Raw genomic sequence first — 72,089 nt, 5'->3', positions numbered from 1 at the left:
GCTACAAACAGTCTGCTTTTTCAGTCTTAAGGTCTCGGTTTTAATATTAATGATGATTATTGTGCCTGAATTCCAAAGGACGAGGGTATAATGAGGGCTGTTTGACCCCCACTTCCCATGATGAGCTTAACTAGTTTTTCAGGTTTCTTTGACATCCCCTTGGCCAAGAGGAGGGGTCCATTCAGTTGCTTGCAGAGGTTTAGAATTTTATTTTTGGTCTACACCTGGATATGTAATGAGGATGGATGTGATGAAAGGTCTTGTCCTTACCAGCTTAAAGCCAAGAAAAATGTCTTTAAAAGATAGAGAAGTCTGCCCTCCACTTGGTTTTAATTAGTCAGGCAATATGGAAGCCCTGAGACTCACACCAACCCTCCTTTGTAGTAAATAATCAGGCAGTGTCAGATTCTGGAAGGACACAAGAAATCTTATCTTTCATTAAGAAACAATGGGAGGGAAAGTGCTAATCCCCACTAATGCTTTCTATTAATCCTATGTGACCCAGGAGAAAAAGAGCAGGCTTTGGAGAGAACAGTTAACTATCATGATTTAAACAAGGTAGTTCCCATGATTTAAACAAGTGTCTGTTGTGCTAAGCATTGTACAAGCTGTACAAGAGGTACAGCAAGATAAATATGACTGTTTTTTGTGTGTGCTAGATTAGGCTAATGTTATCCTTTTGATCTCACTCAGAGAGAAGTCAAGTACAGTTTGCTTGTACATGAGAAGGAATGTAATATATCTTTAGGGTCCTTCCTCAAGGATCTCCAACTGCTCCAACTCACTGCTACAATTTGGTGAGATTAGATTTCAACATTATCATCATCAAAATGAAGTTAATTCATTATATTGATGATACTGTGATGATTTCCTGCTTTGAGGAAAAAACCCAAAGAGCGTCGAGGGCTACAGTGGCAAATAAGACTAGTGGGATAGTTCATCAATCCAGCTGAGATTCCGAGTTTAGCCCAATCTGTAAAATTTCTAAACATAACTTTGGGCCACCAGGGATATTCCACAAACAGTATTATGTTCTCTTTAGGACCCTGCCAATAAAAAGAAGACACAATATCTCGAGGGGCAGTTTGACAAGCTGTGAAAATTTGTAATGAGCGGTAACCCAAGTATGCTAGTGGGATCTTAGGATTCTAGCACATTCACACATGATTTTAGAAGTTTCTGACACTTGAATACAGTACATGCAAACTGCCTTGTGGCAACCACTGAGACTTTTTTTGACTCAAGAAGTTCCTGATAATGGGGCTAGAGAGCCCATTTGCCAGCATGCTACTGGACTCCACTGAAAACAGTCCCCATAACTTAAGACCATCAAATTATATTAAGACTTGAACTACCTATTATATCACAAGTGATATAAAAATTAGGTTGTAATAAAGAGGAATCTGCACAACACAATTTTCAAAAGAATTCATGTCATGAGAGGTGTCTCTGGGGAGTTATAATTCATACGTGAGCAGGTAGCATCCTTGCTTTAAAACTAATTAGGAGACCCCTTCTGTTGCTGAATGATCTAAACCTCATGACTCTCCACCAAATAGAACAAGTTTCTTGGTTTATCCATGAGAGTTCCTGTATAGCAGGAATGCCAATATAAAAGTCTGCTATTATTTGCCTATGCCCAGTAAAAACTCAGTCAAATAACACAAGGTAAGTTCATGCAGTGGGCTGAGTTGAGAGCAATGTTCATGACAGCGGAGGAAGAACCGCTTCATTTTTTACCTCAGAGCAATGTTTGGATATTTACAGAGTCATATAGTAACCGATAGTCTAGCTATGTGGTCAGGAATTTGTTTGTTTGTTTGTTTTTAAGAAATGTTGTCTTTCTCTGTCACCCAGAGTGGAGTACAGTGACACAATCATCACTCACTATAGCCCTGAACTCCTGGGCTCGAGCACTCCTCCCACCTCAGCTTCTCAAGTAGCCAGGATCATAGGCATGAGCCACCAGGCCCAGGAATCTGAGAATCTTGATAGGTTAACATTAAGAATACCCCAGTGCAGGGGATTTGACTGTGGAAGGCCCTGTGGGATTCCCAAGGAAGGATGATAGTGGATCAAACAGATGCCCACGATAAGAATCAAATTGATTCAAAAGATGAACAAAATGTGAAGATGATCACCTGCCATTCCCTAGAAGTAGTCTCCTTGGCAATTTAAGTAGGCACAGTGGTGCCAAAGCCATGCACGAATGTGTGAAATAGTTATATATTCCACCTGTTCCTTACCTAAGCCACTAATATGGCAAGAGACAAATGAATGCTAACCCAAAAATAGCCATTTAAAAATGCCATTTGGGAAAATCTCCTGGGCACAGAATGGGCCAGTGAACTATATAGGATTATTACTTGTAGCCCCCCCCCCCAACCAGAGGATTCAAATAAGTTTAATGCATATGTCATCTTGGGCTAAGGCTGCAGACACAAACACTATCAAGGACTTGGAACAGTGTATTATACAGCCATTTGGTTCCCTATCATACATCTCACTATACTAAAGAAGGTATTCTATGTAGCCACTGTGCAGAACTAGCCCCCCTCCCCAGAAAGTATCCCAGCATGATATGGACATGTCAATATCATATTCCACCAATGGAGTAACTGTCAAATTGATATGAGAACAGATAATGAAATATTTATTATTGAAAATACAGTATAAAACACAGGATATGAACGGCTGGCTGGCTCATTCAGGTGACTGTGTGCTCTGTACACATATGAGGGGAAGTAAGGGAGAAACAGATTTGAAAAGGCTTTTTAGTGCTACAGGAGGGAAGAGATGGAGGATGCTGCTCTACTAGAACTCTCTCTCTCTCTCTCTGTCTCTCTTGCATTTGGGTGATCCAGTCGAAGAAAAAATTGCTGCCCAAGACACAACTTCTATTGCTTTGAACATACATGTACATATTTTTCAGGGAACCCCTATGCTGGGTAGTGACTTCCTATCATGTGGCCAAACAAGGATCGGCTATTTCCACTCACCCCATGTAGTGGGAATATAGCTATGTTGTACTTGACTGTGGCAGCCCTGCCACTTCTTCCTGAGAACTGACAAAAGGCAAGGCCCTGGCACGTTTCCTACTGCTGTCTTCTTTTTGGATTGACAGTATGTCTGAACCAGAGGCCCCTGCCTGGCAGACTACATCTATGTTCTGACAGGTGACAAATGGAAAAAAAGGTGAAATATTAAGAGAAAGAAAACAGGAGAACAAATAAATGATGACGCTGGGGAAGGTAATATCACTCTGAACCCCCTAGAGTGTCTCAAGGTGAGAGAATAATGCACCTGTGGCTCAGGTGGAAAGCCACATCATGGTTGATGATGGAATAAACCTTCAGAACTGTTCTCCTCCCAAATCAAATTAAAGCTGATTTACATGTTTGGCCTGAAAATTCTGTATGGGTAAGCTAGAGAAAAACTGTGACCCAGGATCCCTGAACCCCTGCCTGAATGGTAGCAGATTGGCACTGTTTTTTCAGTTGTGATTTATGAGTTATGCTTATTTTTCTAGTTCTTTTCTAGGTACTCCATGTGGTTTCCTAGCCTTCACTGGGAGCAGGACTGTGCCTTGGGCTTCTCCCATTGCCTCCAGGGACAATTGAGGCTTCAGCCTACACAACGCTGTTTTGTTAATCTAAAAAAGATGCACTCCTTACTCTAAACAGACACAGTCCTGCACCACAGTTCATTTGGAACAAGTGCCGATCTTTAGCCTTCACCTTAGCCCTCCTTCAGCGCCCCTTTGGTAGGACACAACTCATATAACTATACTCAGTGATCCTGGGGCCTGAGGTCTTACTTCAGAATGCCAACGTTGCTGGAAATTGTGTGTGTTTGTTTCTTCCCGGTGCTGGCTGCACCTAGCTGAATCTCCAAATTATCTGTTCTTTCTAGATTCTCTATTACTGTCCTTTACTTGCCTGCTAGGTTCCCCATATTAGTCAGAAGTCTTTCAGTTACAACCTATAGAAACCTTACCTCAAGCTGATTTAATTGATGAAAGAAATGCATTGACTCATGCAACTAAGATAACCATAGATTAATATAGATCTAGGCATGACTGGATTGGGTAGGTAATCAAATGAAATCCTTCAGAGCTGCTTCCACCCTAGTCAGCATTACCCTCTGGCAAGTTCTTCCTTCCTGTAGGCAAGATGGCCCTAGAAACTCCCGGTCTAGATTGAAAGGTCTCATAATTGAGCCACTTTTGGCTGATTTGAATGAAGTGCCGAACTAATCTCTGTGTAAAGGGTCAGAGATTATGATGCTTGGTCAGAGCTGGGTTGTGTGTGAACCCTTTCTGCATAAAGTTGGCAGAGAGGGCATTAGTTCCTCTATCACTCACCTGTTATTGCAAAACAAACCATTCCATACATTGTGTCCTAAAATAACAATTTCTTATAAGTAGGTGGGTTTGCTGAGCTCAGGTAGACAGCTTTCCTGCTGGTTTCTCTGGAGGTCTCCCACACAACTGCATTCAGTTGGAGCTTGGCTGGTGCTGGAGTAGTCAGGTTGACCTCTCATCACGGTGCTCCACTCCAAGAAGATTCTAATCAGTCAATAGTTTGGCTTGGACTTCTTCATAGCATGGCAATTGGGCTCCAAGAAGGAAGATGCAAAAGTTTCCAGGCCTCTTAAAGCCTGGTTCAGGAGTCCCAGAACATCTCTTCTGATAATATCTATTCATCAAGGCAAATTATAAGGTCGGCACGGAGACTTCACCTCTTCATGGGAGGAGCAGCACACAGAGATGGGAAGAATTGTTAGCTAACTACCACAGTTCCCCTAAGAAAAACTGAAGTCATGTTACAGTGGGAAGGACAGTTAAAAGACCACATCAGGGCCAGGCACGGTGGCTCATGCCTGTAATCTCAGCACTTTGGGAGGCCAAGGCAGGTGGATCACGAGGTCAGGAGTTCGAGACCAACCTGACCAAAATGATGAAACCCCATCTCTAATAAAAATACAAAAATTAGCCTGGCGTGGTGGCGTGCACCTGTAATCCCAGCTACTCAGCATGCTGAGAGGCAGGAGAATCACTTGAACCTGGGAGGCGGAGGTTGCAGTGAGCCAGGATCATGCCACTGTACTCCAGCCTGGGTGACAGAATGAGACTCTGTCAAAAAAAAAAAAAGAAAAAGAAAACAAATCAGTTCCTGTCACTCTCTGTTGGACGCTCTGATGCTTATTACTGGTCTGTACCCTATTCCTGTTTCTGTTCATCCAGTTGTTGGATCACACGTTCTGCTGGCTGGAAGGGGCATCCTCCTTTTGTCTGCAGCTCAGCTTTTCGATTCAGGGGACAATCCTAGAACCTGATGCCTCTAAAATTACTGTGTCTTTTGTCAGCTAATCAGGCCAGTCTTGGTATGTCCAAGGAGAGCAGAGATAAATTTTTGTAAATATTGTTCACTTCCAGAATATGATGTCCAAGGGACATAATGAAATGTTTTTCTAGGTCTGATCTATGATTCTATGGAATGCTATTGTGCAGAGATTCTCAAAGTGTGCTCCGGGACCAGCTGTATTAATAGCATGTGAGACCTGTTAGAAATGCACATTTTGGGCCCGCAACCTTAACTTACTGAATCAGAAATTCTGAGAGTGGGCCCAGTCATCACCTTGTGTTTAACAAGGTGATTCTTATGCATGCTGAAGTTTGAGAAGAATGGCTGTCCAAAGTCATTGTCTTTCAGGTTGTTTTCACCTTCAGGATCCTGCATATAGATGACACTAGAAAGATGTCTCCACTAAGTTTACTTTTCTGTGCTAATAATAGTTATGAGATCACCATTTAGATTAAGTTTAACTAAAGAAGCCTTGATGGGTGTTTGTAACACTGGTAATATCCTCAGAGGATACTCTTTCCATTCCTATTATTTTAGCAAATATTTATCTTTAGCCTGACAGTTCTCAACTTCCCATGGACTGGATGTAACATTAATTCGGACAAACATCACAAAGGAGAATTCTGAAGGTCCTTGAGGATGCTGCTGCATTCTCTATCTGGATTTCCTGGAGTAATATTTACTGTTGGCTTAACTGGTCGTAGGTAGGTTGATTATAGGTGGAGGCTTGTGTTTCAGTCAATACCTTTGATCTGTAAAGCACCTTGAAATATGTAGTGTGGAATATGGTATGAAAATGTCAGCCAGGCACGGTGACTCACACTGGTAATCCCAGCACTTTGGGAGGCCGGGGCGGGCGGATCACTTGAGGTCACAAGTTTGAGAGCAGCCTGGCCAAAATGGTGAAACCCCATCTCTAATAAAAATACAAAAATTAGCCAGGTATAGTGGCACGTGCCTGTGGTCCCAGCTACTCAGGAGGCTGAGGCATGAGTATCGCTTGAACCCTGGAGGCAAAGATTGCAGTGAGCCAAGATTGCGCAACTGAACTCCAGCCTGGGTGACAGAGCAAGACTCCGTCTCAAAAAAAAAAAGAAAAAGAAAAAGAAAAAGAAAAGAAAGAAGGAAAATGTCATGATCTCTGTCTTCTAGGGGCTCGTAACATGGTAGAGGAAATAAAACATGGGCATAACAATTATATATAATGTAGATTGAGGGCTCTGAGAAAGGGTCCAAGTGCTATAGGAGTTCAAAAAACACTTCATGGAGGAAGTCCCATTTCAGCTCAGTCCTGACTAGTTTTGATAGGCAGGAATATGAATGTGTTTGAAGTGCAGTCCACATTTGAGCATAAAGAGGAAGCTGAAGTCAAGAACCAGCAGGTGAATATTTATATACCCAGCACCTCGTTCTATGATTGGCACAGAGTAGATGCTCAATAAATATCATGTGTCTTGGCTCATAGACAAACCATTGACCCATTGGTTGAGTAGCAGATTTTTTTGTTTTTTGTTTTTGGGGGAAAAAAAGAAGAAATATGTTAAATGTAAACATTGATTGGAAGACACATTCTGATTTCAAAAACCTTAAAATGTGAGAGGAAAGTGCTTTTCTGAATTTTGAAAACATGGTATTTAGTGAATTTGAGCAGAGTAGAATTTTTGAGTACTGCAACAGAGGAATATGCAGCTGGAAAGGCAGACGGAACCAGTTTATGGAAGACCCAGGATTCTAGGATAACACTTTTGATTTTTCAGAAGGAATCACGGAAGGATTTTTTAACAGGTAGTCTGCTGTAGGAGAAGTGATAAAGTAAATGAGAAAATTATAACTGCTTTGTGTGAATAGCAACAAAGGAAAAAAGAACAAAAACGTATTGAGCACTTATATTAGGACAAGAAGTATGTGTATGCTAAGTTCATTTTTTAAAAACTTAAACAATGTTAACATTTTGCCTTTTCCTCCCAACGTACTTGTGTATGTACATGTGTGTGTTTGTGTGTGTGTGCTGCATCATATGTATATATATTTGATACAGAATACTTGTACATATTTATGGAGTACTTGTGGTATCATGTTACATGTATAGAATGTGTAATGATCAAGCCAGGTTATTTAGGGTATTCATCACCACAAGTATGTATCATTTCTATATATTGGGAATATTTCATGTCTTCTATTTTGAAACATGTAATACATTATTGTTAACTATAGTCACCCTACTCTGCTATCAAATATTAGAACTTATTCCTTCTATGTAACTATATGTTTGTACCCATTAACCAACCTCACTTCATCTTCCTTACCATTCCCAGCCTCTGGTATCTATCATTCTCCTCTCTGCCTCCATAAAATCAACTTTTTTAGCTTCCACATTTGAGTGAAAACATGGATATTTGTCTTTCTGTGTGCCTGGCTTATTTCACTTAACACAATGACCTCTGGTTCCATCCGTGTTGTTGCAAATGATATGATTTCATTGTTTTTTATGGCCAAATAGTATTCCATTGCTAAATTATTATGAATGTTATTTAATCTCTGCCAACGTGAACAGATATTATCCATCCCCTCTTACTGAACCCAAATTTAGGGAGGATTAAAAACTCTTCCCAACACTATGTTGCTGGTGAATGGTGGCTCTGTTTACCTTCAAACATAGTGTAAAAAATAGTTACATATTTAATATGAACATTCTGTTTTCCTTTCTAATAGCACTGTACTCCTTAGTTATACTAATTTCTTGAATCCAGAAACTAGTAATTGACTTATTTGGGAAAGAGGGCGATGGATGTTTTGAGAAACATTATTGTTTGGTTTCAGTTAAGGTGATGTGTCAGAGATGGATGGCTGACCACTGAATGTTTGTAATCGGCTCCTGTGGTAGAGTGTGGAGGGGAAGCAGCTAGCCAACCAGGAACTAGAGTTTCCACTTCTTTTGCCTCTAGTTTTCTCACCAATAGAATTTGAGCAGAATTAAGTTGTGTCAATTCTGGTCAAACTTTCTTCTCCACATGCTTTCTCCTAATCCTCTATTGGAATGAAGAGGATTTCTAAATCCTGGAGGAGAGGGGAAGCAACAAAATGGAAGGGGCTGTGCCTCAGACTGATCACGTGGAAAGCTACAAACCAACCAGAAACTCTGGGATTAGATATTACTTGAGCTAGAAAAAAAAAAAAAACTCTATTAAGACATGGAGGTTTAGGAGTTTAGTTGTTCCTGGAGCAGGTATTAACTAATTAGTTGCTGATATGTTTGAATCAAAGTTAGGAAGCAAATAAATTACAAATATGAAGAAAATGTGTTTATTTGGATTTGTGATTTGTATTAAATAGTTATAAAGATTTGACTTATAATGGTATATAGTTCATATTAAAATGCTAAATGTACAAAAATTTTTAAAACCAGTAAGCTTTCCTTTCCACCCTTTGGATCTAAAAATATTGATCCAATTACAGTGTCTCTGCATTTAAAGAGTTTTGTCACATAAAGTCTCAGTGGTGTGATTAATTATTCTTCTGTGCTTAGCACCATGGTCTCTTCAGGTTTTCCAACAGAGATGGACTATGTGGATAAATTAAAGCACTAGCTTTAGATAATTCTCCTGGTTTTCTCCCTCTGATACCAGTGAAAATCTATTGACACCCAGAAGCAATTAGAAAATCTATTGACACTCAGAAGCTACTTAGAAAGATTTAATAACCAGAAGCTCTTGATTGTTAAATTAATTTTCCTCAACTTAGCAGTGGAAATGATCCCAGAACTTTCTTTTTTTAGGCATGTGTACTTGTCCTAGTAAACCTATTTACATTGCAGTTTTTCTTTAATACAACATTGGCCTTGTAAGCTATCGAAATGATTAAGCTTACAAAAATTTTGTTTGGTTCCCACTGTACTGACCCTACCAGCGTTATGTGTGCCACCTTGTTTCAATTATTTATTGTTTACTTGATGGCATTAGTTTTTTTTAGAAATTTCTTTATTTTTAATTGACAATAATTATATATATGTATGGGGTATAGTGTGAAGTTTTGCTGCATGTGTACATTGTGCAATGATCGAAATGATCAAATCAGGCTAATTAACATATTCATGATGTCACATACTTATTTCTTGTGGTGAGAACATTTCAAGTCCACTCTTTTAGGACTTTTGAAATGTACAATACATTATAATTGACTATAGTCACCATGCTGTGCAAGAGATCAGTGGAACTTATTCCTCCTGTCTAACTGAAACTTTGTTGGGAGGATTAATTCTTAAGCAGCTTTTCCTTCTGTTTCCCATGCTCCCTTGTAGAAATGGGACGTCAGCTTCTGCCCACAGCCAGGTCTTTTTAGAGCTTGTCTATCATGCATGACTACACAGCAAAGGAATATGGGAACCCTCTTTTCTCAGGCATCTACCGCAACTATCCTACCCTAGACCTCCATAGCCATTGATGCTAACACGTGTAATTACATTTCTTAGGACAACTACCAATAATTCAATCTGCTTTGAATATATTTCTCCCTCAACCATGGGTGTAACTTAGGATCATTTTGGAAGCTCCTATTCACAAGTACCTAGGGAGACATATCAAAATGAAAGGCAGAGACCTTACATCACCTTGTCCAACCCATGGCTGGAGGGCAGCATGGAGCTCAAGACGGCTTCGAATGCGGCCCAAACCAAATTCATAAACTTTCTCAAAAATATTATGAGGTGTGTGTGTGTGTGTGTGTGTGTGTGTGTGTGTGTTTTAGCTCATCAGCTATCATTAGTGTTAGTGTATTTTATTTGTGGCCCAAGACAATTCTTCCAATGTGGCCCAGGGAAGCCAAAAGATTGAACATCCCTGCCCTACATACTAAAGAAATTCAGAGAAGGGGAAGTCAGAGTGGTCTGCTGTAGCCAGGTTTTGATTCATGAAACAGATGAAACATGAGACCTGAAGATGTAGAAAATATTTCAATGGTCAGAGGGGACACTGGACATTGTGGGCAGGGGGCAGACATAAAGAGAAAAGGCACAGAAGGAAAGAAGTGAACATGACATGTTCAGAGTAGAATTGAAAAAAGAATCTGGCAGGTGCCAGAGGCATGTAAGGGCACGCTGGGAGATGAGAAAGCAGTGAGGGGCCTGACTGAGAGGGGCCTTTTTCATTCAGGAGAAGTGGAGCTATGTAAACAACAGTAACAGCTGACTGTGGTGAACTAGGAAGATTATCTGGTACTGAAGTGTGGACTGCAGAGGGTAGATCCTGCAGACAGTGAGACCAGTTTGAATATCACTGTGATCATCTGAATATTGGGGATAGTAAGTAGCAACAGAAACACAATCCTTTAGGTAAGTAAAGATTTTATAAATAATGAGATATAATGAACCAGAGTCAAAATGATTGTAAGAAGAACTATGATGCCACTGATAAAATCAAGGGACTCTGGGAAAACAGCTATTAATAGCTTGGTGAGGAAGTTTGGACATCTTGAAGCTGATGTGGCACATTCAAGCTGAAGGGCTGGGTAGGCAACTGAAAATGCAAAACTGGACCTCAGGTAAGAAGGCAGTGAAATGCTGAGTGTGGAGACATCTCTTTGTACTGAATAGCTTCCTTCTTCCACCCTAATCTTCCCTACGTTTTCTCCAACCTGCTCCACAGCCTAGAAGCCAGGTTTGGACCATCTAGTACATCAAGCTGAACTTCCTTGTCTTCCGGTTTTCAGTAGAGTTCAGTCAAAGGCAAGCACCGGCAACAGACTGGAGAGGTGAAGGAGAACATAGTTGAGGTGTCTCTTTCTCCTGGCTCCTTGTTTTGAGATCTGGCTGGGTCCCCGCCCCATGGAAAGTCACAGCTCCTAGCCATTAGCACATGAGAACACGTAGGCTGTAATGGCATCCTCAGGCTGGTGTATCTTCAAATCTTTCTTCCCTCTCAAGGGCACAGACGCGAGCCCTTCCAACCTGCAGTGCTGATTTGAAGTAGAACGTTTATAACCAGACTGCCAGTGAGTCCTCAATGAGAGGAGAGGTTAGAGAGGAGAGATCAAGGAGTCCACAGAGAGTCTCATCCTACTGATGTTCTAGTGTTTCTCAGCTTGGGTAAAAGTTTGATAAGCTACTCGAGGAAAGTCACCGAACAGTTACTGCGCACCCACCACGTGCCAGGCAATGGGGCGCTTTCCCTAGTTTATCGCTTTTAACGACCTGGCAGCGGTTTATAGCACGCGCTGAGCCCTAGAGCAGGAAGCAAAGGGTGCAGAAGTTCTGCGGGAAGGCGGCTTCCCAGGGCGGTGTGCTGGGGACCCACGCGGCACCGCATGAAGGGGGCTCTGCGCGCTCAACCCGGTCCCGGGCACTGCTCGCCGCCTCCACCCGCCGGCTTCCCGCAGCCAGGTCAGCGCCATGAGGACCAAGCAGGTGAACTTGCTGATCACCTTGGTCGCAGTCGCGCTTTTCAGCTTCTCTTGTTTCTGCATCTACAAGATAACTCAAACCAGTAAGCGGCGGGCCCTCCTCCCGCCTCCTTTCCCGCTTCGGGGGCTTCGGGGCCCCAGGAATGCAGGCGGGGCGGGGTAGGCGGGTGCGGGGGCGATGCGGGAAGCTGGCGGTGGCCGCCTGCGCTGGCACTGGGAGGCCCGCGTCGGTGCCCACGTTCCGGTCAGCGGCGGCTGGGCTGTAACCGGCCTGCGCGCGCGCTAACGGATCTGGCCCGGGGTCCCCACCGCTCCCTTTTCCTCAAAGGTTCAAGGGCCCCATCTGTGCCCTGCTTTTCCCCTCTCCTGTTCTTCCTTCTCGAAACTGTAACTGTCTGACCCCAAGAACTGCTCTTACACAGCCAGCGTCTTTCCGCATCTTTCCTCCTTTGTGGTCCGGGTTACATCACCAGGCCACGCTTCATGCCTCCCTCCTCCCTGGAGTGTTTTTTGCATAGCTGAAAAGAGGTGGTAGAAAGGAGAGGGATGTCACTGACCGCCTACAGCGCCGGCCCAGAGCCTGGACTTCTCCGATGGACCGCCGGCCTGCGTTCCGCTCCCACACACTCAAGATGTAATTTCTCCTGGCCTGTAGAAGTGCCAATTTAGGAAACAGAAGTACAGGTTGCCCAGTTTAATTTCAATTTCAGATAAACAATTATATATTGGTATAAAAAAAGCATGGGACATAAGTATTCTAAAATATTTATATCTTTTTTATTTTAGTTTCAAATTTAACCAGGCATCCTATACTTGATCTTTCAACCCTAGTTGTCCGCGGTGTAAAATTTTATTGTTCAAGTAGTTGAATTTCTCAGTTTAAGACTTAGGAACCCTGTAAATTATGATCCCAGCATTCCACGATTGCTCTTACGTTGTTTTCAGTTAAATTTTCATTTATTTACACATGTGTGACTTAAGTGCACACAAGGTAATCTTGGTAAGAGTGCTGAGGTTGAAGTTTGGGAGTGGCTTTATGTTTTAGCTCTCCAGTTAAGACTAGATTTTATCCTCATATACACAAAATATTCTATATCCTGCTTGTTTCAAAGATAAGGAATGTATATTAATTTATCTGCATTATAATATGTCCACTCATCTTTATAGTCATTTGACAGTTTCCCTCCTCTTCATTTTCTATAAAGAACATTATCCTAATGTCTTTTTATTTTAGCACAATGAACAATAAGCACATTTATAACAAAAAATAAATGATTTCTTGTATTAGAAAGCAAAATGTAAAGTTTTATAGTTACTTTTTTTTAGATGGAGTTTAGCTCTTGTTGCCCAGGCTGGAGTGTAGTGGCGGGATCTGGCCTCACTGCACTGTAACCTCAGCCTTCCAGGTTCAAGCGATTCTCATGCTTCAGTCTCCTGAGTAGCTGGGATTGCAGGCATGTGCCACCACGCCTGGAAAATTTTTGTATTTTTACTAGAGATGGGGTTTCACCAAGTTGGTCAGCCTGGTCACAAACTCCTAACCCCAGGTGATCCACCCACCTCTGCCTCCCAAAGTGCTGGGATTACAGGCGTGAGTCACCGCACCCAGTCTAGTAATTTTGGAAGGTAATTTAGAATGTTAACCTCAGAAGTTTTAATACCATTAATGATTTTATAATGAAACTGTAGACTTTGAGATCCTCACAATTATTTTGGTGTATTTTCTAGTTAAGGAAAAAGAAGTTTGATTCCTTGAAGCATTTATATCTTCATCATTCATATGTTCAAGTTCAGAAACAAGATATTGTTCTTGAGAATGAAATACTCAACACACAAATCAGATTTTTTCATTTTTTAGGTATGTGTTTCTGTGGAACTTAGCTCTAAAATAATTAAGATACCAATCCTATAATGAGCTGTTCTTACATCAACAAAAGAAAACACAGACTTCACTTAGTTTCTGAAGTAATGATTTTTATAAAGCACCAGTGATAGTCCCAATGTCTTAAAATTTTAATCTATAGTTGTTATTTCTATGAATGAAAATTTGGGAACGTTTATTAGAAAGATGGCCACCACCTAGTGCTTTATTCTTTCTCCCTCTTTAAAATTAACTAAATTTTGCCAGGCGCAGTAGGGTGGCTCACACCTGTAATCCCAACACTTTGGGAGGCCAAGGCGGGTGGATCACAAGGTCAGGAGTTTGAGACCAGCCTGGCCAACATGGTGAAACCTCGTCTCTGCTAAAAATACAAAAATTAGCCAGGTGTGGTGGTGCACCTGTAATCCCAGCTACTCAGGAGGCTGAGGCAGGAGAATTGCTTGAACCCAGGAGGTGGAGGTTGCAGTGAGCCGAGAGAGCACTACTGCCCTCCGGCCTGGGTGACAGAGCAAGACTGCATCTTGGAAAAAATAAAAACAAACAAAAAAATTAAATTAACAAAATTTTATGGGTAGATAACCTTTTTGTTCACTTCTATAAGCTCGTAGTATTAGCAGTTCATAATTTGATCAACAAATATGCAAGCTCTGTGAGGACAGAATGTATTTCCTGTTTTTACCTGTTATGTTCACTACTGTGTCCCAGCATGTGGAAAACTACATGGCATGTAATGAGCATGCTAAATATTCAATGAATCAATGGTTGAAATAATGAAATAATCAATGAGTTTAATAATTACCAATTCATGTTGTAGGCACCAAGTGAACAGCATCAAAGGACACCCCCTCCCTTTCGTGAAGCTTACATTTTGCATAGGGGAAATAAACAACAAACAAATGATCTAATTACTATGTGATGTCAGATGTTGGCAGGGTTAGGGAAAGCAAAGTGCTGTTTTAAAGGAAAGGGCTGTCAGAGAAGGATTATCTGAGCAAGTTATATTTGAGCAGATTCTCAAATGAACCGAGGAAGCATCATGTGTGGATATTTGGGGGAAGAGTATTTCAGGCAAAGGGAAATGCAAGTACAAAGGCCCTGTGGTGGAATCTCCTTGATTGTTTGAGAAACAGCCAGGAGGCCAATGCGAACAAGGAGGAGAGTAATAGAAGTATTATCTCATGGGGACCATAGTAAGGACTCTGCTTTTTATTCTGAATAAGATTGGAGGCCATCAGAGTTTTGTGCAGAGGAGTAACATGATTTCACACATACATTTAAATGATTATTGGATGTGTGCTATGAAAGAAAGAAAAGAATCACGAGATGCTCCAAGAATTTTTAACTTAAACTAGGGTTTCTCAACCTTAGCGCTGTTGACATTTTGGGTTGGGTAATTCTTTGCAGAGAGGGGGTTGTCCTATACATTGCAGAATGTTTAGCAGTATCCGTGGGTTCTATCCAGGAGATGCCAGCAGCAACAATCCCTCTGCCATTGTGACAGTGTCTCCAGGCATTGGCAAATGTCTCCTGAGGGAGAAATCATCCCTGGTTGAGAATGAGTGACTTAAATAATGAGAGAAATGGAGCTGCCATTTACCAAAATGGCAAAGGCTGGGGTAGGAGCAGGTTTGGGGGTAAAGTCATTATTTCTCTTACGTATGAAGTGCCTATTAGATATCCCAGAGTGTTGAATAGGCAGTTGGATATATCAGCCTGCATCAGGATTAGCAGTATAAACTTGAGAACTATTAGCATTTAAAGCCATGAAATGGGATGAGATCACCTAGGGAGTGAATGAAAGGAATAAGTCTTGGGGAATTTCAGTATTTCAAAGTAAAGGAAAAGCTAGAAAACTGAAAGAACTAAACCAAGAAGATAATTCAAGAAGGAGAGTGCAATAGTGTCAAATATACTGAAAGAACATTCTCTTGTAATGAAAAGCCATCTCACCCACAATCTTTGAAGTTATCATTCCCACATTCTTGGTGAATGCAGCAGGCCCTTGATCTCCAGGGTCTCAATTTGAGTAGGTACTTCATTCCAGTTAACCAGAGATGATAATTAAGGTAACTATTTTGCCAGTGCATGTCATGGAATTCTAGTGTCATATTTTCCATGGGCAGTGTGGTAGGTTGTCACTGCATTTAAGCCCAAGTACATCAGGTAACCAATTCCAGATTTTCTTCTTTGAGAGTGTTTCCTGGGTAATGCACCACTCCAGGAGCCCCTAATCATCCGCTAGCTACCTCTCTTGGAAAAGCCAACACTTGCCTGCTACTACCATTGACAATCCTGGCCGTGTGACTGACCTGCTGCTACTCTTGCCTCTGGCCACTGCCTCAATGTCTGACACCCCAGCAAAGGCTGGCAGTTTGGTGGAGGAATCACCAAAAGGAGAAATACTACCTCCTTTCAAGCACCTTCATAATATAGCACAACTGCCTCCCATTGGCAAAATAGAATAGCACTTGCAAGGAAATCTGGGACAAGTAACAGGTTTCTAGTTTTGATCATACAAAGGAAATTTAGAGGGGCCTATAAAGACAGAGTGTCAACAGACACAATTTTTAGAAAGTCCTGGAACAAAGAAAACTAAACAGCATCGTATATAGGGACATCCATAAGTGTGATAAAATTACACTTTAAAAAGTAAAGGAACAATAAGCAGATACAGTTTGGGAGAGTACTGTAGTATCATCATGAGATGGGGTGGGAGAGGAATCAGTAGTGGAAGCAGAGGCATCAGGTAACTTTCAGTTATTAGCTTGAGTGATAAGCTATTAATTTTATGTTATGTTATGTTGCAGAACTTACCTATGTATTACGTGCCTTCTTTTGTATACATAATTTTTTAATCGATTAAAAAAATTTTTATAGAAGGAAGCAAGAAATGATAGACCTATAGTACCCAATTCACTTAAAGATGTAAAAACCATAAGAATGTTATTTTTGAAAAAGTTCAACTTGGGATGTAAATGCAAATGACTTTTTATTTTTCCAATAACTCCTCTTATGTGTTCTATTGAGTCCTCTTTTCTGCTTAGAGGTTTAGAGAGACAATGAACTCTTATTCTGTGTCTTTTTGGTCACTTTTTGGTCACTTTTTTTCAGTCTCATTCCTGTTTTTAAAGCCATGTTCTATTATTTTTAGAACTTTAATCTCCTAGTCAACTTGAAACTTTCTTTTCCTTTCCCTGCTGGACAGGCAAGACTTGTGTTTCAAGGAAAATGGAATGGCAGATGAGAAAATATCAAGACTTCCACAAACACTAGTGGCTTATAACAATCACTTTGTTTTTGTTTTTATTTTTTTTTAGACAGAGTCTCACTCTGTCATCCAGGTTGGAGTGCAGTGTCGCGATCTCGGCTCACTGCGACCTCCGCCTCCAGGTTCAAGCAATTCTCCTGCCTCAGCCTCCTAAGTAGCTGGGACTACAGGTGCATGCCTCCACGCCCAACTAATTTTTGTATTTTTAGTAGAGACGAGGTTTCACCATATTGGCCAGGATGATCTCGAACTGACCTCAAACAACCTCTTTTTAAAAACTCTTGATTTAATAATCAGGAGTTCACGAAGAGCTCCACTGGGCAGTTTGTCTATAATCCGAGGTGGTGTCAACTGGGACATTTGGAGCTGAAGACTACTACTAAGAAGTCTTTTTCCCTCACAGCTCTGGCATCTCTCTCTCCTCTCCCCACGCAGTGGTGCATCCTCCAAAGCCTCTCCTCATGGCTTGGGTTTGTTTCTCACAACATTGTGGTCTTAGCAAAATGATACTTTTTTCCCCCCACAAGGCAACTACCTTTCAAAAGGCAGGAAGTGGAAACTGCCAAGCTAGTTAAAGGTTATACCCCAAACTAGTACTCCATTGCTTTTGCTCTATATTACTGTAGTGAAAGCGGTCACAGGGTGAACCCGGATTCAAGAAGGTAGAGAAATTGACTTCTTCATGAGTGACTGGGAAGGTCAAAGTGCACAATACCATTTGACCTGGAGGTCATCTTTGGAGAAACAGTCTGCTGCACCCCCTTCCTCCTTTCTTGTGCTTCCCTTGTGGTACTAGGGTGGGAAAGAGCTGGGGGGGCAAAGGTTTTCTTCCGTGACAGCAGCCTGGTGGTTTCAATTTCTCTGGAAGACACTTGGATGTGGCAGACATCTAATGCTCTTGTAGGGGTAGTTTGTGGCTGCTTCTGAGCACCTGCTGTGGTGTCTCTGCTATCTATTCCCTGAAGGGATATCCATCCCCTGCTTGAATTCTTCCTCCCTACCTCTGCCTTTGCCACAGCCCCTTGGTGCTGGAATCTTCTGCCTGGCAGAAGATCTTCTTGCAGATGACCTGCAATATTCACTTGAGCCACAGCCAACTCATATGTCTTTGCCGCTTCAAGCTGCATGCCTGCAGGCTACTTCATATGCTCCTGCTCTCGGCTTAGTAGCGTCTCTTTCTTTCTCCTGCCTCTTTTCATCTGGTGGCATGAGAATTTTGGTAGGTCTAGCAGTTCCACAATTTTCAGGGTAAAAATGTTCTTCAGCCCCTGAATTAGTGACAAGAGGGGTTCATCCTAGAGCACCCAACTTTATTTCCTGGAGATCTTTCTCTCTTCCCTTGATGGAGGGAAAACACCCTCATCCCCATCCAGTTGGGGAAAGGTTTCACCAATGTGTATGACCTTGTGGGAATACGCCAACAAAATAGATTTTTATTACTGTCCATGGGACAGAGGAGGAGCTCCCAGACGCAGCTGTAAGTCAGCAGAATCCAAGGTCCAAATGTGGGTTATTTCAGAGAATAATTGAAATGTCTTATGGAATTTAAAATATATGTACAACAATAATGCATGTCAGCAATTACAAGAAAAGTTAAGAGAGAGGAAATGGAGTTAAATTGTACTAGACTTGTAGAACTACTGAGAAGTGAGAATGTAAGAATTGGTATTCGACTATTAAGTGGAGGATTCATGTTGAAATATCTAGATGAACCACTAAAATAAAGTAAAATAACATAACTATATCACTAATTGCATTAAGTGTGCCAAAAAAGAAATTTAAATATTTCCTGATTGGATATACGACAAAATTCAACTTGATGATTACTAAAAGAGATATATTTGAATTTTAAAGACAGAAATTTTGGAAGAAAAGGGATGGAAAAATATCCACAAACCCAAACCAAAATAAAGTTGATGTAGCTGTATTATGTTATCAAGCAAATGGGCCCATGGTCCAATGCATACAGAACCCAGTAACTTTAACAATGGCTTTTCAGAAAAGATGTTTTTCTTTCTTTTTTTTTTTTTTTTTTTTTTTTGCAAAACCAGCCAGCAAGAAGATAAGACTCAGACTCAAATCTGTGTCTCTTATTGGGTCTGGGCCAAGTTTTAAGGGATCATAGGACAAGAAAAAAGATTTAGGAACGTTGGCTTGGTAGGGTCTAATTGGAGGGCTTCTAATCTGGCCATTGATGGTAAGGTATGTTGAGGCAAATTTTAGCTCCAGATCTTCTGGGCCAACAGACCCCTCGCATCTGAAAGAGTTCCAGCATTCAGGTTCTGGTCATGTCCCAGGCTTCTTGATTCAGAGGGAGGATTCACTGGTTCTGGGTATGGTTGGAGGTCAAAGTTTTTGCTATTGCACTTGCCCAGGCTGTATGAATTGCAATTTTTGGCTCTGTTACACCTACAAGCTAACTGGACATTTTTCAACAAAGTAGGTCCAGTTTGGGCTGGTCTTGTGGTTATATTAATACCAGCAAAGTAGACTCTAAAACAAAGTGCAACATAAATGTTGAATATACATGGAAAAACCACTAGCAATCGAGAAAATGCAAGTTTAAAACATGAGTTACCAGTTCATGCTACTCTGTTCCTTCAATTGGGAAATCAGACACTTAGTGAGAATATGGAGCTTTGGGAATTCAAACTTCCCTTGGAGGAGTATACATTCAGTCATGTCTGTTATGAAAAATATGCCTTTCCTATGTCTTAGGAATTCCACTACTGGTAGGGTTGAAATTAGTATACAGCCTTATCAATGGTTTATGGCCAATATCTGTTCTTACTGATCAGCACCTATACCATACATGTGGCTAAATATTTTAAATAATGGCTCTACCACCAGATACATCCTAGGGAAGCTCTTGAACATGTTTACTAGTAGATATGTACCAGAATGTTCTTGATAGCATATCTTATAATCGTTACCAACAATAGAAGAGACAAACATGTTGTGGTATATTCAGTACACTGGAACATTTTACATCCGTAAAAATTAATAAACTACAGCTTGAGTCATCAATATAAATAAATCTCAAAAGCATAAATTGAGCTAAAAAAGCAAGTACAGAGTTTTATTTATTAATAAATAAATATACATTTATTAATGTATAAAGCCAAGTGTAAGTCAGCTTCCAAAAATAGTAAAACTATAAAGGAAAGCAATAAATGATTAAAACGAAATTCAGGATTCTGCTTATCTGGGGCCAGGGAGGAAGGAGAATTGGATCTGGAAAGGAAACAGGTAGAATATCTAAGGCTAAGGTAGTTCGTGATGGGTTCATGGATGTTCATTTTTATTATTATCCTTTAAACTGTCTTATATACTCTTTGTAATGTCTAATATATTTCACAATAAAACCTAATGCATACAGGAGCCACTCACAGGGAATTTAAAGGGCTTAGTACATAGTTTGATTTTATTATTGCAAAGTATACATGGGGGGAGTAATCTGAAATGTCCTTTATGTTTTTAGTTTCATCTTCTAGTAATTGCCTTAGATATTCTTTATTTGGAACCACATTGGGTACAAGTAAACTAATAACAAATTTAAAGTGACCAGCCAATGCTTTAACATTATAACTTTTGCACTTCTATTTACCCCCTGAGTGACTTACATACGTTCCCCAAGATAAACTGTAGTAGGCCATTCTTGCATTGCTATAAAGAAATATCTGAGACTGGGTAATTTATAAAGAAAAGAGGTTTAATTGGCTCCGGGTTCTGCAGGCCCTACAGACATGGTGCCGACATATGCTCGACTTCTAGGAAGGCCTCCAGGAGCTTTTACTCAAAGCAGAAGGCTAGGCTGCAGGCAGGCATGTCCCATGGCAAAAGCAGGAGTGAGAGAGAGTGGCAGGGAGGTGCCACACACTTAACCAGATCCCAAGAGAACTCACTATCATGAGGATAGCACCAAGCCATGAGGGATCATCTTTCCCCATGACTCAAATACCTCCTGCATTGGGGATTACAATTCAACATGAGATTTGGTGGGGACATATATTCAAACTATATCACGTACCATACCATTTCACACTCTATGCACTTACGGTGTTTTTTTCTGAGGTTGGAATGCCCTTCCCTTCTTTCTGCTGTAGGCAAGCTTCTGTACATCCAAGTTCTCAAGTCTCCCTTCTTCTCTGAAACCTTCTCCACCTCCCCTACTGCTCAGTTTTCCTTAAGAATTAATCATTCCTGCCTTCCTGTGCCTGTGGCACTTTGAGAATAATTCCATTTTAACAATATATTGTAATTAGTAAAGTTTTAAAATATGCACCATTCCCACATTCCTTGAAGCCTGATTGTCAGGAGTCAGATTTTATTCGTATCAATTTAATTTAGAGCAGGAGCCAGATTTTATTCATGTTTATTTACCTACCACATAGCACATGGCAAGTATGTAATGGAAGAATAGAAATCTCAGCATGCTTCTTGTTACTGGAGGTGTTTAGTGAATGAAGTGAGGTCAAGTCACGTTCATGGCTATGTTGTATAGGACCTGGTAGACCAAAGCAAGTAAGCACTCAGGGAACTATTTATAGTCTTTGAGCAGTGTTTCCAGAAGATTAATCAGGGATTGGAGGTGAGAGACCAATTAAGAGGCAATTATAATAGTACAGCTAAAGGCAATAAAGCTTGAACTATGGTAGTATCAATGATGACAAAGAGAAAACCATGAAAGTGGTCTGTCACAGTCCTTCTCAAATTTTAATGTGCGTAGCAGTCAACTGGGAATCTTATTAAAATGCACAATCTGGCTCAGTAGGTCTGGAGTGAGGCCTGAGATACTGCATTTCTAACAAGCTCATAGCTGATGCCGGGGACCTATGCCATCCAGCGTGATAGTCAGGTGGCTTTGAGGCACCTGAAATGCAGCTAGTGAGTGCAACTGAGAAACTGCATTTTTATTTTGTTTTAACTAGTTTGAGTCTACATTTAATAACTGAAATTGTGCAAAATATTTCTCCATTAAGCAAAACTGTACTGTTTTGGTAGGATTACATTTCACTATAATTATTAAAAGTTAGCATCTGAATTGAGATGTGCTGTGAGTGTAAAATACATGCAGGATTTAGAATATTTAGTACAAAAATGTAGAATAGCCCATTGTTTACTTTTATGTTGAGACATTTTGGATATATTGTATTAAATAAAATACATTGTTTAAAATTACTTTCACTTGTTTCATTTGTTTCTTTTCACTTTTTAAAATGTGACTACTAGAAAATTTTAAATTACAGATGTGGCTTGCATTTTATTTCTACTGGAACACAACGCCTTGGAGCCTTGCTGTGAGAAGCACAAATCAGTGGCACTTAGGATCTAGCCTGGAACCTATTTTTAACGTGCAGAAGTCACATTCACCCACTGCACACTTGAACTCGTGTTTGTTTTCACAGTTTCACTACAGAGATGCCCATTTGACTCAAAGCATCTCATTATTGCTTATTTCAGACCTTTGCAAAATAGTGTTATGACATTTCATCCTCGCTAAATACCTGAGTAAATATGCAAGTAATTTCAATATTTTAAATAGAATATTGATGAATGAATTACCAGGGAAAAATGTACAAGAAGCAGATCTAAGATTAGAGATTATGTCCTTTAACATTTGTTTATGGTTGTTGCTGTAAATACTGCTTCCTCTAGAGAAAACTTTCTTTTCGTGTTTACTAAATTGATCGCTAGGGACTGACCTACAATGTAGAATCCCACATAGGTTGCATCACCCATGATATATCAACTCAGAATACACAATCCATTTTACAAAGAGAACATTACCTGGGAAACCCTAATATCATGGGCTTAAACTACATCCCCCTCTAAGGTTTGCCAGCATCTTCAAATAGTATCTACAATATGAATGTTTAACGCTTGTCTGGATAGGTGCAGTTCCTTTGATTAAAGCATGATTCAGTTTAAGAATCACTAAAATTAGTTCTTATACTGACAAGTCCATTCATTTCGTTAATTTATTTATTCATTAAGCATATATTCGTATAAGAGCTATATGCAAGTCACTGCTTCAGATAGTTGGAATTTAGTAGTAAAAAGTTCTTGCCGTCCTCAAGCTTACATTCTAGAAATCTCTGGAGTGAAACATCAAAGCAGTCAATACATAATATGAAGTCAGGTGGTGATAAGTGATTTGAACAATGAGAACACATGGACACAGGGAGGGGAACATCACACACTCGGGCCTGTCGGGGGGTGGGTGGCTAGGGGGGGATAGCATTAGGAGAAATACCTAATGTAGATGACGGATTGATGGTTGCAGCACGTGTATACCTATGTAACATTCTGCACATGTACCCCAGAACTTAAGTATTTAAAAAAAAGAATAAGGGAAGGAGAGGGGTGTGCTATCTTACAAAGGATGGCAGGGTGGGCTTCCCTGAGGTGGTAAAAATGTCTTAGCAGAAAACTGAAGGAAATTAGGGACCTCCTGCCACAACAGGATATGTAATAAAACAACGAAAGGATATGGGAGAAGAGCATTCAGTGCTGAGAACACTGCAAAAGCCAAAGCCCTAAGGTGGGAGAGTGTTTGGTTCATGCGAGGAAGAGCAAGGAGGCCAGTGTGGGTGATGCTGGGCTCCCTGACAGTGAGGCAGGAAGGGTAGGAAATTAGACCAGGGAGGAACTCAAGGACTGATCACACAGGGCTTTGTGGGTCATGGTAAGGACTTTGGTTATTTTTTTAAAGTGTGATGAGAAATATTTTGGAGGGTTTGGAGCAGGGGAGAGGAATTATCCAATTTTTGCCACAGGCTATCCATTTGTGCACTCTGGTTCAGACAAAACAGATGAGTGAAAAAATGTTAAATGTTTCAACCCAAATGTATCACCATTGCTTTTTTTTTTTTTTTTTTTTTTTTTTTTTTTTTTTTTTTTTTTTGAGACAGAGTCTTGCCCTGTTGCTCAGGCTGGAGTGCAGTGATACAATCATGGCTCCACTGCGGCCTTGAACTCCTGAGCTCAAGCAGTCCTCTCACTTTGATCTCCCAAAGTGCTGAGTTTACAGATGTGAGCCATAACATCCACCCAACATACAGACTTTATTTCCTTTGAATACATACTCAACAGTGGGATTGCTGCATTATGCAGTTCTATTGTTAATTTTTTAAGGAGCCTCCATACTGTGTTCCATAATGGCTACACTAATTTATGTTCCTGCCAACAGTGTGCAAGAGTTTCTTTCTCTCCATATTCTCACCTTTTGTCTCTGATGATAGCCATTCTAACAGGTGTGAGGTGGTAACTCATTGTTTTAATTTGCATTTCGCTGATGATTTCTGGTATCAAGCACTTTTTTATATACATGGCCATTTGTTTGTCTTGTTTTGACAAATATCCATTCAAATCTTTTGCCAATGTTTTACTTTTTTTTTTGGTTTGTTATTGAGTGTTTGAGTTTCTTATATATTTTAGATATTAACCTCTTATCAGATGTATGGTTTGCAAACATTTTCTCCCACTGGACAAATTTGAACCCATAGATTGTCTCTTGGGTTGAAATATTTTCAATTCGTGTTATCTCTTCACTCTGTTAATTGTTTACTTTGCTGTGCATAAGCTTTTTTAACTTGATGTAATCCCTTTCATTTATTTTGTTTTTTGTTGTCTGTGATTTTGGAGTCATATCTGAAAAATCATTGCTCAGACCAAGGTCATGAAGCTTTTTCCTAATGTTTTCTTCTATTAATCTTACAGTTTCAGGCCTTACACTTAAGCCTTTCATCCATTTTTAGTTGATTTTGTATGTGGGTTAAAATAAAGATCTAACTTCATTCTTCTGCATGTGGATATCTAGTTTTCTCAACACACTTTTATTGAAGACACTGTTCTTTCCCTGTTGTGTGTTCTTGGCAACTTTGTCAAAGATCAAGTTACTGTAAATGCGTGAATTTATTTCTGGTTTCCCTATTTTGTTTTATTGGTCTATGTGTCTCTTATTATGCCAGTACCATGCTGTTTTGATTATCATAGCTTTGCAATGTATTTTAAAGTCAAGCAGTGTGATGTCTCCAGCTTTATCCTTTTCATTCAGGATTGTTTTGGCTTTTGGGGGTCTTTTGTGGTTTCATATGAATTGCAGGGTTTTTTTTTCTGTTTCTGTGAAAAATGTAATTGGAATTTTTAAAGGGATTGCATTGAATCTGTTGATTGTTTTGGTAGTATAGACATTTTAACAATATTCTTCTAATCCATGAATATGTGATATCTTTCCATTTATCTGTGTATTCAATTTTTTTCACCCAGATTATATAGTTTTCAGTGCACTGCTCTTTTGCCTCCTTGGTTAAATTTATTCCTAAGTATTTTATTGTTGCCATTGTAAATGGGGTGGTTTAATAGATTTCTTTCCTGGATAGCTTGTTGTTAGGGGATAGAAACTCTACTGTTGATTTTGTATCCTGAAACTTTAGTTTACATGCATCATCATTACATCTCTTCACAACAGCTCTCAGGCAAGGATTTTTATGTATGCATTTACACCAAAAGGAGCAGAGGCAAACAAAAATTAAGTAATTTTCCCCAGATAACACAAATATTAAGCATATTATACATGATTTGACATCAGAGCCATCAGAACTCTTAAAAGAATATTCTGTAATTTATTTAGCAAATTTCCTACTGTTGGGCACTTTGATCATTTCCAATTTTTAAAAATAATGCTAAATACTATGGCCTATGTTAAATATCCTTAGTCCAAATCTGTGTACATATTCCTCATAATTTTCTTCAGATAATCTCTTAGATGTATTTTTGGGGGGTTAATGGGATTACACTCTAATACAAATCTGATACATGCACACCACAGAAAATTTGGAAAAAAAAAAAGAAGCGCACAGAGTAATAAAGCAAAAAATCATTGATAACCCCACCTTCCACATATCACTATATTTAACATTTTGTTCTTTCTTTCCAGTCTTTTATATTTGTACCTATGCACGTATTTACACAGGCAGTACATACTATATGTATATCGTATTGTGTATATATATACATCTAATACATATATAGCACTATATATAACTATATTGAAATTTATATTTTACATTCTTATCTATTATAGAAAATTATGTGACACCATTGCTACATTTATAAATATATACATATATTTTCATTGCAGATAATCGATTAATTAATTGTAGAAACCATATTTTGGAGTTTAAAGAAAATATGCTACACTTAAGAAACAAAACTGAAAAAAATAGCCAAGAGATGATGAAAGTTTTGAATCGAATAAAGTATGAAATTACAAAGAGAGAAAATTTGTCAGGAAACTTAGGTTTGTGTTGATTTTGTTTTTGTATATTGTGATTTGTTTGTTTTGTTTTGTTTTTGGAAATGTAGATTCAATGTCTTATGATTTTAGGGCATCTTCTCTCTATAAACTTAACTAAATCAGTACTGGTTCTTTTATTGTGAGACATGCAAAAATCAGGTAAGAGATATCACTGACCTACTTTCTCTCATCTCGACTAGGAAGTAGTCTTCCTGTGCTTTCTGGCTCTGTGAATTGCACCACCATCCACGATCCATTCAATAGATGCAACCAGAAACCTGATGATCATCTCTGACCCCTCCCTCTGCCTCTTGCATACTTCCATGTCAGTAGTAAGCAATCCTGGTTGGGTCACCATTCTATATATCTCAAAAATTTGTCCACATTTTCTATCATCATTTCTGTTGCATTAGTCAGGCAACCTTCCTGCTTTATCTGAGTGACTAGTAACATACAGCTAATTTTTCTCATATAAACCTTCAGTGGCTTTCCATTTCTCCAGGACAAAAATTTCTGCCTTGTGCATCCCCTTTGTACTCCAGTCCTCCCCCTACTCTTAATCCCTGGCAACCACTGATTAGATCTCTGTTCTTATTGCTTTGCCTTTTCCAGAAGCCATACAAATGCAATCAAACAATGTGTAACCCTTTGAAACTTGCTTCTATCACTTAGCATAGAATTTACCCAAATTGTCGTGTGACCAATTGTTCTGTTTTTAGTGCTGAGTAGCATTTCATTGTATCTATGTTCAATGGACATATTGTTTATCCTCTCACCAATTGAAAGGCATTTGGGTTGTTTTCAGGTTTGGGCAATTACAAATAGATGTTCCTATAAGCATTCATGACATGTGTTTGGTATGAAGATAAGTTTTAATTTTTTTAGAATTAATATGTAGAAGTAGGATTGATAGGGCATAGGTAAGTATACGTTTAACTTTATAAGAAACTGCCATACTGTTTTCCAGAGTGGCTGTACCATTTTTCACTCCCTCCAGCAATGTATGAGAGTTTTAGTCACTCCAGTTTATTATAGCCATTTTTTAAAATAGGCTCTTGCTCTGTTGCCCAAGCTGGAGGGCAATGGTGCAATCATGGCTCACTGCAGCCTCCACCTCCTGGGCCCAAGCAATCCTCCTATCTCAGTCTCCCAAGTAGACTACAGTCATGTGCTGCCACACCTGGCTAATTTTATTTTTTGTAGAGATGGGGTCTCTCTATGTTGCCCAGGCTGATCTTGGACTCCTGGCCTCAAGCAAGCCTCCCACCTCAGCCTTCCAAAGTGCTGAATTACGGGACCATGCCTGTCATATTATAGCCATTCTAATGTCATGATATCTCATGGCTTTATGTTGCATTTCCCAGAAACTAATGATGTTGAACAGTTTTACTATTTGCCATCCAGATGTCTTCTTTGGTGAAATGTCCGTTCAAACGGGGAATGCAATGGCACAATCATGGCTTACTGCAGCCTTCACCTCTGAGCTCAAGAGATCCTCCCACCTCAGCTTCCTGAGCAGCTGGGACTCCAGGCGCATGCCACTATGCCCCACTGTGTGTGCGCGTGTGTGTGTGTGTGTGTGTGTATGTGTTTAGAGATGGGGGTTTTGCTGTGTTGCTCATGCCGTTCTCAAACTCCTGTTTTTCCAGTTTCTTTAATTGGGTGATTTTGTTTTCTCACTGAGTTGTAAGAGAGTGCTACACATTATCCTGGATACATTTCAGATGGATATGTGACTTGGAAATACTTTCTTCCAGTTGGTGACACTCTTTCATTCTCTTTATGATGCTTTCAGGAGCAAGCATTTTTAATTTTTTGATGAAGTCTAATTTGTGAATTTTTCTTTTATGTGTTTTGTTTTTTTGTATTGTTATATTGTATCTAAGATCTCTTTACCTATCTCAGGGTCATGAAGGTTTGCTTTTTTGTTTTTCTTTTTTAAAAATTTGTAGGTTTATATTTTACATTTATGTCTATGAACATTTTTAAGTTAATTTTTATAAACAGCATGAAAAACAAGTCAATATTCAGTCTTTTCCACATAGATGTCCAAGTGTTCAAATACCTTTATCAACTGTCTTTTCTGCATTCAGTTACCTTTGCAACTTTGTCTTAAGTCAGTCAACCATATTTTTGCGAACTTACCTCTGTATTCTATGGTCTGTTCCATTGTTTATATATCTATTTTTTATATGACACTGTTTTTACTACATTGTTATTTATTATGAATTAAAATTGGGCAATGTGCGTCCTCTAACATTTTCTTTTTCAAAATTGTAGAGGCAAATTCTAATGAAGGTTACAAATACAGTCATTAAATTTTAGGGACTACAAAGTAAAGCTATAAAGATACAAATTTAATAAAGTGATATTAATCAAAGTAGAAGAGTAAACTAATTACAGCGTGTTTCAGTTATACTTTTTTCATTTGGAACTGACAGTTCTATTGTCCTCCGTGTATCTTATAATTCTAGGCTTAAATTAAATATTACTTTATAAATAAATATGAATCAATAATAGTTGAACTATATTTTTGGCATTATTATTTTGATAATTTACATTTTAGAGTATTTCTTTTATATATTGAACGCTAAATGAATCTGTGAGTTTGTTAACACCCCTTTAAAAAAATTATTCCAGAGGGAGAAAAATCCCTGTAACTCAGAAGCATTATTTTTTTTCTTTCAGTTGCACAGAAAGCAGACATATTAAATAAAAATGAAACAGTTTCTAATACATTTGAAGACTTAAAGTTCTTTTTTCCTCATGTAAGGAAAGAAGGCAGAATTTATCCTGATGTAATCATTGGCAAAGGGAAAACTGGTGGTAAGAAAACTTAGAATTGGAAAATTAAATACAGGTATTTTGATCTTTGGGGACATACTTTTAAGTTTTAAAATGTAATCCATTAATATCTTAGATTGATATGCAGACTATCAGCCTATCTGGCATTAATTTGGATTACTGGAAGTCAGTATATTGTCTGGCAGAATATAATAGTTTCATAAACATTTGGTGACCTGAATTCAAATTTAGCGTAATGCAAATGCTTTGAAAATAAGAAATATAAGTCAAATATAATTAAGCATATGCCAAATGTTTGGCAAATCTTTTCTCCTTGGTTTTGGTAAATCTATGCTTACCTGTTTATTTTCCTATTTCCCAGTCTTTCTGGAGACCAAGGTCAGTAATAGCTTTATAGAACAGGTGATGCTTGAGGTAAGCCTTGACACATAAGTTCAGGTTCACCAGGTATACAAGACAAGAAGCTTTGGAGTTTGAAGCAGGAATATTAAGCTAAGTCTCAGGATACCTGCCATTCCTACAAACCTCACTCCTTCCAGTGAGTGAGTCGCTCTAGGCCAGGCCCATTGGCTCCGTGTTTTAACACACAGTTTCGTTGGAACATAGTTACGCTTATCCATTTACTTGTCTATGTCTGCTTTTGTGCTCCAATGGCAGAGTTGAGTAGTTGCAACAGAGATGGTATAACCCAACAGCCAAAAATGCTTACTATCTGCCCCTTTATTTAAAAAAAAAAAAAAAAAAAAAAAAAAAAAAAGTTTGCTCATCTCTGCTCTAGACAGTTCCGTAGGAATAAGTAATGTTGTTTTGTATCATATGCCTCTGATGACATTGTTTATCTACTGCATTCTGTGTTCCACTTACTGAGTTCTATGTTTTCTTACATTATCTCATTCAATCTTCACAATCCAATGCAATAGGGCCTATTATTGTCATCTCTTTTTTACACCTGAAAAAGCTGAGGCTTAGAGAAATTAAGAAACTTCTTGAGTTCATACTTGTAAAACTTTTTACCTGTATATACAAATACATGCATACGTGTGTGTGAATGTATGAGAAAGTACAAAGGCTACAGTTTGTAGGATGACGAAAAGTTGAAAGACACAAGCAAGAAGAACAATGCATAGAAATGATAAGATATTAGATACCAAGAATAAGCATAGCCTTGCACAAGCATCATCAAATGTAAGTGGAAGCCCATGGCACAGAGTGAAAGGAAGGAGGGAACGACATGGTGGTGTTTGGGAGAAGCAATAGACCTTCTTGTATAGGGAGATGGAGGGTTGAGGTGACCCAGTTATCAGAGCTGTGTTAAATCCAGAAAAATTTTCTAATTCCCCAACTATTTCCTGATCTTCCATCATGATGTATATATTTATCCTTGTTTTGAGGAACTTTTGGTGGCTTTTCTCAATTACCAGAAGCAATTTAAGGAAGATTCTGTTACAGGTAACTAAAAAATCCTAACACATGAAACATATGTAAGAGGATTGAAGCCTGTGGCAAGGCCTACTAGGGAATCCATCATCAGTCTTGTTTATTCTGTATTCTGAATAGATCTCAGATAATTTCTGCTTTCTGAAGCCCCTCTATAACTATTTTTCATTGAGCCCGTCCGTCATTTTTTGCCTGGTTTATGGAAACATATTTGTAATTTCTCTCATGATTTTAGTATCACCAAAGTCAATCCATTGTTCATACTTTCCTCGAAGGTATGTTAGTAAAATTCACCACCGATCATACTTGACTCTTGCTTAAAATCCTTCAGTACCTCAGTGCACATGAGGTGAAGTTAGCCCCTTGGCAGGGTATATGGACAAAAGACTATATCTTTCAAGTCTCAGTCTCTGCCATGCCTCTCCTTTCTAGAAACCACAAACCACTTGCAGTTCTCACAGATAGGCCAAGCTCTTTGAGAACAGATAGGGCAAGCTTCATATATTCTGCATGTGCTAACCACTGCCTATAATGAACATACCTCCTCTGGCAAACCGTAACTGATTTGTAACGTGACTCCCTTATCCAACATGACTTTTAGCTTAAATGACAACTTATCCGTGAATTCTTCCGTCTCTCCTCATTTAATAAGCTTCTACTCTGTTCTGGGCACTTCTTAGGCCCTGGGATATGGGGTAAATAAGACATAGATCCCACTTTCATAGAGACAAATGATACGGTAATTACAATATAAAGCGACTAGTGCTATGATAAGGGAAATACTAGGGTGGAGCCAAAATCCTATGCTATGCTTTCTGGAAGAAGTGTCATATAAGCGACATGAAGGGTAAAGGAATTGGAATAGAATAAGTAAGAAAGTGGTGGGCGGTGGACAGCGGAAAGTAGAGGGTGGTCATCCAGACAGAGGAAAAGAAATGTGCAAAAGTCAGATGGCAAGAAGGCCTAGAAAGGATGTGTGTCTTGCATGCACAATTGGGGCTGGAGGGTATTAGTAGCAAGACCATGGACACAGGTCAGATAATAAAGGGGCTTGCCCACTTATTGTTTGTTAATTTTCAACTTATTATCATTACCACGTGGCAGTCTTTATGCTAGTGCTGGATTTATAATGTAAGCACACATGAAGGTGTCTCTGCTGTCACCAAGTTGACATTCTAGATGGGAATGAGTAACAACCAAAGGGGTGATCAGTACTATGAAAGATAAGGTAAGAAGCATAACTGGTGAAAGGATTAAGTGACAATTGTGACCAAATGACTAATATTTAGTTGAATCCTGAGAAATAAGTAGAATTATCAAAGGAAACTAGACGAAGAAGAGTATTCTAGGCAAAAAGAAAGGCGTGTGCAAAAGCTTCGAAGTGAGAGTGGAATTTGGTCAATTTGAAAAGTGTGGGTAGTTGAAAAAAAGGGATAGATCAGGACCAGGTCACTAAGAGCCTTTTAAACTCTTGTAAATGCATTGTAAGGCATAGGAAGCCATTCCAGGAATTGCCTTTATACTGTAGCTTACAGCTTGAAACTTGATTCCTGCTTCAACCTATCCATAAAAATCAATTCCAGGTGGATTGCAGCTCTAAATATGAAAGGCAAACAATAAATGATTAGAAAATCACTCAGGAGAATGTCTTTATGACCTGAAGATGAGCAAAGATTTCTCAATAAGACCCAGAAAACCCAAACAATAAAGAAAATGGATGACAAATTACACTACATAAAAATTAAGAATTTCTCTTCATCAAGGGGCAAAACAAAGAAAAGGGAACCAAGAGTAGGAGATAATATTTAATAATAACACATATAACTGACAAAGGGCTCATATTCAGAATCTATAAAGAGCATCAATACAATCAACAAGAAAAATGCAGACAACTCATTAGAGAAATGGGCAAGAGCTTAAACAAGGATTTTACAAAAGAGAATATCCAAAAGCCAATAAGTGGCCCTGCACGGTGGCACATGCCAGTAATCCCAGCACTTTGGGAGGCCAAGGTGGGCAGATGACTTGAGGTCAGGAGTTTGAGACCAGCCTGGTCAACATGGTGAAACTCTGTCTCTACTAAAACTACAAAAGTTAGTCGGGCATGGTGGTGCACGCCTGTAATCCTAGCTACTCAAGAGACTGAGGCAGGAGAACAGCTTGAACCCGGGAGGTGGAGGTTACAGTGAGCTGAGATTGCGCCACTGCACCCCAGCCTGGGAGACAGAGTGAGACTCCATCTCAAAGAAAAAAAAAAGCCAATAAACATGTGAAAATATGTTCAAACTCAGTGGCAATCAGGGAAACACTGATTCCTGCTGTTCCTTCCAAAGTGCCATGGTTTTTCTTAAATAAATACTTCTCAGTTTATCAGGGCACTGAAATGACAGTTTTGACTTTTTTTTTTTTTTCAGTTTTATTACCGCTTTCTAGAAAGAGGATTTTCTGAGCTTCTCACTTAGCCATTCTGGAAGTCCTTATCCCTATCTTAAAGGTGGGGACATGAGGCTGGAGGGGTTGTATATCTTGCCTAAGCCCCTACGGCCAGGTACTGGTATAGTTAGGATTGGTAACCTCAATCTTAGCTTCACCCGTACATCCAAGATGTGTACATCTTGGAGCTCTAGTGCTCCAGCTATTCTTGGGCAACAAAAGTTACTTAGAGGTGTGGATTCATTCCATCAAATCATTTAGAAATTACTTCATACATTTTTTTCACGGATGAAAATATTTCATAGTAATTTTTTCCTGTTTTGGGTCCCAGTGCCTTGTTAGGAAAAGAAGAGAGAATCTGCTAATATGTGACATTTTATACCCAGTTAGATGAAGCTATAGTAAGTGGAAAGTGGTTAGTTTTATTTTCGCTACACCAAAATCTTTTAATATGAGAACGTCTTGGAGTCTATTTAGTGCTTTTACTAACAATCTACTGCAAATTTCCTCAAAAAGAAAATGAAATATGGCATAAAAATTAACACAGTTTGGATTATTTTTGTAATACAGTTTCAAACACTCATTTTATTACCATAAGACTAACCCAAACATACGAATAAGCATAGAATGAATGCTAAACTGTGTTTTTCTCTGTGGTATGGAATGATGATTTCATACTCCTATGTCCACAGTTTCTTTTGCGCTGGGCATTTCCACTGTTAATAGAGGAAATTATAGTTACCTGAAACAGACACTGACCTCTGTTGTCTCCAGGATGACGCTCTCCGAAGAGAAGGATTCTGTAGTGATTGTCTCAGTCGCAGATGTATGTATACAAAATAAGGAGCTCTCCTTACTCTCACCCCATAGTCTCCAAATTCCCTTCCTCAATGGTAATAATCATTGTACCATGTTGAAAACTGTTTTCTTAATTTTAAAAAGCAACCCATAGGTGCCTTTTTTGGATCCCAGACAATATACTTAATACTTCTTCAATACTGCTGAGAAGGAATTAAACATGTAAATCTAAAAGGAAAACATAATGGCTTCATGTGGGAAATATAAGATTGCTAAATTTGAATTGCATTTAATATAGAATCCCTGCCTACTATGTGACTCAGAAGTTATATTTACAAACAAAATTAAAATTATTAAAATTGATGCTAGTAATAAAATGTGCCCAGTCCAATAAGAGGTGCATATATGAATCAAGAGATAATTTGTATTAAGTAACAACAGCTATGATTAGAGACTTTCTAATGCTTGAGAGATTGTAGATGATTTTTATAGACATTTATAACCTGTGTTACATCCCTGTGAAGTAAGTATTACTGTCCTGATTTTAGGGGTAATGGACCTGGAGCTTAAAGAAGGTAAGTAACTTGCCCAGTAATTAATAGAGTAGATTCAAGCCTAGGTCTCTTTAATGGCTCCAGAGATTTCCACTTTGTTCCTAACACCATTTAAAACTATAAAGTACTGTGTGAATATTAGCACCATAAGACTTTTTGGAGAGAAATTTGACAATCTGTGTTAAATTTAAATGTATATATACTTTATCTCAGAAATTCAAATTCTGGGAACTTATCCTAAGGAAATAATCAGGCAAGTGTATCAAAACAGGAAAATGGTTGGGATTCATGCCTGTAATCCCAGCACTTTGGGGTGCTGAGGCAGGAAGATCACTTGAGCTCAGGAGTCTGAAATCAGCCTGGGCAACATAGTGAGATCCACATCTCTACTGAAAAAAATATTAATAACTAGATGTGGTGGTGTGCAACTGTAGTCCCAGCTACTTGGGAGGTTGCAGCAGGAGAATCATTTGAGCCCAGGAGATAGAGCCTGTAGTCAGCCGTGATTGCACCACTGCACTCCAGCCTGGGCTACAGAGCGAGACATTGTCTCAAAAAACAAACAAAAACCCAGTAAAAATATGGCAGTATAGTATGGAAGTTGAGAGCAGACTCTGGATTTAGATGACCAAGGTTAAAATGCCAGCTTCTCTACTACCCAACCAGTGAACTCGAGCAACTTACTTCTCTATGCCTCACTTTCCTTTATCCCTAAAATTGTGATAATCATATTGCTTATGTCATAGGGTTGTTGGGGGAAGAAATTAGCTAATATATTGAAAGTACTTAGAATGATGTGTGGCACAGAATAAGTGCTCAATATATAATTATTTCAAGGATTTTCAGTGCACCATTGTGTTATGAAAGCATAATATTAGAAACAACCAAAATATCTACCCATAAGAGGCTGATAAAATACCTTGTTATATATCTCTACAATGTAATACTCTGTAGGCATTGAAAGAAGAATGAATATCTATACTCACTGATATAAAGTGATGTTCATGTCCTATTGTTAAGTGAAGAAAAGCTGTAAAGCATCATGTTTAACGTAATGCTATCTATATAAAATAGGAATGAAGGAAGGAAGGAAAAGATGGAGGGTGGGGAAAAATATACAGAAACAAACATACGAAGAAAACAGAAAATGAGCAAACTTTGGAATAATGTAAATGTATCATTAATATAAATAATGGTTATCTCTAAATGCTGGGATTAAGAGGAATCTTTGTTGTCTTCTCTTTATTCTTTTTGCTATTGCTTGAATTTTCTATAATAAAGATGTCTTTGAATGCAGAAAAACTCTAAACAAAACAAGCAATAGAAGAACTATTAGAAAAATAGAAATGAAAGATTCAAGTCATTGCATCCAGGTTTAATTTATTAATATTAAAAGAAAGCATGCACATAATCTCCAAAATGTTTCATCCTATTTCCTTATTTTATATATTAGAATCTTTATTTCTTTGCTGTTAGCACAACACATGTCTGTCTAAAATGTTTAGATTTGTAATAAAACATTGGAGGAAGATTTTTAAATGGAATATAAAATGCTTACAAAATATGACTTTGATGCTGTGTTTAAAATATAATATGTTTCAGTGTGTGACAAATAGCCAGTGATTCAATTTATGGTTAAGAGCCTCCAGTACTATAATAGATTTATCTACATCGTGTCTGATATTTTTAAACAAGAAACTTGAGTACATACATCCAGAGTTGCCTTTCAGAGTACTCGGATTCAACAATAGAACTGTCATTGTTGAAAATATTTTCAAAATTTTGTATTGGAAATGCTTATGGGCCCTGAGGCTACATCTTGTAAATGCCATGTTACTTTTTAAAAAATTATCCCAAGAGGGTAAACCATCAAAAGCTTTTTGCAGGAGTCTGTCATCTAATCTAGCACACTGTTCAATGAAGAGCAGGCCCACAAAGTTTATTGTCATGAAGGTAAATGGGAATCAAGCTGAGTAATACTGTCTGGAGAAATATGATGTAATTTTGAAGTAAGCTTATTGTCATTTAATACTGAGGAAATGAAGAGTAGTTTTCAAAAAGAGTAGTTCTTTGAAATAAGCGATTCATAGACGACCATTTTTAGACCAAAACATCTTTAGATATATAATATTTTATGTAATCTTATATATCTAAAGGGTATATAATTTTAAGGGTAAGTTTTTAAGGGTAAATTTTGGATTGTAATATTTCACATTGTGGCAAAGGGAAAAGAATGAAATATTTCCTGTGTTCAAGTCAAATTTTTTGAGAAGATGGATATTTTTAAATCTTTTAATAGAAAGTAAAAACACTAAAATTATTAGTATGTAATAACATTTCACACACAAATTAGATTTATATGTAGCAAAAAAAGTTATATTAATAGAACTATGAGACATGCTTAGTATCAGTAAAATATTGTTTCTCATTTTTAGAGTAACGAAGATTATTTACATTCTGTTGTTAAAATGATTACAAGAAAGTAAGTACTGTCTGATATATTTTTAAATTAGCCACTTTCATTTTTCTGTCTTTTTTTCTGTCCAATTGTATAATTATTTTCTTAGTGATCATATTCCTTTTAATGAGTATAGCTGTGCAGAAAGAACCTGTAGTCCTTTCTAAGCTGTAATGAAGTATGGCTTAATGGTTTTCCCCAATTTTGTTGGATATCTACCAATTAGAATTTATATTTTTCATGTTATACTGTTTATCCTGTATGATAACCATTGGTATGAGAGAAGCCTATTGAGTTATTTTTAAAACACTCCTGTATCCTTTACTGTATGAAGTTACTTCACCACTTCTGCTTATAATCTTCAGCTGTAAGCAGCCGAAACACATATGGATTAACCAATATGAAACTCTTTATCAAGCAAGATGCTGTGGAATGGACCCTGCCTCCCAAATCCTATGTTCAAATGGGTGATACAACCTGAAAAAGAAGTGAAAAGAAAGGAGAGAGAGAGAGGGAAGGAAGGAAGGAAGGAAAGAAGGAAGGAAGGAAGGAAAGAAGGAAGGAAGGAAGGAAGGAAGGAAGGAAGGAAGGAAGGAAGGAAGGAAGGAAGGAAGGAAGGAAGGAAGGAAGGGGAGAGAAAGGAAAGGAAAAGGAGGGCCAGGCATGGTGATTCACACCTGTAAGGCCAGCACTTTGAGAGGCCGAGGTGGGTGGATTGCTTGAGCCCAGGAGTTTGAGATCAGCCTGGGACACATGGCCAAACCCCGTCTCTACTAAAACAAATAGCCCCCAAAATTAGCCGAGCCCTGTGGTGTGCACCTGTAGTCCCAGCTACTAGAGAGGCTGAGGTGGAAGGATTGCCAGTGCCTGGGAGATGGAGGCTTCGGTGGGCCAAGATCATGCCACTACACTCCTGCCTGAGTGACAGAGTGAGACCCTGTCTCAAAAAAAAAATTATAAAATAAAGAAAAGAAGGAAGAGGCTAGCATTGTCCCAGTGGTAATGGGGAATAAATATGACAACATGTAGAGGAAGAAGTATTTAACTCTACCTGCAAATATCAAGAAGGACTTTTCTGAGAAGGTAATAACTGAGCAGAGCCTGAAGGAATAAGTAGACATTCTTCAGGCAGACAAGGGAAAAAGGTCATGCCCGATAAATAGAATTGCTGGGGAAGACAGAGAGACCAAAGAAGGAGCATGCTAGACTTTTGAACATGAAAGTCTACTTTGGAAGTGGGTATTTGGAGTTAAGGCGGAAGGACTGGTGGGAGATAAGGCAGGGGCTGATGACGTCACGAAGGGCCTATGCACCATGGTAAGGAATATGCATTCTGTGCTATAGACCAGGGCTGCAAATGTGGCCTTCAGGCTGAATCTGGCTGACAGGCACGGGTTTCGTTTAGCCAGTAAAGTGTTTTGCTTGTTTTATTTTTCCTTCCAAATAGCTCTAGTGGCCGAGGCAGTTGGTTGTTCTAGTCAAAACGATTCCAGCTAATAAGTGTAGAATGAATGGAATTGGAGAATCACCGTTTTGAAGCGCGGCATTAAGTCAGAGGGTGGGGGGAACTTTACGAGGAAGTTATGCCTCTCAGTGTCCGCACAGGAAAGCTCCTGGTCGTTCAACTAGAGGAAACAGGGAATTTTACACAAACAATTGGTCAAAACAAGTTTCAGAGGACTGAGAGCGCAGAAGGGAGGAGAAAGAGCACAGCACAGAGCAGCGTGAAGGAGAGGGCGTTAAACCCCGGGATCGGAGCCTCTGGAGGTCGGCCTCCTTAGCAGCTGGAACCTCCGCCGCTGCGGGAGCTGAAAGAGGAGGAGCGTCCTCGGCTTCTACTGCCTTCCAGTCTCTTGTCACTTACTGCTTCCCGCAGGCAGAGGCCAACCGGTACCCCACTAGCAAGGGCGCCCCGCAGGTCAGGACGCACTGCAGAGCAGAGGGGTGCGATGTGCAGTGTGACCTGAGAATAGCCAGGGTTCAGGGACCTCACCCTCACCTCCAGCAGCTCCGGGTCGCTGAAAGTCTGGCGACGAAAATGATGCCAAGAAAGAACTATTGAAAGTTATTCTCCCGACTTAAGCAAAACAACAAAACAAAACAAAAAACCCTGAATGCAATCAAGCCTTAGGAGCTGAATTCCAGTTTATGGGATATACAGCATTAAAGGAAGCCATCTGGGGCAAAACAATCAAGATGTGGGACCTTCTGTAGAAAACTGATCCAGATTTTTTAAAAAGTGGAATGGGGATGGGGGAAGAAAGAAAAATGAAGGTTACCGGTCTAGATAATAAATTTTAAAAAGAAATAGGGATAATCAATTACAATGAGCGACCTTGTTTGGGTACTTGTTTGAGCGCCTACTCCCCCAAAATAGGCACTGTTTAGACAACTGGGGACATTCGAAAATTGACTGAGTATTATGTGATGTTAAATAATCATTTATAGTTTTGCAAAGTGTGAATAATGGCATGGTGGTTATCTAAATAAATGTCCTTTTTAATATTCACACTGAAGAATGTAAGGGCGAAATGATATTCAGCACTTGTTTTAAAATAAGCAAAAAAGGGGCAGCTGCATAGATGAAACAAACGTGGCAGAAAATTAATGCTTATTGAAGGAAACTGATATGGGGTTCATTATATTTCTATTTTTGTGGATGTTTGGTAGTTTTTATAATACATATTTAAAGAATTGAATGTAGACTATTCTCAGTAAGTTCAACTGATAGGAAGAAACGTCAAAGCACACTGTCTTGAGGGAGACAAATACTGTTTGTAAGGTTTTGAGGTGGAAGCACCTGGAGTTTTTACTTGTGCTGTAGTAGAGAGAGGAGGGGCTGATGAAGTAAGGCAGGAGGGAACTGGAGACTCAGGCGGAGGGAGCTTTAGACAGGACTGAGACCAAAGAGGAGATGAGAGCAGGTGAAAGAGTAGAAAAATTAATTTATTGGGGAAAAGACAGTGTAATCACCTTAAAATTCATTTTTTAAAGATTTCTCTTTTCTCTGTGAAGGAGGTAAGTCCCTGTGTTGAGAAGGAGGGATTTGTTGACAGTGAAGGAACTTACGGTAGTGAAGGCTTGAAATAGGTGATTTATGTGAAGGGAGAGGGATTAAATAAAGACTAAATAAAACACCATACACATCTAGTATTTCCCCTGAAAGGCTCCCCAGGAAAAAAGTTACCTTGTACTTGAACCCTTAAAAATCTTCTCCTAGTCAAGGATGCCTTCTCGGTTATTTCGCTTTATTCTGAATAATAAACTACTATTTAGAGAGGACACATTACCCTGAAGTGGCCTCAATCTATGCTAGTTTGGTATTCTTATAGGAGACTCCTGACATAATCAATTAAAAAGAAGGCAAAGGTGTAAAACGATTCCTGGGTATATGACTACATCATTGTAAGCCTTTTGAAGATCACTCAAAAAAATTAGAGGATGGGGTTACTTGTAAAGATCTCCAATGAAAACATTACCTAATGTATGAGAATACTTCTGATTTGCTACAAAATTTTCAGAGACAATGTCACTGGTTTTAGAAATTGCTGTATTGTAGTTAGAATTGAAAATCAAGGATACTGGAAAACTATGTCAGGTGATTCAAAAAGTGATTCTAGTGGTGATAATTATATTGATAATACCAATGCAGAATAAACAGTTGGAATAAAATTATTTTTGTGAAAGTAGAATAAAGCAATAATTTAAAATTAACACGTTAGTGAATATTCAATTTAAAACATTATCTAAGATAATATAGACATATAACTTTTAAATTTACGTGTCTCAACTTTTGCCTATTTAATTTAGCTAAAAACCCTTTTCCTAGATCTTCTCATTAGGGTAATGAGAGATTGTTCTATGTTTGGATTAGTCCTAAATTGAAAATATAATTTTTAAAGGACCCATCTATGTTTGTATATAACCTTATATGAAACTGTATATAACTATATACTTTACATAAACCTATAGAGTTGTAAGATTTCTTCCCTTGTATGACTATGAGATAAAATCATTCATTTTCAATGGCAACAACCTAGTGTTATATTATTTTCTCCAGTCATTGGAAACTAGCAATTCCCGTATAATTAAGTCAAGGGATTTTGATGCTGTATATAAATAACCTAACAAGCTATAAAAGTTTTAGTGTCCTAGAAAGGTGTCAACACACAAAATTTCGAGTATCTTGCTTAAAACAGATTGAATAAAACCAAGACTGGAATCTTTCTCTCCATCATGACTGGGAAATTATATCATCAAAGTAGAAATTGTTGTATCTCTTGGTGCTTTTTGGACTTTGGATGGAATTTTCTAGAGATCAAAATTTGTGTATCTCTGTAATCTAAACTTTTTGATGATTGTGTATGCTGCAACTGGATGTTATTTCCCTTTACCTCTACTAAATTGCTGCACGAGATCTTGTAGTTTAAAGTTACACAAATTCATTTGAAAATTTAGATATCATGTTACTAACTTTTACCACAAAACAAACAACCAAACTCTCCATTCTTTTTTCCATACCAGTATTTTCTATTCCCCAAGGAACATATTAGAATTCATTTTTTAAAAATATTTTCATTTGATATATCATAAAATCAGAGGGCAACAGGTAAGACTTTCATCCCTTTCAGTCCTCCACTTACACTCTCACCAAAATAAATGACCAGAAACTTTTCCACTAATGTATAGATCCTGGAAAGAATTCCAGCATGTATTTTGAACAGTTCTTTCCCCCCAGAGTTTTTAAGTTGCTATTCCAGTTTTACAGATGAGGAAATTAAAGATCAGAAAAAATAAATCACTGGCTCGAAGTTAAGAAGTAAAAGAAGCAAAATTGGTACAGAGACTTTTCTAGGTCTAATACCCATATATTATCTCTAGCACAGTATGCTACTCCAACCCCATTTTCATGATACATACCCATTATAAAACATGAGCTTTATTCCATTTGTGTTTGTGTGTCTTTATACATGCTCAGGCGATCCTTGATTTGCAAGATAGCGTGAGGCCATAAAAATGATTGTGCAAGTTTAAACCATGCAAGCCAATATTAACAATGGGGAAAAAATCACAATTGTTTCATGACATTTAAACGTAGGTTAAAACATTACTCTCTGTCAACTATAAATACATAGAAAACTTAAAAATATTGTTAAGCTAATTTATTACACTGTAATTTAAAACATTAAAATTATTTAGTATTAAAGTATTTGATTTCTTTTAAAAATTTTATCAGGAGTCGTTTAAATGGTCCTTGCCTTTTTCTTATCATAGAACTTAAAACACTGAGCAAATGTCTTTTCTATGCTTCAGCAAATTGTTATACTCCTTTCTAAGTTTGGATCAGTTACAGCATTTTATCATTTGCGTTTTCAGTGTCATGAAATATCTCTGAGAGTTCCTTTAATGTGAAGTTTTTCAGCAGCATCATTTCCTATGTGACATAATTTCACCACAACCATTTTTCTTATTTGTCATTTAAGTTCACCTTCACTAAGTTCCCTTTGTTGCATCTCTAGAGTCTCTCAGACAGAGGAGGTGTCAACGTTCCCGTGATCAGCTCTTTTATAGCGCATCCAAATTCACTTCCAGCATTCACTTTCTGCATTTTTATCTGTCAGCCACTTCCCTCTTTGGATTACCTACTTTTGTTAAATATCATGTAGGCCTATCACTGGGAGGCAAAGCAAGACAACCACATGTTTTGCTGTCAACAAGTGAACTAAATAAATAGCAGACGTACAGAGACCAGTCACCAAAAGACTTTGAAAGAAGTGATCCAATTAGTCACTAATGATGATGTGCATCTGCTATTTATATAGTGATTTGCGCACTAAAGAGCTAGCAGTGAAGTTTGTACTTTACACAATTATTCACAATATATCATGACTACAGTGTTGTTGTGGGAGACTGGTGTTAGTTAACTAAAACACAGTAACTGAAATTTATACATTCAGAATTGTGCAAAGCAAGGACTGTCTATTTTGCACATAATGGAGATTATGCATATAAAACTGTAACCTTTTAAATTTTTTATGTAGTACAAAATAAACATTTCCTTGAACTTTTAACATGTTAATGAATAATGTAATGCCTAAATTTCAATCTCATTTAAAATCACATTATCTCTAAAGGAAGACCATTTAAAATTTTCTACTTGGTTTCCCATCCTTTACCTTGATGGTACAAGATTTGTATTGGAATTTTTGTGAATCATATTTTATGTAGTTTAGTGATGTCCTTGTTGGTCTCTCAACATTAACGTTTAAAAACAAAGATGCTAAAGAGTATACATAGTCCTCCAATGAGTTGTGGACGAGAGTCTGACTGAATCCTTGCTTGCTGTGATAATCTAGTCTCAGAAGCCACATTGCTATTCAGTGGGACTCTTATTCAATTCAAAATTATGCATTTAAAAATGATCTAATGTTCTTGCTGTCTCACAGTGACTGTGTTATCACAACCCATGAGCTTCATTGTTTCAAATGTCACAGTACATATCTGACTGTAAACTTTAAAAAGTCAAAGTACCTGTAATTTTTATAAGAAGAAACTGATTTTACGTTGTGTATTTTAATATGTCTGTTATTAATTTATGGAAAACATCCTTTGGCTAGTTTTATGATACTGGTATCATGTATCAACATGTGAAATAATTCAAATCAAATACTATGTGAACATGCATAAGAAAATTATTTTTAAGTATGTTATTCTGGAAAATTAAACATTCAATTGTAAGTCTGCATTTACTTCTATTTATAGATTCAAAAGGCAAGTCAGGTCTGGATCCTTAGAGGTCATTTCAATACCTGCTTTTTTATACTCAAGCATGTTAAATGCCAAGCACTTAGCTGAGGCCTCACAAAAATTAGCCAGGTATGTCATATTAGAAAATAGTAGCCTTAAATAACTAATTTCATCTGATAAAATCTTGGAATCAGCTCATACTACAAACTATTTAAGACACAGTGGTGTTCCGGAGCTGGCTCCTACTGGCTTGCAAGACCCAATTACATGCATCACTTCCCAACTCTGTGTTCAATAACATTGAGTAAATGGGCAAAAGCTACAAAGCAAGATGTCCATCCCTCCACCCCCAAGTCAGTTGTTAAATATTTACCAGCACACCACTGACGGTCTATGTTCACGTTTATAGACAATAATTAGTAAGGCATAATGAGAAGGAGGGGGAGCCTGTGATTATAAATCATTACAGCTGGATTCTAGTCCCAGCTGTTCTGTTTGCTGGTCATTATAGGCAGGTAGTTTCGCCTTTTCTTCCCTTAGCTTTCCTAACTTTCTAGTGTGTATAATGACACCTACATTGCATAATTGAAAGAGTCATTATGAGAATAAAATATATTTATGAAAGAATCTTAAAAAATTGAAAGCTCTATACACATACAAAGGATTATAATTTGGGGTATTAGTGTGGTAGGTATTATGGGAAATGTAATAATTTGGTCCCTCAAAACTTAATAAAGAAAAAGACATGCCAGAAATTAGAAAAAGGCCTTATCCCAGGAAACTGATTAGTCTTCTTTTGTTTTAAAATTATAAATAGTGTGTCAGAATCTAGTAATCTTTTAAGTGTTTTGTTTTGCTTTTAATTAGTGGTTCACATTATGCCCAGTTTTTAAAGTCACAAAGCTGGGAGTCATCCTGGATCCTTGTTTTTCCTTCAGCCTTTTATATCTGTCATTGTTTCTTTTTTAAAATCTCTCTACACATTATCCCTCTCATCCTCGTTCCACTGGCTTGGATTTAGTTCAGGCCTTCACCATTACAGAGTCTAGCCTAGCCTAGGCTATCTTACAATCCATTCTTCACACTGCACCCAGAAGAATATTTTCTCACATGAGATCAAGTCCAAAGTTTCCCACATATCATAAAATGTCATTCATGATCTGGTCTCTGCCAACCTTGCAATCATCAACTTTTTTCTGTCAGCTCTCTGTGCCCTAAAATTAAGTGGCATGCTCTTCTACCCTTTCCACACCTTTGAAAACTTACTGTAAGATAGCCAACATTGTTGATATCTTCATATAGCACTTATCTACTTGTTGTAATTGTATTATTAGTAGTAGTATTATTTTCATAGGAGGTTATGAGACTCAGATGGGCAAGAATGACTTTGGGTACTGCTCTTTGTATATTCAGGACCTGGCCTGGTATCTAGCTTTGTATGAGAATAAAGTTTCTTTGGGTGAATTTATATCCAGGCAGCCCTATGAGCAGGGATGAGCTCTTGCCCCATGCTACAAGCCTCCCCACTAAGAAAGCAAGCAGGGCTCTCATGCCTCACCCCTCCCTGCCTGCCCACACCTTCGGCAGCAGCTTCTGTGCTCATACCTGCACTTCCCATTCACCCTGCCTCCAGATTATGCTCAAGAAAATTTGTGCTCAGTCAAAATTATTACAAAGTTCAGCTAGGAATTTCCTTCACCCTGTGGCCCATCCCCAATTCCACTGGCTGCCTTCCCTTCCCCAAGGAAATCTGTGAGGTAAGGCCAGGAATGACGTCCCTTGTCTGGAGCTGGGGACCAGGAGTGCCTACAGGGCTCTTCCCACTGCTTCTTCTACTTTTATATTTCTTTTGGCTCCCTAAATCCATTTCAGCTCTACTAGAGTAAGGTTAAATCCGTCTCCTGTGATCTGGATTTTCAGGTTCCCCAGTGGGGATGTGTGTATGGAGGCCAACGTTTCCCCTGTTACACTTTGGGAACTCGCAGTTTTTCTGCCATCTCACGGAGTCTGCAGTGTCAAGTCAGTTCTTTCAAAGGGTTTGTGAATTCTTTAGGTTTTCCTGGTATGTTCCTGCAGTGTTTCTTGGAGCAAATGTTCACAATGTGCATCTCCAGGCACTGTTCTGCCTGGCCAAGCAGGAGATGCACATTAGTCCTGTCTCCTATCTGCCATTTTTTCCTATAATTCTCTAATTCTTTTCAGTTATCATTCAAAATATTTGACTCCCTAAAGTTCAAACTGCCCCAAATCTGGCCACAATCAATCAGCTGGAGAGTAGTAATTCATATAATTACTCCATTCCCTAGGATTGGGAGAGTTGGGACAATGTGTGGCCAAACATAAAGTCAGCTTGTGAAGGGAGTTACATTGGGTTTCTTCAAGAGGCCATGAAGAGTTCCAGAGGCTTGTGGAGACTACTTTCAAAATAAAAACAAAAAAAGCAACCTTTCCCTTCCAAGTAAACCAAGGGATAAGACTTAGGGGAAATGGTTTAAAGACCCATAAAAAGAAATATTAATACTCTGTAGCAGATAGTTAACCCTGAGAATTGGGGAGAAAACTCTTGGATGATAGAATCAATAAAGAAAGCTATTAGGAGAGACATTGAAAAAAAGAATAAAGTTTCTTTATACTTTCATTTAAACAAGACCTAAAATCAGAAAGAATATTAACACTATTATCTAGATCAAAACTTACCTAGATAAAAATGTAAAACAAATGGGTTGTGCTTATCCTCATTTAGCAATGATAGACACTATTCATTGAATAAAGATGGAAAACTTTTTAGTATAAGTATATTCAATTTTACTTAATTGAAATTAATTAAGTAAAATTAATTACTTACTGTAGCTAGTACTCTGTTAGTAAATTGCCAAAGAGTTTTTAATTACTATTCTTATAAATAGAAATTAAATAATAATGACAAATATTAACAAATCTTATTGATTACCTTTAGTTGGCAAACCAAGCAAGTATTGGATTTTTGCATTTTGATGCTGTATGCCCAACCCAAGGCCAAGTATTATTTACAGGTAAGAAATTGGGGTGTGTATGTGTGTATACACACACATATATATATACACACCAATTATATCTATAGATAGATATAATTTAAATTGAAAGTGTTACTTTCTCCCTCCTTCCTGTAATTTCTTCTTCTTCATTGTGTTCCTCCATCATACTTTATGCTCAGAAAATAGAAAATACTCACTGTATTAAAAAGGCAAAGGAAGTTTAAAATCAATTATATATGAATATTCTTACTAGGTTCACGGTTACAGAGAAAATTATAGTTACCTGAAGCAAACCGAAAAGAAAATCTCAAAAAAAAAGAAATTGTAGCGCCTATATTTATTTCTTGGCTTAAAATTTTACTAGATTAAGCAAATGCATTTTGAGCATTTGTCAGACATTGTATGCACTTATCATTGCTACCCTGAATTTACTCATACTTTATGAGTAACACAGTTCTCAGTGCCTTACTGTATTTGTAAAAGTGAATCAATTATATGTAGTTTGTACCCTCTAAATCCCTGTACATTGTTAAACAGTAATGTTGTGTTTCTAAATAGTAAGTATGGACCTCACTACATAGACAATGTGCATTTATTGGAAGAATTTGCAGAAGAGAGTTCTAGACTAGAGAGAAAGTTAGAGAAAGGCCTAAAGCAAGGTCTTCTCTTTTATTGGAATTTTTTAAAAAAAAGGTCCCTTTTGATTCCTAGTTAGTGGCAATGTCATGAAAACACAAGATCCGGCCAATGTACTCTTCCCAATTTGAAACACCACAGTTCTATTCTGTGTCCTCATAGTGTGCCTGAGGACTGCCACACTTTTCTTTATTACTTATGAGGCTCTCTTAGTCTACATATTATGCATAACATATATTAAATAAAAAAGAAAGCTCATTTCCATTGCCCTCTGTTTCTTATGGAGGATATTTTTAGGCTTACACCATGACTCTAACCAGCTAGTTGTGGAGTTGTGGGTGAGAGAGCCAGTTGCTTTTGGTCTTCTCTTTGCTGGGAACGACTGTCAGTCACAATATCTGGAGCTAGAACGTGGCACCTTTCATCAGGAGCATAAAGCTCCTTCGTCTTAGCTATGGGCTCAATGTTTGCATCTCTCCCAAAGCCTCCCAACGTTTCATTTTTGTTTTGTTTTGTTCTTGAGACAATGTCTTGCTCTGTTGCCCAGGTCGGAGTGTAGTGGCACAATCATGGCTCACTGAAGCCTCAAGTAGCTGGGACTACAGGTGCACATCACCACACCCGACTAATTTTTTGTAGTTTTTACATAGGCAGGGTTTGGACATGTTGCCCAGGCTGGTCTCGAACTCCTGGGCTCAAGCAATCTGCCTGCCTCACCCTCCCAAAGTGCTGGGACTATAGGCATGAGCCACGGCTCCTGGCCTCCCTCCCAAAATTAACATGTTAAAATTCTTACCCCCAAGGTATTTGGAAGTGGAGCCTGTGGAGGCAATTAGATTATGCAGGTAGAGCCTCATAAATGGGAATAGTGCCCTTGTAAAAGAGACCTCAGAGAGCTAGCTGGCCCCTTTTACTGTGTGGGGACACAGTGGAAGCGGTCATGTATGAGGAATGAGCCCTCAGCAGACATAAGCCTGCTAGCACCTTGTTCTTGGTCTTCCCAGGCTCCAGGACTGTTTGTTGTTTATAAACTACCATTCCTATGGTATCTTGTTATAACAGCTCAAATGGACTAAGACAGTCTTAAACTAGAAACTGATGTATTTGTGAGGATGAAAGTGGATTTAGATAAAGAGACTCTTTCAAAGAGGGATTTAGATGGAATGTTTAGTATTTAGGAAAGAAACAGATAATTTCTTGTCTGATTAATCTCAGAATCAAACATGGAACAGAGTACGGCGTCTCATACCTGTAATCTCGGCACTTTAGGAGGCCAAGGCAGGAGGCTCACTTGAGCCCAGGAGTTGGGAGGCCAAGGCAGGAGGATTACTTGAGCCCAGGAATTCGAAACCAGCCTGGGCAACATAGTAAAACCCTATCTCTACAAATAATATAAAAATTAGCCAGGTGGCACGTGCCTGCAGTCATGCCAGTGCACTCCAGCCTGGGTAATGGAGTGAGACCCTGTCAAAAAAAAAAAAAAAAAAGAAGAAGCTCAACTAACTGTAAATACCTTCAATTAATTGAAACTGAAATAAAATTATTATTTTATAAAAAACATTTTCTTCAGTATATTCTATTGTATTTTTTATTTTCAAGCTAATATAGCTTACTCAATGAAAGCATTGAAGGTACTAATGTCTTTTGGGTTTTTTTTTTTCAGCTAGAAGATGATATCATAGCTAAAGAGATGTACTTTACAAAAATAACAGATTTTGTAGGTAACATCAGTTCAAATAATTGGTTTTTTATTGAGTTTTCAATGCTTGGATTCATAGGTAAGCAATAGATCTACTTTGTTGGATCAAGTTTTTTAGCACACAATAATTTAAAACATTTAAAAGAGTTTATCAGTTTGTTTATTACTAAAGGAAAAAGAATGGCATGATTTTTATAAAGACATGAATATCTTAACGGTATAATCAGATACAAGTACCCAAATTCCATATAATGTATTTTCTTAAACCAAACTTTTTTCTAGAGAGATAAAATTGACATTTAGACACTTACGTTATGGAAGCATAAAAGAGTTACCATTTATTAAGTGCTTGCTGTGAGTCTGGCACACATGTTAGCTCAGTGGCTAAGATGCACTTTTCTCTGCTTTATAAGAATACTGAAACTCAGATGATTAAAATTGTAGAGAAAGGGATTTTAACTCAGTTGCTGCAATTTCCAGTATGCTAAAACTGACAGTCTTAAAAAATGTAAAAACATAATAGGAATTATACCCACCGCAGAAAATTTTCAAATACTGTGCCCATAAAGAGACTTTTTTTTTTTTATCTATTCTTCCATAGATTTTCCTTTTAAATTCTTCAATTTTTCTTTCTTCACTTCCATGCTTTTTTCTTTCCTTTGAACCTCAAGGCCCCAAATTAAATTACCATACTCCTCATTTCACGGTGCGTGACATTATTGATTCATGCAGGAACTCTTCCTTATTTATTCTTTTCTTTTACTCCCAATCCCTACACCCACTTCCTGCCATTCTTCAATATATTGTTCACTCTAATATGTTCAAAATACACTTATAAATATACAATATCCATGTAAAATATTTGATGCTTTTCATATTTGTATATTCCTATTCCTTACATTTTTGTCCTCAAAACTTGATTTCTAAACTATCAGCATGTTTTTTTATGTTCATTGAGTTTATTGGTTTTTTACTGTTACATAAGTGCTGCATAATGATGGCCACTGAAATTTCTGCATTCAGAATTGTGCAGTGAGGACTACCTGTTTTGCACACAGAGGTCATGCATATAAAACTGTAACCTGCTTTTAATTTCTTTACGTCAACAATCCCACGATCAGCTGTCTTATAGTCACATCCAAATTCACTTCCAGCGTTCACTTTCTGTGCTTTTATCTGTCATCCAGTCCCTTCTTTTGATGACCTACTTTTGTTAAATGTCATGTGGATTTATCACCGGAAGGCAAGGCAAGGCAACCACACGTTTTGCTGTCTACAAGTGGACTGAATACTGGATACACAGTGACCACTCACCAAAAAACTTTGAAAGAAGTGACTTATCACTTATCACTCACATTTGGTTTATCTATTTCCTGAGTGGCAGACCTTAATTGCTTCCAATGTTCTGCTACCATGAAAAAATGAAGTGATGTATATGTCCTCTGGAGTGGACTGCTGAGGATTCACATAGCTCTAAGTACTGCCGATTGCTTTACAGATTGGTTATATGGTTTATGCTCTCATAAGCAGTGCATAAAAGTTCGTGCTTCCCCATATGCTTGACAACACTTGGTTTTATCTATTATTGTATGCATATATTTGCCATTCTCAGTATAAAGCATTTCTGGGATTGCTAGTGAGGTCCATCTGTTTCTCATATACTCACTCGATGACGTTTGTGTTTCATGTTTTCTGTAAAATTTTAAGGACCCAAAGGTTTTTCCTCAGCCTTTTTTAAAGTAAGAAGGAAAATTTTTGTTAACAATAATACCCAATGAAAAGCATGGAGACAAAATAATCTTGCTGATGGATTAGTCTGAGAATTTAAAATTCTCAAAAAAATTTATCTTTCTCAGCGAAGTCAAGTAGGAGACACATAGAGAATACTTACATTCTGATCACAAGAGCACATTGAACAAGGTGCACTATTTACAGGATGCCAAATCTTATTCAAGCTTACACTTACAAAAGTTTTGCTTTCAGTTATCATAATTCGGTTATTCATTATTTGCTAAAAATATGAGCTTGCCAACTAGAATTTTACAACATGGTGACAGCAGGTTAGGAATTGAATAAGCTATTTTATGCATCATTAAATCACTTGCTTTAGTTACTATATAAATGGGTGCAAAACATTAAAATACACTTATACATTTTATTAAGTGACCCGTATAAACTCAAGTCCTAGTGAAGAATGAAGCATGCTTACATCCTACTTTCATATTTATCAAATCATTAGATGTATTTTATATTATTTACTTTGAAGTGAATATGTACCTGAATCTTATCCCTTCAACTTCATTTTAAAATTAAAGATGCAGCATATTAGAAAAAAATTATTAGACCTAATGGAATAATATTTTTAAATATAGTAAATCTTTAAGAATAACGAATACAAAAGAAAATAGCATCCTGTTAAAATAATTCTCAAATATTGAAATAAGAGAGTACTTTAATAAAATTAAGTCCTAAAAATGAAAAATGTAGTAGATTAATAAAGTGCTACAAAAATCAGATAAAAATACAGTTTGTACGAAATTAAGTAAAAGATTACAGTGCCTATATGTTTCATTCTATTCACTTGATTTAGGCAATCGATCTGCATTAGTTATCACAATTGATTTCCTGAGAGTATTGACTATTCTAAACCTGCTTATATTCTCCTTCAGATGTGGTAATTCTTGATACTTAAGCAGATATAGTTTTTAATGTTATCATTGTCCAACTTCAGTAGTGCTTTAATCTTTATTGCTAAGGAATGGGACATATTTAAATTTTAATAACTTTTACTTTTTTCCCATGTTAAAGGAATGAACAACTATATATGAATTATTTGCATCTAATTATATTTTTTCCCATAGGAAAGCTGTTTAGATCTGAGGACTTAACTCACTTTGTAAGGTTTTTTTTAATGTTCTACAAAGAGAAACCCATAGACTGGCTCCTGAATGACATTTTTCAGGTAAAGGTGTGTGACACAGGAGAAGATCTTGTGAGTATTTATTTACTTTATGAATAAAAAATATTTTAGGAAAAATGTTATCTATCTAATGTAATTACCTAAAATTTGTTTACCAAACCAAATCTGATAAATACATCAATTTTTAAAATTTCTAATACCCCCAATTTTGATCTTTCTACCTGTTAAATGAAGTAATGAGAGACCCCTAAAATGCAGTGAAAAGTAGAAACAGAGGATCAAAACCAGAGTGAACAAACAGAAAAAAATGGTAGAAATAAATTCAAACATGCCAATACTTACATTAATATAAATGATTAAAGTACACTATTAAGAGTTTGTCAGAGTCAACTTTTTAAATGATGCCACCACTAAAGTCAATACTCAGTTCAAATATTATAGATAGATTAAAACTGTGGATGAAAAAAATATATACCATACAAATACAAATCAAAGGAGATTTGCAGTTGTAGCTATTTATTTATTTATTGAGACTCATTCTGTAGCCCAGGCTGGATTGCAGTGGCACAATCACAGCTCACTGCAGCCTCAACCTCCCTGGGCTCAGGTGATCCTCCCACCTCAGCCTCCTCAGTAACTGGGACTATAGGTGCATGCCACCATGCCCAGCTAATTTTTGTATTTTATGCAGAGACAGGCTTTCGCCATGTTGCCCAGGCTGGTCTCAAGCTCCTAGGCTCAAGCCAACAGCCCACCTTGTCCTCCAAAAGTGTTGGGATTACAGGCGTGAGCCACAATGCCCAGCTTGTAGTACCTATATTAATATCAGAATAAACTTAAAAGCAAAGGAAAAAAACAGTCTAGGTATCAAGAAAGATATTATATATAATAAAAGGGTTAATTTACCAAGAAGACAGCAGAGTCTTGAAATACATGAAGCAAAAACTGACAGAACTAAAAGAAAAAATACATTGATCTACAATTACAGTTGGAGATTTCAACTCTCCTCTCTCTCAGTAATCAACAGAACTGATAGGCAGAAAACCAGCAAGGAGATAAAAGAACTGAACATCACCATCTGTCAACTGGATTTAATTGGCAATTAAAAACCACTACATCCAATAACAGTAAGAAATACATTCTCTAAAAAAAAAACAGATACAACATTCACCAAAATAGCCCCATCTTGGATCATAAAACAAAGCTTAACAAATTTAAATGGAAATAATTTTTAAATGTATGTTCTTGTACCACAATGGAATCAAATTAGAAATCAGCAACATCAAGATAACTGAAAAATCTCAAGCACTTGGTAATTAAACAACACACTTCTCAATAAGCCTTAGATGAAGGAAGAAGTTTTAAAGGAAATTAGACAACTCTTTGAAATGAATGAAAATACAATATTTCAACATTTCTGGAATGCAGCTAAAGCACTGCTTAGAGAGAAAGCTTATAGATTTAAATCTATATCTTAGAAGAGAAGAAAGATCTCATATTCATAATCTCAACTTCTACATTAACAAACTAGAAAAAGAAGGGCAAAATAAAAGGTAAAGGAAGAGAGAGAAGAAAATAATAATAATAAAAGAAAACAGAAAATTAAAAGCATAAAAATAACAGAGAAAACCAATAAAACCAAAAGGTAATTTTTTTAAAAAGAGCAATAAAACTGCTAAGTTTCTAATAAGAGTGACAAAAAAAAATACAGCTTATCGACATTAGAAAGAAAGTGGGAGCTCCACAACATACTCCACAGATACCAAAAGGATGATAAGGGAATGTAGGCACTTCCTTGCATATTCAAAGAGCGACTTAAAAATGAAATCCATCAAAAATTGTAAACTATCAAAACTCATCCAAAATGAAATTGGTAACCTGAGTAGTCCTATATCTACTAAAGAAATTAAATTATTATTTTTAAACCCTCAAAAGGAAATTTCCACGTCCAAAGTGTTTAAAGGTGTATTCTACTAAATGGAGACAAAATAATAACAATTGTATATAATATCTTCTCCAAAATAGAAGAGGAAAAGGTACATCCCAATTCTTTTCATGAGGCCGGCATTATCATGACATGAAAACCAGACAAAAACAGAGCAAAAAAGGAAACCAAGACCAAATATCCCCCAAATATATAGACAGAAAAATCTTCCAAGTAACAGTGAATTGAATCTAGCAATATGTAAAAAGAAAAATACACCATATTAATTGGTATTTATCTTATGAACACAAAATTGGTTTAATGTTTGAAAATCATACAGTGTAACCCACCAATTTAAGATTCTAAAGAAGAAAAACCACATGATAATATCAACTGATGCAGAAAAATCATTTGATGAAATTCAAAATTCATACATAATAAAAACTCCCAGCCACTTAGGAATAGAAAGAAACTTCTCTGACATGTTAAAGAGCATCTAGGGAAATCCCATAGCCAACTTCATGTTTAATTGTTGAAAACTGGATGCTTTCTCTCTAAGATTAAGAAAAAAGTAACCATGTCCATCCTCACCACTCCTATTCAACCTTTTACTGGAAGTTCAAAGCAGTGAAATAAAGGGAAAAATAAAGGCACATGAATTGAAAAGCAAATGCCGTGATTGTCTATGCAGCAAATCACAAAGAACACACACACACACACACACACACACACACACACACACACATCCTAGAACTGATAAATGAGTTAGAGCAAAGTTGCAAGACACAAGGTCTATACACACAAAAATCCATCATTTTTCCTCAAAATAGCAATGAAACGTTGAAAACCAAATGTATTAGTCCATTTTCACACTGCTATAAAGAACTACCTGAGACTGGGTCATTTATAATGAAGAGAGGTTTAATTGACTCACAGTTCTGCATGGCTAGGGAGGCCTCAGAAAACTTAAAATCATGACAGAAGGTGAAGGGAGACAAGGGACGTCTTACATAGCAGCAGGCGAGAGAAAGCCAGGGGGTAATTGCCACACATAAAACCAATAGATCTCATGAGAACTCACTCACCATCATGAGAACAGCATGGGGGAAATTTACACACATGATCCAGTCACCTCCCACCAACTCCCTCCCCTGAAACGTAAGAACTACAATTTGACATGAAATTTGGGTGGGGACAAAGAGAAAAACGGTCTCACCAACATTTCAAAATTACTTACAATATTTAAAAAACATTATATATAAAATATTTATGTATCTGTATGTGTATACATTTAACAAAATATGTACATTGTCTATATGCTGGACACCTTAAAATGCTAATGAAAGGGACAGAGAGACATACCATGATCATAGATTGGGAAGCTCAACCTAGTAAAGGTATGAATGTTCCCCAAATTGGTCTATGGATTTAACACAATTCTAATCAAAATCCCAGTAGGAATTTTTTGGTAGATATTCTACCAAAACTGACTCTAGAATTTTTAAGAGAAGACAAAGGAAATAAATCAACTAAAATAATTCTGAAAAAGCAGAATAAAGTTGGGAAAATCACATTATTCAATCTGAAAGCTTACAATAAAGCTACAGTGTTCAAGACAAGCCACCTTTATTGGCAAAAGGATAAACATAAAGGTCCATGGAGCAGAATAGAGTCCAGAAATAGGCCCACAAAATATAACCAACTGATATTTTACAAAGAAGTGTATGCAATTCAATGGAGAAAGAATAATCTTATCACAAATGTTTACTGGAACAATTGGTGCCCTATCTCTCAACCATACTGCAACCTAAACCTCACACTTTATACAAACATTATTTCAAAATAAATCATCTATCTAAACACAAAAAATCATCTATCTGAATACTAAAACTCTTGGAAGAAAATATAGAAAAAAATGTTCAGGACCTAGGGCTGGGTGAAATTTTTTTTTAAATGACACTAAAAGCATTTTTAAAAATTGATAAATTGGACCTCATCAAAATTAAAAATTTTTGTGCTGCAAAAAGGTACCATTAAGAGGATGATAAGACACCACAGACTAGGAGAAAATACTTGTAAATTCCATATCCAACAAAGGACATGTATTCAGTATATGTATAGAACTCTCAAAACAAACAACTCAATTTTAAAAAGGGCAAAAGATTTGAACAGACACTATCCAGACTCCATAAAAGTAATGATTGTCCTTACGGCAATATGAAATAAGCTCAGCTTTATCAGCAGGTTGTTTTGAGGGTGTATTTACTGAACCATTATTTTATATGCTAAACTGTAACTCCTCAACCAATTTTATCTGATGCTAATTTAATTTCCAATTAGATTAACTCTAGACCATTAAATTACCTTATAGTTAAAAGAGAAACTGTTAATATTTCCTATGTGTTAGTACTGGGTAGAAATGCATCTAAATAAACCTGTTATGTAAAAAATTACTATATATATAAATTTTAGATTTATTTTTCTGAATCTTCTATGTATAAAAATCTATAAAATAATTCTCAGTGATCATAATTATTTCAAATGTTTGTGGGATTTTTATTGTTTGTTTTGTTTTTGTTTTTTAAAAATGGAGTCGCACTATATTGCCCAAGCTAGTCTCAAACTCCTGAGCAATCCTCCCACCTCAGCCTCCCAAAGTGCTGGGATTACAGGCATAAGCCACTGTGCCCAGCCTTCAAATGTTTGTTTTTAATAGGAGTGGTTCTATAGGTCATCCTTCTTATTTTCATTTTTGAGAAAATTATCCAGATTATTCTTCATTGACTATAAATTGGTTCTTTGTTTTAATATCACATTTTTACTCTTTAAGAAGAAATTGAGGTGATATAATTCAATAAAGAAATTAGTCAATGAATATGGGAAGTGAAAGAATACCGTAGTCTGACAGATATGGATAGAAAAATACCAAACATTTTATTTGAGTTATTATAATTAAAAGAAAGAGAGGAAATATAGTTGGTACAACACTAACCTGGTTTTCTAAGACAGAGTTCATGCAAATACACGTTGTAATGAAAACCTTTTTTACCCCACTCCTTTGCTCTATTCTTATGAAGAAAAAGCTAAGAATTAAATATTTTGTTTATATTTTTAAATATGAAAATAGAACTCTAGCAAAAACTAATATATAAAAATTCTACCATCAGTAAACGCAATACAAAGCAATATCTGGGTTTTTATAGAAGATTGTTGTTTCTCTTTTTCCACAGGGAAACTGTACAAAACGAAAGAAGCAAATACGTATTCGGTATAAACCTTCTCTTTTCCAGCATGTGGGTATACATTCATCATTCCCTGGAAAAGAACAATATGAAAAAGTAAGATTTTGAAATGTAACTGTAGTAGCATACAATATTTTGTAAACTTATAAAATACTATTTAGAAAAAGAGTGGTGACATAAGAGACTATAAAATATGGTTGCTTAAGCAGAATTCATCTTACGGTAGAACTGTATGTTGTGACGAACATTTATAAATTAAGCAATCATCTTTTAAAACACCAAGTTATCTATCATGGTAAGAAGAATTCAGCCTACATAAACTATTTTGCCTTACTGTTCCCAGTTGTGCAATTCATAGAAGACTAAAAAAGAGATTTGAAAATTATAATAAAATTCACTATTTTAGTCTAAAATTCAAAATTATACTATAATATTTCAAAAATAAAATCCCTCTACTATTTAATTTAAATGTATCAGAATTTTTATTTCAGACCTCTGTTTTACCAGATGAAGAAAAATTTAGCATTGCTTGGATTTTAGTCATTCTTAAAATTTTGCATCATTTTCAGATACAATATTATTGATAATTGACTCAGCCCCTTAGTGTAGTAGAAGAAACAAAGATTTCAAGGTCAAAGCACCTAGTTTTCAGTCCTGGTGAATTAGGGGGTACATATATGATACTGGGCAAGCTCTAACACTCCTCTGAGCTTGCTTCATCTATAAAAGCTTCAAAGAGTTTAAATGATCTTTAAGATTTCTTCCACCCTCGACACCTCTACCCTTAGTGTCTTTACACTATGAAAGAAATGCTTGCTTTAATCCTTTGTCAATTGAATGAGAAATAGACATATACATCTTCCCATCATTCATGACTCGCCCTCTTTCTGCTTTTTCTGCTTTGTGTATTGTAATGCATGATTTGGAACCATGCCTAGAACATAATGTGAAGTCAGTAAATGTTAGCTGTTGGCTATCAAGCAAGGGGGAATCCAACAAAGAAAATGTGCCAAACAAGACAGATATGTGCCTGGAATAATGAAAATGTAACTGTTGTGAATCTTTGTGCAAAAAATCACACCATCAGAATACATGGCTGTAGATATGATGCAGAAATAAATTGGTCTATACCGTTTTCTTTTTCGAAGCTATTATAATGGGATTCTTTCATTATATTTTTTGGCCAGATATGATATTTTAACCTCACCTTTGTAAATTCATGGCATATTAAGGAAATGTAGACACAAACATTCATATTTTGATGTTATAATGCTGGCTTTTTTCCCTTTTTATACCTCATACCACACAAAATAGAAGTCAATAACAATTTAATAATATGTCAAATGTGTTTATATTCAAATTATTTTTAAAATTTTAACAGGATGTCTATTATTAGGAGTTTCATGCTTCTAAAGCTTCTTTAAAAAGTATCAAAATCATTCTTTGGAAATAATGGCATAATAAGGATTAGACTATTTCTCTAATTTCTTAAGAGACTACATCATATTTTAAAATACTAATCCTTCAATAAAGTGGTAAGTATAAGAAAATTGATATAAATATATAGACAATTATCAGATATTTATTAATTTTATTTTAAATTACATTCTATGCATGTTCAACTTTTATTACTGTGTTTCCCTTAATATTCATTTCTTTAAGTCTTTTTAAAAAACTTTTAGGTGAAATGTGTTCTTTAACCAGTTAAATTTTGTTTTACCCTTATGATAAAACTTGTTTTTTTGAGAAGCAGTCTCGCTCTGTCACCCAGGCTGGGGTGCAGTGGCGCGATCTCGGCTCACTGCAAGCTCCGTCTCCCGGGTTCAAGCCATTCTCCTGCCTCAGCCTCCCAAGTAGCTGGGACTACAGGTGCCCGCCACCACACCCGGCTAATTTTTTGTATTTTTATTAGAGACGGGGTTTCACCGTGTTAGCCAAGATGGTCTCGATCTCCTGACCTCGTGATCCACCTGCCTCGGCCTCCCAAAGTGCTGGGATTACAGGCATGAGCCACTGTGCCCAGCCATGATAAAACTTTTTAAATTGTAAGATAAATTTTCTACAGTTTTATTCAGCCGAAAAATAATTTTATTTATCTCTAGTCATCCATCTTGTAGTTCAAAAAAAAAATTTAATAAAACAAAAATATGCCTTTTTAGTGATGAACTTTCTTAGTTTTTAAATTTTTTGAAATTTGCCTAGATTGTCAGTTTAAATGCTGTTTATCATTTCATATTCTAGGTCTATGATAAACATAAAAATTTCTTTTGGAAACAACTAACATATTTCCACATTGGTTAACAAAACCATACTTTCTGAAAATTCAAATAAAATACTTAAAAGAAAGATTTTTCTTAGTTGATAAGCTAATGGTGTGTATTTCTATAATTTTCTACCTCTCCATTGTTTACAAAAAGTCATTTTCCATTTATTACAGTGCACTGGGTAAGGGCCAACTGTTTAAATGTACTGCAACAGGACACCCAACTGACTTTGAATTTCAGTTAAACAATGTTTTTTCATATATGTCTCATTTGTTTTGTTGTTGTAGTAGTTATTGCTAAATCTGACAAGCCTAGTTGGAGGTGATGAAGGGACAGGGAGTAGAAGGATACTTCCCATAAAAATGCTTTAACTGAAAAGAATACTACACACAGAGAGAAGAAAGGATCAGCACAAGAACTCCAGCAACTCAAATGATCAGAGTGCCTTCTGTCCTGCAAATGACCACACTAGTTCTCTAGCAAAGGCTTTTAATCAGGCTGAGATGGCTGAAATGACAGAAATAAAATTCAGGATATGGATAGAAATTAAGATCTTCAAGATTCAGGAGAATGTTGATACTTGATCCAATGAATCTACGAATCAAAATATAACAATACAGGAACTGACAGATACTTGATCCAATGAATCTAAGAATCAAAATACAACAATACAGGAACTGACAGATAAAATAGCCAGTATAACAAATAATCTAACCTGATAGAGCTGAAAAACACACTACAAGAATATCCTAATGCACTTGCAAGTATTAACAGTAGAATAGACCAAGTTGAGAAAAGAATCTCAGAGCTTGAAGCCTGCCTTCCTGAAATAAGATAGTCAAAATAAACAAAAAGAGTGAAAAAGAATAAACAAATCTCCCAGAAGTACGAGATTATGTAAACAGGCCAAATCTATGAATCACTAGCATCACTGAATAAGACAGGGTTGGAAAGCTGACAACTTGGAAAATTTATTTCAGAATATTGCCAATGAAAGCTTCTCCACCCCTGCTAGAGAGGACAACATTCAAATTCAGGAAATGCAGAGAATCCCTGCAAGATACTAGAAGATCATCTGCAAGACACATAATTATCTGATTTACAGAGGTCAAAATGAAAGAAAGAATGTTAAAGGCAGCCAGAGAGAAAGGGCAGATAACCTGTAAAGGGAACCCCATTAGGCTAACAGTAGACCTCTCAGTTGAAACCCTGCAAGCCAGAAGAGATTGGAGGCCTATATTTAGCATTCTAAAAGAAAAAAGTCTTCAACCAAGAATTTCATATCCAGCCAAACTAAGCTTCCTAAGCAAGGAGAAATAAGATCCTCTTCAGACAAGCAAATGCTGAGAGAATTCATTACCACCAGACCTGCCTTACAAAAGCTCCTGAAAGGAGCACTAAATATGGAAAGGAAGGACTGTTACCAGCCAATGCAAAAACACGTTTAAGTACACAGACCAGTGACATTATAAAGCAACCACACAAACAGGTTTGCGTAATAAGCAGCTAACAACACAATGACAAGCTCAAATGCACACATATTAATACTAATCTTGAATGTAAATAGGCTAAATGCCTCACTTAAAAGATAGAGTGGCAAGCTGGATAAAAAAGCAAGTCTTCAAGAGATTGGTGTGCTGTCTTCAAGAAATCCATCTCACATGCAGTGACTCTTAAAAGCTCAAAATAAAGGGATGGAGAAAAATCTACCAACAAATGGAAATCAGAAAAAAGGCAGGGATTGCAATCGTAATTTGAGACCAAACAGACTTTAAAACAACATCAAAGAAGACAAAGAAGGGATTACATAATGGTAAAGGGTTCAATTCAACAAGAAGAGCTAACTATCCTAAATATATATGTACCCAACTCAGGAGCACCCAGATTTATAAAGCAAGCTCTCAGAGACCTGCAAAGAGACGTAGACTGCCACACATAATAGCGGGAGACTTTAATACCCCACTGACGATCATCGCAGCAGAAAATTAACAAAAGATATTTAGGACCTAAACTCAACACTCGACCAAATGAACCTAATATACACCCACAGAACTCTCTGCCCCAAAACAACAAGATATACGTTCTTCTCATAACCACATGGCACATACTCTAAAATTGACCACGAAATTGGACATAAAACAATCCTCAGCAAATGCAAAACAAAACCTCAAAATCATAGCAACCATGCTCTCAGACCAAGTACAATAAAAATAGAAATGAAGACTAAGAAAATTGCTCAAAACCAAACAATTACATGGAAATTAAACAACCTACTCCTGGATGACTTTTGGGTAAATAATGAAAGCAGAAATTAAGAAGTTCTTTGAAACTAATGGGGACAAAGGTAAAACATTCCAGAATTTCTGGGACACAGCTAAGGCAGTGTTAAGAGGGAAATTTATAACACTATATGCCCACATCAAAAAGCTAGAAAGATCTCAAATTAACAGTCTAACATCACAGCTAAACAAACAAACAAACAAACAAAAAACTAGAGAAGCCAGAGCAAACCAACTCCAAAGCTAGCAGAATACAAGAAGTAACCAAAATCAGAGCTGAACTGAAGGAGACTGAGACACAAAAAATCATTCAAAAGATCAATGAGTCCAGGAGTTGGTTCTTCGAAGAAATTAATAAGACATATGGACCACTAGCTTAATTGTAATAATGAAGAAAAGAGAAAAGATTCAAATAAACATAATTAGAAATGACAAAGGAGACATTACCACTGATTCTACAGAAATATAAATAATCATAAGAGACTACTATGAACACCTCTATGCACACAAACTAGAAAATCTAGAAGTGGATGAATTCCTGGACACATACACCCTCCCAAGACTGAGCCAGGAAGAAAGTGAATCCCTGAATAGACCAATAACAAACTCCAAAATTGAATCAGTAATAAATAGCCTACTGAACCAAAAAAAGCCCAGACAGATTCACAGCCAAATTCTATTAGGTGTGCAAAGAAGACCTGGTACCATTCCGACAGAAACTATTCCAAAAAATTGAAAAGTAGGGACTCCTCCCTAAGTCATTCTGTGAGGCTAGCATCATCCTGATACCAAAACCTGGCAGAGACACAACAACAAAAAAAACTTCAGGCCCATATCCTCAATGAACATCAATGCAAAAATCCTCAACAAAAACCCAGCAAACCAAATCCAGCAGCACATCGAAAAGCTAACTCACCACAATCAAGTAAGCTTTATCCCTGGTATTTAAGATTGGTTCAATACACGTAAATCAATAAATGTGATTTGTCACATAAGCAAAACTAAAGACAAAAACCACATGATAGGCTTTCAGTGGTACTAGAACAAAAACAGACACATAAACCAATTAAACAAAATAGAGAGCCCAGAAATAATGCCACACATCTACATCATCTGATCTTTAACAAAGCTGACAAAAGCAAGCAATGGGGGAAAAGACTTCCTATTCAATAAATGGTGCTGGGATAACTGACTGGCCCATGCAGAAGATTGAAACTGGACCCATTCTTTACACCATATATAAAAATCAACTCAAGTTGGATTAAAGCCTTAAATGTAAAACCTGAAACTATAAAAACCCTGAACAATAACCTAGGAAATACCATTCTGGACACAGGAAATGATAAAGATCTTATGATGAAGATTCCAAAAAGAATTGCAATAAAAACAAAAATTGACAAATAAGATCTAATTAAACTAAAGAGCTTCTATATAGCAAAACAAACTATCAACAGAATAAACAGACAACCTACAGAATGGGAGAAAATATTTTTAAAAACTCTGTATTTGATAAAGGTCTAATATCCAGGATCTGTAAAGAACTCAAAGTTACAAACAAAAAACAACCCCATTAAAAAGTGGGTAAAAAACACAAACAGATGATTTTTAGAAGAAGACATACATGCAGCCAAGAAGCATATGAAAAAAAATGCTCAATATCACTAAGCATTAGAGAAATGCAAACCAAACCCAAACCACAGTGAGATACCATCTCACACCAGTTAGAATGGCTATCATTAAAAAGTCAAAAAATAGGATTGGGCACGGTGGCTCACGCCTGTAATCCCAGCACTTTGGGAGGCCGAGGTGGGCGAATCACCTGAGGCCAGGAGTTCAAGACCAGCCTGGTCAACATGGTGAAACCCCGTCTCTACTAAAAAAACTACAAACATTAGCTGGGTGTGGTGGCAGGTGCCTGTAATTCCAGCTACTCTGGAGGCCAAAGCTGGAGAATTCCTTGAACCTGGGAGGCAGAGGTTGCAGTGGGCCAAGATTGCACCATTGTACTCCAGCCTAGGCAAGCAGAACTCCATATCAAAAAAAAAAAAAGGGCAAAAAATCAAAGATGCTGGTGAGGTTGCAGAGAAAAGAGAACACTTACACAGTGCAGAGTGTAAATTAGTTCAACCATCATGGAAAGCAGTGTGGCAATTCCTCAAAGAACTAAAAACGGAACTATCATTTGACCCAACAATCCCATTACTGGGTATATACCCAAAGGAATACAAATTGTTCTACCATAAACACACATGCACACATATGTTCCTCTATTCACAATAGCAAAGACACAGAATCAACCTAAATGCCCATCAGCGATAGAGTGGATAAGGAAAATGTGGTACACATGCACCACAGAATACTGCATAGCCATAAAAAAGAAGGAGATCATGTCCTTTGCAGGCACATGGATGCCGCTGGAGGCCATTATTGTTAGTAAACTAACACAGGAAGAGAAATCCAAATACTGCATGTTCTCACCTATAAATAGGAGCTAAATGATGAGAATCGCATGGACACAGAGAGGTGAACAACAGATACTGGGGCTTAGTTGAGGGAGGATGGTAGGAAGAGGGAAAGGATCAGGAAAAATAACTATCAGGTACTATGCTTAGTACCTGGGTAGCAAAATAAGCTGTACACCAAACCCCCGTGACAAAAATTTACCTGTGTAACAAACCTACACATGTACCCCTGAGCCTAAAATAAAAGTTTTAAAAAAAATGTTTTAACTGAATTCCTACTTAAGGTCATGCCCTCGACTTTTATTTTTCTTTTATTTTTATTTGTGTATTTTTTTGAGATGGAGTCTTGCTCAGTCGCCCAGGCTGAAGTGTAGTGCCGCGATCTCGCCTCATTGCAAGCTCCGTCTCCCGGGTTCACGCCATTCTCCTGCCTCAGCCTCCCCAGTAGCTAGGACTACAGGCACCCGCCACCACACCCGGCTAACTTTTTTTGTATTTTTAGTAAAGACAGGGTTTCACCATGTTAGCCAGGGTGGTCTCCATCTCCTGACCTCGTGATCCACCCGCCTCGGCATCCCAAAGTGCTGGCATTGCAAGCGTGAGCCACCATGCCCGGCTGCCCTTGACTTTTATTAAAGGATGATATATTAATACTGTATGACATCTTTGCATTTTCTTCAAAACTGTTATTTAAAGTTTTATTATTCTCTTTTATGTGAAAATACATGCAACAATTCTCTTTTAGAATTTGATGCTAGGAAAAGATATTTCTCAAAAAACTGTCATGATTTCTTTGGTTTTGTGTGAGTTTTTTTCCCCTTTTAGTAGTAAGAAATTCAAAACTCATTTTATATGATATGTAGTATCCATATAATCTTATGTTAAAAGCAGAATTTCTTCAGTCCTCATTTTATATTTAATCTCTGGCTTTTTCTTATATATTATTATTAAAGGATTATTGTGTTTTCACTTTAAATTACCCTAAATCTTTTCTATATTTTTATTTTATGTTATAAAAATCAAATAAATGAGTTGAACTATTTGTACATTACCTACAATGTTTTGTTGGCTGTAATGATAGTCTGACTATAAAGATTTCCCTGGAATCCCACAGATGGAAATCTGTTTTCAATCATTTTAACAGCATGAGAGTATCAAAATTGGCATTGTCTAATACATAAGAATCTTATCTTCTCCCAATATAAAGTTACCTTCCCTATATTAAAAAGGTGGGTGGTGTCAAAGAGGATACAATCAGGGGATAATATGATTAAGAAACTTCGAAAATAATTTCATCTTTATGAGTTAATATATTATTTCTATGTGTTATGTTTTTTATTTTTATTTCAGAAAATATGAAGATAAAGAAGCATAAGAAGAAACTCCATAATACCTGGAACTTCAGATAACCTTGATTTCTAATGGCATGTTTCAGAAATTGTAGTAATGAAAATACATAATTATCTAGCAGATAAGTAAACAATGAATAAACTAGCAGACTTGAAAGTACTAAATGACTTCTTACGTCAAGAAAAAAATAGAACATTGATTTATATTGCTTTTACCCTATCACAATTTAATTTAAAAATACTAAAGGCAGGGGAGATTTTTTTTTAAATTAAGAACCATACTTTATTGACTCCAATAGTGAGACCATCACATAATTTCAATAAAGTTAAAAGTTCGAAAGCTTGCTATTGTCATGGAGAAGTTTTGGGTGAATTGGTATATGCTGTTATCCGTTTTGTTAAGACACAAAGAAAATAAAGAAATAGAAAGCACAAATTTAAACAAGCCTGGATCTGACAATGCCACAATGTCTTCTTATCTTTTAATAAATGCATTTAAAACTATACACTTATCCCTATGTGCCATTTGAACTGATTATCCAACATCTTGATATATATGTATTTTGACAGTCATTTAGTTCTAAAGATTTCATAGTTTCTCTCATTATTGCCTTCTTAACACATAGATTATTTGGGAGTTTTTTTCCCAAATATATTGGCTTCTCCATCTTTTATTGTTAATTTCTAAATTACTTGCATAGTGGTTATAGAACTTGACCTGTGTGATAAAATTTTGAGAAATGTTGTGAATCCTTATGTTCCACATGACTTTGGAAAGAATGTACAGTTTCTGTATACTCCCTTTTAAACATGTTATATTCATTTGTTCTTAAAAGTGTTGGTTTTGTGCTTTAAAAATATCTTTTAAAAATATTCCTATCTATTGAGTGCAAGATTCTTTTATATCAGGTTTTTTAATTTGGTCCTTGAAATCTTTTCACTCCTTACTAATTTCTGTATGGTTGATCCATCAGTTTCTTACAGGGGCCCATTCAAATCTATTTTTCTTCTTGATGTTATTTTGTAAGGTATCACTTATTTTGAGCAATAATAAGAGATATTTGTTATCCTTCAATCAAATATTGTGAAATTCTTCATTTCACACTGTTGCCTTATTCTTGAGTGCCAAGATCTCACACATTTGCCTCGGTATGAACTGTATCAGATACCAATTTAAAAAGAGAATATGAAAGATGAACTATTTCTGTGTCTCCATTTCATTCTCACCCTTGAGAAGAAAATAAGATATTGTACGTATGTTACAAGGATTTTAAATTTGACTTAAATTTTGAACTTTGGAAATTAAATCTGCCAGAGCATAGTCCCAGATAATATGAGGAATTAAAACAAAGTCCCAGAATAGTATTTCTTGAAAAGAGCAACATTCCTTGAAAAGGTGCTTACTTGGACTTCTTATCCTACTATTGGAGACTAGAACAAAATACCTAAACAATTGGCACCATAAGCTAGGATAAATATATAAAAAGCCTTTCCAACATTCTGCTGAATGTCAAGAGAAAGCTGAGATGATTCCAAGGGAATGCTGCTGCAGTGCTCAGAAAGAGGCATTTGAACCCTGACTGAGATACAGTGAGAGTGAAAGATGCTAGAAGAAACAAGGGAGAAGAAAGTTAAAGACAGCCTTAAAAGTCCAACCCAATTACCACAGTCCCTGAAGAAATTATTCATGATTAAGAGTGTTTGGGTGGTCAGCACAAAGTATTTCTAGAAAATATTTCTAATGTAGCCGGAAGAGATGCCCCCTAACTTCCATCCTCACCCCTGCTGTTTGCAAATGTGAATGTTTGGAGGATCTCATTTACCACCCATGGTCATTAGTCTGAGATACACGAGGAAGGAGAGATTTGGAGAACCCCAGACACATAATATGGAGTAGAGCAGAGCAAATAGTGCTTCATTGGTTGGTTTGAGCATTTGTTTTATAGCATTTATGCTGATTTTGCTTCATTAAAATCACTCTTCTTCAAACCTACATGAAGACAAATGATGATGTATAATAGATAAGTTTTAGAAACCAGATTCTCCTGAAATCTTTTTTCATAAAACAACTTCTGAAGCGAATAGAAGCTCTGCAAACATTAGAGGTATAAGTAAAATTATCTCTATTGCCAAAATTTCTCTCAAGTATTGAGATAAAAAAGCTAAGAATATCTGTATTATTTGTTATTAACTATATGAGTAAATAGTAATGTACAAATATTGCTACTAATAATTAGTAATTAATAGAAATAGTTAATGTGGCTCCACTCTTGGGTAGAGGAGAAGAGATACCCTCTACTAACATAGGTGTGTAAAAATGTCTCAGAGTTAATTGTGTACTCTTGCACAGACCTTTCACCCTGTGGTAGGATTGTGACAATTGTGAACAAATTTACCAAGATAAATCTGGGCAGGCATTCCCATGGGAACACATCTCTTTATGTTTCCTTTATTAAAAAATAGCCTTGGTTTACGTTTTTAGACACTGCGTTCATTTTAATGGTAGCTCAGGTGATGAATTATGAGAAAATTTATATAAGCTGACAGATTTTTGTTGTGCTGATATTAGTCTTCTTTCTAAAAGCCCAGATAAAATGTATAATTTCTTAGAAAACAGTTTACCAAAATTAATGCCAGAAGAGGCAGAAAGCTTAAACTAACCAATTTTCATAGAAGAAATAGAGAAAATTATCAAGAAAAAACAAATGATCACAAAGAGACACCAGATCCAGATGACTGCACAGGGAAATTCAACCCAACTTTTAAAGACCAAATAGTCCCAATACTTTTAAATTGTTTCAGAGCATGGCAAATAAGGAAAATTCTCAAATTATTTTAATGATGTAAATATAACATCAGTACCTAATCATAGTAATGGTAGCACAAAAAAGAAAAGTATAGAGCAACATCATTTATGACAACTGATGCAAAAATCCAAAATACAATTTAGAAATAGATTCCCTAGCAATATTTAAAAAAAAAAAAAACCATGACTTGATATTTATATGAAGAATGCAAGAACCTGTTAGGACTCTGTTAGGAAACCCGCTATTAGAGTGCACAATACTAATAGGACTAAGAAGAAAAATCACATGGTTACCTCCACAGATGTTTAAAAAGCCTTTGAAAAAGTCCAACTTATTTCCTATAAAAAAGTAAAGAAAATTGCAATGAATTGGCTCTTAACATGTGGAAATAAACACTCTCATACACTGCTCGTGGGAATAAAAAATGATACAATTCCATATACCTACAAGACATCCCAGCCATTCCACTCCTAGTTTTTCAAGAGACTTAAATAACTCTGTATTAGGCCTTTTTTTGTATTACTATAAAGGAATATCTGAGACTGGGTAATTTATAAATAAAATAGGTTTAATTGGCTCATGGTTCTGCAGGCTGTATAAACATGGCACCAACATCTGCTCAGCTCCTGATGAGGGCCTCAGAAAGTTCACAATCATGGCAGAAGGTGAAGGGGAGCCAGCATGTCACATGGTGAGAGCAAGAGCAAGAGAGTGAGAATGGGGAGGTCTCAGACTCTTAACCATAACTCACATGAACTAACTGAGAACTCACTTATCACAAAGGGGATAGTGCTAAACCATTCATCAGGGATCTGCCACCATTATCCAGTCACCTCCCACTCAGCCCCACCTCCAACACTGGAATCACATCTCAACATGAAATATGGAGGGGACACACATTTCAGCCATATCGGCATCTTTATAACAGCCAAAAACTAAAAACAATCCAAATGTCTATTAAGGGATGGATGTATAAACAGTTTCGTATCTGTATGGTGGAATACTACTGAATAATAAAAAGGAGCAAGCTATCGATGCACACAAACACATTCATGGATCTCAGGATCATTATGCTGACTGAAAGAAGCCAGACAAAACAGAGTACATCTATATAGTTTCATCTATATGTAATTCTACAAATGGCAATCTAATCAATAATGACAGCAAACAAATCTGTGATTGCTTAGGGATGGGGGCAAGGAAAATTTGGGGGTGATTAATATGTTCATTATTTTTTGTAGTGTTTCTTGGGGGCATATATGTCAAAAGTCATCAAATTGCATGCCACTCAATGTGTCACATTGCAACTAAATATTTTCCTGAAATTTAGGGTTAATCCTGTCACTCTGCTGTTTAAAATAATCTGACGGTTCTATCTGAATAATAAAGTTTAATTATCTGCCTTGACATTCAAGCTCCTTAATAAACCGGCCCCAATGTACTATTCCAGAATCATTTTCTGACGTTCACTTTCATGCCCTCTACATCTAACTACAATGGACAAGTGTCCATTCTCTGGATACCTTGTGCTGTGACCATGATAGCCAGAGTGTCCATTTCCTGTGCCTTTGTCACACAGTTCTAATGGCACTTCTTTGATGAAGCTTTCTTCATTTAGGAAGAATGAGTAACAACATACTTTATGCTCCCATAACATTTTGTCTATGCTACTATTATATAATTTCTCATATATTATAGATATTTGGTTATTTGTCTATTTCCCTAACTACATTATTAGCTATTTGAAAGCAGGAGCCATGTGTGTGTCAGTCAAAATTTTTGTACACTGCCTAGGACACAGAAGATGCTCAATAAATGTTTGTTAATACTTCTAGTAAGAAGCGAATAAAAGTACATGAGCCTTCCACTCTGAATTCTTATTAATATATTCACTAAAATAGATAAATAGGTACCCTCTGAAACAACATTCCTAATTGAGAATAAGAATTAAACATATATCAGAAACTTGGAGTTTTACAAATTTTCACATCAATGGGTCAGGTTAATGATCTGTTTAGCTCACTTTCTGAGCTAAAACGCCAAGACTAGAAGCAAGAGGAGGACTTGGCTGATTTAATGATAGCCGCAAACAAGGAAGGTCAGGAGCGGAAGCAAGCAGAAAGTAAAGCAGGGTTCCAATGTAAAAGGCAAAAATGTCCTCATGAAAGCTTCTTAGGGAAAAGCTTTTCCTTGATGCTTTCTTTTACCTCTGTGTGCCAATTACATTAGAATCTAGTGGTATAAGAAAAAGCCTGTAACTCATCTTCAATGAGAAGAACCATATGTGACGGCATTGGTGTACTTACCACTAGAGAGGAAGCCTAGTGAAAAGTTTCATCCTTCCTTCCTCCAGTTTCTTGTCAATGCTTTTCATTGGCTGACCCCACAGAAACCATTAATGTCATCCATAAAGGCCACCTGCATGGCTCACAGAGCAAAGTGAAAGAGGATAGAGACTACATATAGTGGCATATAGTGGGGCAAACGGAAAATATCTAGCATATTTCACCCTCTTTGTTAGCATATATTCTTGTTCATATATCTTGCCCTGGTGAAAAATGTATTCACACAAAATCCCCAGTAACATATCATTATGAGGTGATGCCAAGTCAGTTATACTCTTACCTGAAACCTAAAAATCTTAGCTACCACCTGTGCTTCCACATAAGTAGCAAAGGAAAAAAAAAGGAAGCCAAAGGAAACAGATCACGAGACCCATTCTGAGGTTTGTGATGAGTCCTGGGTTGATTTTCAAACTTCCTTCTTTGATAACTCTTCTATGGTCCTCTTACCCTCTCCCGATTCTTGAATGGAAGGGATAGTATGAAAACTGGTGTGACTCAACTTTTCTTCCTGTAGAATTTGGGTCCTTGGTGGATGTATCTTCCATTGATCAATATGGTTGAGTAAGGACTTACTAAGAAGTGCTGGGTTTTAGATATGGTTCTCTATTGCCCCCATTTTGTAACGGAAACCTAATTTCTCCTTGGTAATCAAGATCAATCACACCGTACACTAACCTTCTTTCCTGCCTACTGGTTAAGCAGTACAGACTGTTAAGAAACAGTCTCAGACTCTAGTTTAATGGAACTATGACTGTTCCCTCCCCAAAGCATTTCTCCCTGGAGCACTAGGACCTTCAAACCTACTGAGCTGAAAGTTATGAGGAAAAGAAAAAAAAATGTGTTCAGGAGAGGATTTGTTGTAATGAGAGTGGCCACTTTCCCCTCACCCTTGTTTCCTACATTGGTCACTAGATTAAGACATAGCAAATCCAGTAGACCAGCACCCCAATCTCCCAGATGTTATTTTCGTGAGGAGCCACACTGAGTCTTCCAAAAGCCATTCCATGATTCTAACAAGGCAAATTCTTTTAGGTGATGTGGTACATAGTCAGACTAGTGAATCCATGGGGGTGAGACTATTATTGCAGTTCCTCCTCATAATATGTATTTCTTGTTGGAAGCCGTATTGTGTGGGCTACCATGGCAATGGATGAGACATTCTGTACGTTCACAAATGGTAGCTCTGGTAGAAAGGGAATAGACAAATTCACAATCAGAATGTGTATTTCTCCTTGTGAGGACAAATAGCTGCTTCTTCCATCATGAAAGAATTCCAGATACTCAAAATACTGCCAGACATCTGCCTGATCCCCATAAAAGATAATTCCAGCAAGAGTTCCACATTGGTCTCTGCTGATGACAGGTTAAGAACTCAGTTACACTGGTAGCTAGATCACCCTTGTGAATTAAAGCCCATTTTATTAAATCCATGCATGGCCTCAACTCCTGCCTCCATGGTCACTTTCTATATGAGGCCTTTGAGCTTCCACTGATGGCCAAAGAGGCTGATGTGGATATTCTTATCCATCTGGATTTTAAGAACTTCCTCTGCAATGGATACCTGTAGGGGGGCTTTATGTGGAACATACATATCTTCACACTCTGTGCCCACTCCAAGAAACCCATCCACAAACCTCTCTTACAACCTGCCTCGCCATCAGTATGTCATTCTTGTTCTTTGTACATCCCAGGTCAGCCAGTCTATC

At 37.1% G+C, this 72,089-nt stretch overlaps 1 protein-coding gene across 1 annotated transcript; it reads left to right on the top strand.

The window, feature by feature from the left end:
* Positions 1 to 11,683: 11,683 nt before the first annotated feature.
* Positions 11,684 to 66,429, top strand: MGAT4D (MGAT4 family member D). The gene is made up of 11 exons (XM_030920575.1): positions 11,684 to 11,842; positions 26,055 to 26,213; positions 28,899 to 29,036; positions 33,578 to 33,711; positions 36,673 to 36,719; positions 43,458 to 43,571; positions 46,399 to 46,474; positions 48,756 to 48,870; positions 51,653 to 51,783; positions 56,866 to 56,973; positions 65,233 to 66,429. The coding sequence occupies exons 1-11, from the start codon at positions 11,749 to 11,751 to the stop codon at positions 65,239 to 65,241; spliced, it is 1,125 nt and encodes a 374-aa protein (XP_030776435.1). The 5' UTR covers positions 11,684 to 11,748; the 3' UTR covers positions 65,242 to 66,429.
* Positions 66,430 to 72,089: the final 5,660 nt, after the last annotated feature.

This window comes from Rhinopithecus roxellana, chromosome 2 (assembly GCF_007565055.1).
Source record: "Rhinopithecus roxellana isolate Shanxi Qingling chromosome 2, ASM756505v1, whole genome shotgun sequence".
Classification (NCBI taxonomy): domain Eukaryota; kingdom Metazoa; phylum Chordata; class Mammalia; order Primates; family Cercopithecidae; genus Rhinopithecus; species Rhinopithecus roxellana.
The sequence above is the reverse complement of the archived record's forward strand: the minus strand, read 5'-3'. Positions and strand labels throughout refer to the sequence as shown.

Excerpts from the sequence above, each read along its gene's own strand:
- MGAT4D (XM_030920575.1), top strand. The coding sequence starts at position 11,749 with ATGAGGACCAAGCAGGTGAACTTGCTGATCACCTTGGTCGCAGTCGCG. Across the intron at positions 46,475-48,755 it reads AGGCCAAGTATTATTTACAG|CTAGAAGATGATATCATAGC; the intron begins GTAAGAAATTGG and ends TTTTTTTTTCAG. Across the intron at positions 48,871-51,652 it reads TTCAATGCTTGGATTCATAG|GAAAGCTGTTTAGATCTGAG; the intron begins GTAAGCAATAGA and ends TTTTTCCCATAG.